This window comes from Pleurodeles waltl, chromosome 1_2 (assembly GCF_031143425.1).
Source record: "Pleurodeles waltl isolate 20211129_DDA chromosome 1_2, aPleWal1.hap1.20221129, whole genome shotgun sequence".
Lineage (NCBI taxonomy): Eukaryota > Metazoa > Chordata > Amphibia > Caudata > Salamandridae > Pleurodeles > Pleurodeles waltl.
The window spans coordinates 11329356-11401444 of record NC_090437.1 but is presented as its reverse complement, the minus strand read 5'-3'; positions in this window follow the sequence as shown (position 1 = coordinate 11401444).

The following is a 72089-nucleotide window of genomic DNA, read 5'->3' as shown; positions in this document are numbered from 1 at the left end:
CTCAAGTTTAATTTTCCATTCGGAGCAGATAGAGATGTGGAGTTTGGGGTCTTTGAACACACAATTTAAAAAGCTTTTAGTGGAAGTGGTTTTTAAATTGCGTGTTTGAAAATGTCACTTTTAGAAAGTGGCCATTTTCCTGCTTAACCCTTCTCTGCCTTTACCTGGCTGTGGAGTATACACAAAAGGATGATGGACGGAGTGCTGAAACTTTTAAGCACTCACCCCCAGTCACAAATCCAGGTTTAATCCATCATTCTTTTGCTCACCATGCCACCCCAGTTTTGACCCAGCCATATCAAATAGGTTTGCGAACTCTCAGGCCAGGTCCTCGCTGGACCGAAAACAAGGAGGGTATCACTCTTTATCAGCCAGGCTAGCTTGAATCCAGTGGCACAGTGAGCACAGGACCCACGTCTGGGCATAGCCTTCCCACTTAGGACAAGTTTAGCAACACAAAAGGATGATGGATGTAGTACTGAAACTTTGCAAGCACTCACCCCAATCACAAATCTAGGTTTAATCCATTGTTCTTTTGCTCATTATTCCAGCCCAGTTTAGACCCAGCTATATGCAAACCAGTCTCTATGGTAACCGTCTAGCCCAAACTGCAAGGCCAGGTCCTTGCTGGACCAAAAACAAGCATCCCAGTGCCACTTTCATGGTATCACCCTTCATCAGCCAGGTTAGTTTGAATCCAGTGGCACAGTGAGCACAGGGCCCAAGTCTGGGCATATCCTTCTCACTCAGGGCAACTTTTGCAACAAAAGGATAATGGATGTAGTACTGAAACTTTGCAAGCACTCCCCCCCAATCACAAATCTAGGTTCAATCCAGTGTTCTTTTGCTCACCATGCCAGACCAGTTTCTACCCAGCCATATGCAAATCAGTCTTGACTCTGTTCCCCTTGGGAACAGTCCAGCCCGAACTGCCAGGCCAGGTCCTCGCTGGAACGAAAACAATCATCACAGGACCAGTTTCAAGGTATCATCCTTCATCAGCCAGGCTAGCTTGAATCCAGTGGCACAGTGAGCATGGGACCCACGTCTGAGCATAGCCTTCCCACTTAGGACAAGTTTAGCAACACAAAAGGATGAAGGATGGAGTGCTGAAACTTTTCAAGCACTCACCCCCAGTCACACATCTTGGTTTATTCCATTGTTATTTTGCTCATTATTCCAGCCCAGTTTAGACCCAGCTATATGCAAATCAGTCTCTATGGTAACCATCTAGCCCAAACTGCAAGGCCAGGTCCTTGCTGGACCAAAAACAAGCATCCCAGTGCCACTTTCATGGTATCACTCTTCATCAGCCAGGTTAGCTTGAATCCAGTGGCACAGTGAGCACAGGGCCCAAGTCTGGGCATATCCTTCTCACTCAGGGCAACTTTAGCAACAAAAGGATGATGGATGTAGTACTGAAACTTTGCAAGCACTCACCCCAATCACAAATCTAGGTTTAATCCATTGTTCTTTTGCTCACCATGCCAGACCAGTTTCTACCCAGCCATATGCAAATCAGTCTTGACTCTGTTCCCCTTGGGAACAGTCCAGCCCGAACTGCCAGGCCAGGTCCTCGCTGGAACGAAAACAATCATCACAGGACCAGTTTCAAGGTTTCATCCTTCATCAGCCAGACTAGCTTGAATCCAGTGGCACAGTGAGCACAGGACCCACGTCCGAGCATACCCTTCCCACTTAAGACAAGTTTAACAACATAAAAGGCTGAAGGACAGAGTGCTGAAACCTTTCAAGCACTCACACCCACTCACAGAAACTGGTCCCAGAATGCTTGTTTCCTGTCCAGGGAGGGCTTGGCGTGGCAGTTTGGGCTGGATTGTTCCCATGGGGAACAGGGTCAAGACTGATTTGCATATGACTGGGTCCAACCTGGGGTAACATGGTGAGCAAAATAATGATGGATTAAACCTAGATCTGTGACTGGAGGTGAGCGTTTGAAAAGTTTTAACACTCCGTCCTTCATTTTATTTTGTGATGTGATGTTACCTTGTGCGCCCTAAGTGACTAGTGTATGCCCAGACGTGGGTCCCTTGCTTGCTGTGCCTCTGGATTTAAGCTAGTTTGGTTGATGAAGGGTGATATCCTGAAACTGGTCCCAGGATGCTTGTTTGCTGTCCGGGGAGGACCTGGTCTAGTAGTTTGGGGGAGAATGTTTCCATGGAGGACAGGGTCAACACTGATTTGCAGATGGTTGTGTCCAAACTGGGGTGATGTGGCAAGCAAAAGAAAAATGGATTAAACCAAGATTTGTGACTGGGGGAGAGTGTTTGAAAAGTTTCAACACTCTGTCTATCATTTTATTTTGTGTTGTGATGTTGCTCTGTGCACCCTAAGTGGATTGGGTATACCCAGACATGGGTCCCTTGCTTGCTGCGCCACTGAATTCAAGCTAGCCTTACTGATGAAGGGGGATACCCTGAAACCAGTCCCAGGATGCTTGTGTCCTGTCAAGGGAGGACCTGGCTTGGCAGTTCGGGCTGGACTGTTCTCATGGGGAACAGTGTCAAGATTGATTTGCATATGGCTAGATACAAACTGGGGTGATGTTGCAAGCAAAATAACCATGGATTGAACCCAGATTTGTGACTGGGGGTGAGTGTTTGAAAAGTTTCAGTACTCCTTCGATCATTTTATTTTGTGTTGTGATGTTGCCTTGTGGAGTATACACGTTTGGGTCAGGATGACAGTTGGGGCGGTGTGCCCTGCATATCCGGATGGGTCTTCCTGGGCTAGGGTGGTGGGGGGGAGATGACACTTGCACCTGAATAGGGCTGTGCCTGTCCTTACACAATGTAGTCTTCGCCCCATCCCCCCACCCCAGAGTTCTTCTGGGACCAGGGCAGAAAAGGCAGGGGCGTGTTCACTACAAAGACTTTCCTTTGAAGTTTGCCTACTTCAAAGGCAGAATTGAGTATAATTATTGGACCTAAAACCTCAAACTTTTAGGACACTTCTGGATCAAGAGGAGATTCTGCCAGGAAGAAAAGCTGGGAAGAGGAGTACTGCCCTTGTGCTGTATGTGCTTTGTTGGGTTGGTCTGCAGTTGCTGCTTCTGCTTTGGAGAGGACAGAGACAGGATTTTGCTGTGTATCTTGCTTGTGAAGTTTCTTCAAGGGCTTGGACTGAGCTTGGTTCCTGTTAAGAAGTACTAGGGACATCAAAGACTTCACCTGCTAGTCCCTGGGTTCTCTTGCTGAGGACCCTGACTTGCCAAAAGGTGCTCACTCCAGTTCCTGGGCCCTTTGGGAGTGAAGTCTGGCATGAAACAAGAACCAGGTACACTGACACTGGACGACTCCAGAATGAGTGCTGCTGCCCGACTCCACGCCTCTTCCTGCATCCAAAGCTGTGGTCCTCACTGAGGTGTGACGACCGTGACCAACACCACAGGCCCACCGCCTCAGAGGCTCTGGAGTCCCACAACACCGTGATTCCCAAGTGTGGTGTCACCGACGTCCATGACACCCGACTCTGCCACGGCGCCTGTGGCCCCATGGTGTGACCGTGACACTGCAAAGTCTCTGGATTGTAAGGAACCAATGCCTCACGGCCAATGCCACCTCACCCCTGCTGCCTCCGTAGGGAGCAGCCCTCTCACTTCCCCTGCCTAGCAGTAAGGAACTGACTTCTCACCTCCTGCGCAGCAGTATGGAACCGACGCCGCACCTGCTCCAGCGTCACCTTACCTCCCCTACTCTATGCCACATCTTTGACTCTGCCTACTTTCTAAGGTACTGCACCTGGGGTCCTTGCAAGTCCATGACTGGTGCTGCACTTCCTCGCGAGTGGTGTCAGACTGTTGGGGGCGACTCCGTCACAACCCAGTGATAGCACCAGTTTGAGCTATTCTCCTGCTAAGCACATTATTGGAATTTAATCTTCAAAAATTCATATCTTTGCTTGAGTATGTTGGATTTTTGTCATTTTTATCTTGTTTTACTTAGATAAATATTGACTATTGCTCTAAACTGGCATAGTTTCCATTTGTAGTGTTTTCTTTGTGTTTCTGTGTGTGGGTATAAATACTTAACACATTGATTCAGAGATAAGCCTGACTGCTTGTGCCAAGTTACCAAGGGTGTGAGCAGGTGTTATCTTAGGAGTGTGACCCCTCTTACACTGACTAGAGTGAGGGCTCCTACTTGGACAGGGTGTAAACTGACTTCAAACTGGAGACCCCATTTCTAACATATAGGGGCATATTTCAAAGCCCATAGTGCCATCAGAGTGTCACTTTTCATGATTCTCTGGTGGCGCTAAGCACTGCTCCATATTTACAAGGAGGTGTAACACCATTTTTTTGTGGTGTTACTCCTCCTTGTAAATATGGGCCCCTCTGACACAGTTTTCTGATTCAGAGGAGTGTGCAATGGATGTTGAGGTGGGTGTTTCACAGCAACACCCATTGCTTTTGACGGTGCCTCAGATTTACAAGTTGTTGTAAACCTGAGGCAGCGCTAAAAACGAACATTGCAAAACAAAAAGGAATGCTTTTATTCCTCCTCGTTTTTTGCTTTTTCTATCTGTGCAGCATTCTGCAGCACACATGGAAGAAGCAAAATGCCATGGATGATTGTTTATGTGCAGGAAGGAGCACCTTCCTGCACATAAACAATCTATCCCCTCAATGCGGACACCCCTTCACTATGGTGTAAGGATGCCTGCATTGGCACTAGGCAGCTTAATTCAGCATCAGCGCAGGGGGAAACGCAGGGGTGCGCCGTATTCCTCTAAATACGGCACACCTCTGCGATTCTAAAGTGGCAAAGCGTGGCACTGATATTTTTGGCACAGCACCGCTCCACTTTAACATAAATCTGGGCTATATTGTCTGCATCCTTTTCAGGTGAAACACCCAGGGCCTGTGGACCACCTTCGGCTACTGAAGATACCTCCACTCCAGACCAGGATCAAGCCTTCAGTGAAGACTCCACTCCTGCATGTCCAGATGGTCAGGCACTGATTGGCCAATCTGGTCTGTCTGGGCAGACATCACTGAGTCTCACTCGGCTCACACCTACACCTCCCATCACAGTTTCAACCACATCTCAGCATCAGGATACTTCCACTTCCTATGTTCAGAGGAATGTTGTGCCAATCTTGTTCCCCCCAGTCCTGGATGCGGTTGAGACAACACCAACACCACCTCCAGTTGTGCCGGACCCAGTGGGAAGCAGCGCACTGACTTCATGGCACAGAGTAGTAATTGTAGGGGTCATGGGAGGGAATCAGTGGGCCAGCAAAGTGAGGCACTGGCATCATTGTCAACCAGGCCACCATTGACCGAGTCTTGGGAGCGATGCAACAGGCCCAAGATGTGATGGGCCAGGTCATAACCAAGCTCCAGTAAATTAAGCAGGTGCAGAGGGGGCTCATAATGAAAGCCCAGAATCACATCACCAAAATGAGCTCACGGAACGGGGTGCTTTTTAGTGCATACCAAAACATGTGCAGGGCTTTTCCTGTGAGTCAACCCCCGACTGTGATCCTTCTACATCTGGACATAATACACCTGTCAGCCACAGACAGGGAAGCCCTGCCAAAACAGGAGACTGCTCCACCAACTCTAGTCCCTGACCCTCTGCCCCTCCCTCCCTGGAGGGAGTGGTCATCCAAACCCCCAGTAGATGATGGCAAGACCTTCACCACCACCTTCAAGAGACGCACATCCTAATTTCCTCCAGTGTGGGTCTGTTATTCACTCTGTGAACTATTTCAGGGACAAATTTTGAGCACAGTTCTATTTTGTACCTTCAACTTCAAACAATGTTGCCTCTACTACTATACTTTCATCCATCATGATAGACTTTTGTGTTGTGTTCATTTTTTTTTTTAAACACTTTTTATTTCATTTGTGACATGAAAATAAATACTAATGAAACATTCTCCAACACTGTTGGTATTTTTATTGTAGTATTTCCTTGTTCATGTCTTCCTTATACCATAATTTTATTAAATCTATTGAACAATTAGTTGCTAAGAAAAATTAGATATGACAAATAGGTAATGTATTACCCATTTCATTCAAACATAAAAAATCCAAATCACAATGTATTGGTGTCATACATTTGCAGGTAACAAGCCTTTGAAAAAATCAGAACTGATTTTCACAACCCATGGATGACACCATGCCATTTTGAGGTTGACACCATGGCATTACTCAAAAATTCAAATTAAATAAGCAAAATATCATTGATTCATGGCATCAGCAGGAGCCAAACATCTTGTCCTCACAACAGGAATCATTCTTCAATAACACCACAAGTTCACATCATGGCAGCTACAAACTTTGAGGTCACAGGACCATTTAAGTATAATGTGGCAGTATCTGGAGTCATGTCACAACCACCTTTAAGTAGTGTGCTACAAAACAGCTGTTGCAGCTATGATGAGACACATCAGCAGCTTCATAGACTGAACACAAATTGAAACTTTAGCCATTGTGAGGGGAGATCAGCATGCCATGGCTTGGCATATACATGTGGTAGATCAAGTTAAGCAGCACATTTTGCCCTGGTGGCCACATCCAACAGGAAACAGGTCTGATACAATCTCAATAACTTCCATTCAATTACTGTGCAAGTTGTCTACATACAATATCTGTACATCCAAAGTAGGTGTCTAACCCTGGATTAACCCATGTTCTCTTTGTACTTTCCAACAACAACATATCATTGAAAATGTCACAACTCTGAAATGCCCAAATGAAGATGACATGGTGAAGGATCCTAAAATAAAATAAAAAGGGAATGTTAATGGTTTTACCAAAGTAATTAGACTCAGATAATCAGTTGGGAGGATACATATGATTAGCACAAGCAAAGAAAATCTATGTTAAAAAACACAGTAGTCAATGAATGGAAACTTTGATCAATAAACATATTTGCCTTGGACTTTCCTGAATTAACCATTCCTACAAAATTTCCATCACAGACTGATATGTTCAGTATGTCACAAATTGTTCTGACATTGAATGTTATAATATGCAAGAGTACACACGCCCAGGTGAAAAAGTGGTCAATTACATCTTGACATAGGTTAATTCCTTCCTCTTCACCACTGTCATCTTCATTGGGCATTTCAACATCCTCACCCGGAGGCTCTTCATGGTCTCCATCCTCTGCGATGATTGGGATGGTCCGTTTCAGGGCGATATTGGCAGCATACAGCAGGCAACCATGATTTGGCACACCTTATCGGGGGAGTAGAACAGGGCTCCACCGATCTTGTCTAGACACTGAAATCTGGCCTTAAGGAGCCCAAAAGCCTGCTCCACTGGCCTCCGTGTTTTCCATGGGCCTCATTCAAGTGGACTTCCCCTGCCATTGTTGGCAGCGGTTCCAACAACCATGATCGGTTAGGATGCGCTGAGTCTCCTACATGGAAGCAATACATTGATAGATTAAAATCATATCAAGCCATTGTACATTCCTAAAATAGGATTAAAGCAAATGATCCTCAAGTCATATTTTACTTACCAACAAGCCAGGCCCTCTCAGGTCCAAGTTGTGACATTTGCTGGGGTATGGTGCTGTTCCGTATTGCAAAGGAATCCCAGGAAAGCTGGCACACACACTTGAGATGTATAAATCTGGTAAACAACTTGCACATTGATGGAATGGAAATTCTTCCGATTGCGGTAGACTTGTTCCCTGGCTTGTGGTAGCAGCAAAGCAATATGTGTGCCATCAATTGCTACAACCACATGTTGTAGAGCACCCAAATCATAAAATTCTCCCTTTACATTGGCCAAATCCTGAGCTCTTGGAAACTGGATGAAGCTGTTGATCTGTCTAATCATTGAAGAAAGGACTTCTTATAGCACACCACCGAAGGTTGGGTGTGACATGTCTCCGGATACTGCCACAGTGCATTGAAAAGAGCCAGTGGCCACAAAACATAGTACTGCTGTGAGTTTCACTAAAGGTGTTATTGCTGTTGTTTTCATATTGTGAGGCAGGAGATCAGACTCCAGCTGCTGACACAAGTCCAGTATAGTTTCCCTATTTAATTTGAACTTGTTTTTTATAATGTCCCTTTCCTCCATGGTGGCAAGGTCTGGAAAAGGTCTGAATACTTGAGGATGCCCTCTTCTACCCATCCCTGAGTTCATATGTCTGCATGTGTGGAAACAAACTACAAATTAAAATTGTGACTTTCCCAATCAGCACACACATCTTCTGTCTTGGTTAGATTAGTGATCTTGTTGTGTCACATATCTTGCTTTATTTTTTTAACATTTTAGCTACTTCAAGTCTAATTTTTTTTTACATGTCTGACTTTAAAAAAAAATAATGTGTGAATAATATGTTTGAAATGTATTATTTGCACATAACTTAAATACATACTTTTTTTTACAATTACCATCAATGGAAGTATAACAGACATGGAGGCACTATGGCCCTCATTCTGACCTTGGCGGGCGGCGGAGGCCGCCCGCCAAAGTCCCGCCGTCAGGTTACCGTTCCGCGGTCGAAAGACCGCGGCGGTAATTCTGACTTTCCCGCTGGGCTGGCGGGCGGTCGCCTTCAGACCGCCAGCCAGCCCAGCGGGAAAGAGGCTTCCACGATGAAGCCGGCTCGGAATCGAGCCGGCGGAGTGGAAGCTGTGCGACGGGTGCAGTTGCACCCGTCGCGTATTTCACTGTCTGCGCAGCAGACAGTGAAATACATGTAGGGGCCCTCTTACGGGGGCCCCTGCAATGCCCATGCCAGTGGCATGGGCACTGCAGGGGCCCCCAGGGGCCCCGCGACCCCCCCTACCGCCATCCGGATCTCGGCGGTCCGACCGCCGGGATCTGGATGGCGGTAGGGGGGGTCGGAATCCCCGCGGTGGTGCAGCAAGCTGCGCCGCCGCGGAGGATTCAATGGGGCCGCGGTACACTGGCGGGACCCCGCCAGTGGTGCCGGTCCGACCGCGGCTTTACCGCCGCGGTCGGAATCCCCATTGGAGCACCGCCGGCCTGTCGGCGGTGCTCCCGCGGTCCTCCGCCAGAATGACCACCTATATATGTAAAACACTGTGACAGTTCACTTTTTTGTGTGTCACATGTTGGCAAAAACTGTGTCGTACATATCTGAGAGTTGTATACAAAGTATCATTTTGAGTGCTTGTGATGCACAAAAAATAAAAAAATACAGAGCTTCACTTTATAAAATGGCTGGTGTCTGACCTTGGCATCAGGACATTGGCTAACCGACGGAAGAAGTTGACTGCTTAGTAGGTTGAACATCCCATGACAGACACTGCCATAGGCTAACGTGTGTGACACTTACACACAAAAGCCAATAGCTGTGTCTGTCTCCACCGCAGAGCACATACACCATGTACTTGTATGCAGTATCTGGAAAAAAGCTCAGTTGCCTCCTAACACTGCAGCCAACAACACCTCCTCAACTTTTGCTGCTGTTCCAAATCTCTGGGAGCCAGGATGCCAGGCAAAGAAGGTGACAGAGACCCTGCTTTCTCTCCCGAGGAGTTAGAGGGAGATCCTGTCCTTGTACAACCAGCTGTATTGAAACCCAGAGAAACAGGTACATAGGGGGTCATTCCGACCCCGGTGGGCGGCGGGCACCGCCCGCCGGGCAGAAGCCACCAAAAGACCGCACCGCGGTCAAATGACCGCGGGGGTCATTACAACTTTCCCGCTGGGCCGGCGGGCGATCTCCAAAAGATCGCCCGCCGGCCCAGCGGGAAAGCCCCTGCAAAGAGGAAGCCGGCTCCGATTGGAGCCGGCGGATTTGCAGGGGTGCGACGGGTGCAGTGGCACCCGTCACGATTTTCAGTGTCTGCAAAGCAGACACTGAAAATCTTCATGGGGCCCTGTTAGGGGGCCCCTGCACTGCCCATGCCAGTGGCATGGGCAGTGCAGGGGCCCCCAGGGGCCCCACGACACCCGTTCCCACCAGCCTTTTCCTGGCAGTGTAAACCGCCAGGAACAGGCTGGCGGGAAGGGGGTCGGAATCCCCATGGCAGCGCTGCTTGCAGCGCCGCCATGGAGGATTCCATGGGCCGGGGAAAACCGGCGGGAAACCGCCGGTTCCCCTTTTCTGACCGCGGCGGCCCAGGAAGCACCGCCAGCCTGTTGGCGGTGCTTCCGCGGTCCCCAGCCCTGGCGGTCATGGACCGCCAGGGTCGGAATGACCCCCATAATGCTTGTCAAAGTGACTTGTTCCTCTATTGTACACATGCCTTTGTGTCCCCTTTAGTTCATTAGTGAAGTGTTGTTAATGGAGTATAGCGAACTGAATGATTTAGCTGGGTACAGAATGTTGTTTGACAACGTTAGAAATGTCTGTACATTGAAATGAAAAGTCGCCTGAAGGAATAAGCTCAATTTTCAGTTCAGGTTACTCACAATTCCAGATTTCAAAAGACAAAGGCCCTCATTACAACCCTGGCGGTCAAAGATCGCCAGGTCTGTTTTGGAGGTTGTACTGCCAACAGGCTGGCGGTACAAACTCGCATATTGCCGCACCGCCGGGACTGGCGGTTTTCCACCACGGTGGTCCCGGTGGTTTTAATCTCCAGGGAACCGCCATGGAAAGGCTGGCGGAAAGGGGAGTCGCGGGGCCCACTGCCACAGCCCCACACAGCTTTTCACTGTCTGCACAGCAGACAGTAAAAAGCGCGACGGCCGCAACACCGCCGGATCCATTTGGAGCCGTCTCCCATGTTGCGGCCCACATCCCAGCTGGGCCGCCGGGCGCAAACTCTGTTTCCTCCCGCCGGCCCAGAGGGGATGTCATAATGGGCACCACGGGAGTGCGGCAGCATTGGCGGCCGCACAGCGGTTACAACTTGGCAGGCGGCGGTTGCCACCCGCCAATGTTGTAATGAGGCCCAAAATGCTGGCCCCTTACTTCCAGTGACCAGTAAATACTGTCCTACTAGTATAAGCTGAAAAATACAGCCCATGTCGATAAGAGTGAAATATAGAGTGCAAGAAGAATCTTTAAAGATGTGGAGCAATCTGATGCTGTTCTGTCAAGTGAAATTACATCCCATAATTAGAAATAAGAGTATCTTCATGTTTCAAACATGCCATGGTGCCAAACATGGGAAAATGTATTTCCTGTGCTGCAGGTCTAAATGACACAGGCTCTCAATCATCCATACAAGCATGTCCCATTACTACACACACTTCTTCATACATCACTGTAAGGAAATGCCTCCTTGGCATGGTTACCCTGTGACTTTTTGTCTTTTGTTGATGCCAGTTATGATTGAAAGTGTGCTGGGACCCTGCTAACCAGGCCCTAGCACCAGTGTTCTTTCCCTAAACTGTACCTTAGTTCCCACAATTGGCACAGCCCTGGCACACAGATAAGTCCTTTGTAAATGGTACCCCTGGTACTAAGGGCCCTGTTGCTGTTGCCAGGGAAGGTCTCTAAGGGCTGCAGCATGTCTTATGCCACCCTGGGGACCTGTCACTTAGCGCATGCACACTGAATCACAACTTGTGTGTGCTGGTGGGGAGAAAATTACTAAGTCTACATGCCACACACCTCAGAGTGCCATGCCCACCTCTCACTGCCCATGGCATAGGTAAGTCACCCCTCTAGCAGGCCTTACAGCCCTAAGGCAGGGTGCTCTATACCACAGGGGAGGGCATAAGTGCGTGAGCACTATGCCCCTACAGTGTCTAAGCATAACCTTAGACATTGTAAGTGCAGGGTGGCCATAAAGAGTATATGGTCTGGGAGTTTGTCAAACACGAACGCCACAGTTCCATAATGGCCACACTGAAATCTGGGAAGCTTGCTATCAAACTTCCCAGCACAATAAATGCACACTGATGCCAGTGTGGGATTTATCGTAAAATTCACCCAGAGGGCATCTTAGAGATGCTTCCTGAATACCAGTCCGCCTCCTAATGCTAGGCTGACCAGTTTCTGCCAGCCTGCCGCAACCAGAGGAGTTTCTGGCCACATGGGGTGAGTGCCTTTGTCACTCTGTGGCCAGGAACAAAGCCTGTACTGGGTGGCGGTGCTTCTCACCCCCTCCTGCAGGAACCGTAACTCCTGGCGGTGAGCCTCAAAAGCTCATGCCTTTTGTTACAGCACCCCAGGGCATCCCAGTTAGTGGAGATGCCCGCCCCTCCAGCCACTGCCCTCACTTTTGGCGGCAAGGCTGGAGGAGATAATGAGGAAAACAAGGAGGAGCCACCCACCAGTCAGGACAGCCCCTAAAGTGCCCTGAGCTGAGGTGACTCCTGCCTTTAGAAATCCTCCATCTTGATGTTGGAGGATTCACCCAATAGGATTAGGGATGTGCCTCCTCCCCTCAGGGAGGAGGCACAAAGAGGGTGTAGTCACCCTCCAGGACAGTAGCCATTGGCCCCCGGACCTAAACACACCCCTAAATTTAGTATTTAGGGGCGACCCAGAAGCCAGGAAATCAGATGCCTGCAACCTACACAAAGAAGAAGGACTGCTGACCTGAAAGCCCCGCAGAGACGACGGAGACGACAACTGACTTGGCCCCAGCCCTACCGGCCTGTCTCCAGACTCAAAGAACCTGCACAGCGACGCATCCGACAGGGACCAGCGACCTTTGAGGACTCAGAGGACTGTCCTGAACCCGAAGGACCAAGAAACTCCCAAGAACAGCAGCACTGTTCACCAACTGCAACATTTTTGCAACTTTGAAACAACTTTGAAAAAACTCTCCCTTCCCATCGGAAGCGTGAGACTTCTCACTCTGCACCCGACGCCCCCGCTCAAGCTCCAGAGAACAAACACTGCAGAGAGGACTCCCAGGTGACTGCGACGATGTGAGTAACCTGAGTCGACCCCCCTGCACCCTCACATTGACACCTGCAGAGAGGATCCAGAGGTTCCCCCTGACCGTGACAGCCTGGTAACAAGGAACCCGATGCCTGGACCAAGCACTGCAACCGCAGCCCCCAGGATCGAGAGGAACCAGCCTCCAGTGCAGGAGTGACCAGCAGGTGGCCCTCTTACTAGCACAGTCAGTGGCTGGCCCGAGAAGCCCCCCTGTACCCTGTCTGCATCGCCTAAGTGACCCCCGGGTCCCTCCATTGCTTCCTATAGCAAACCCAACGCCAACTTTGCACACTACACCCGGCCACCCATGTGCCGCTGAGGGTGTGTTTTGTGTGTCTGTTTGTGTTCCCCCCCAGTGCTCTACAAAACCCACTGGTCTGCTCCCCGAGGACGCGGTACTTACCTGCCAGCAGACCGGAACCAGAGCACCCCTGTTCTCCATAGGCGCCTATGTGTTTTGGGCCCTCCTTTGACCTCTGCACCTGACCGGCCCTGTGTTGCTGGTGCGGTGACTTTGGGGTTGCCTTGAACCCCCAACTGTGGGCTGCCTATGCCCAGGAGACTGACTGTGTAAGTGCTTTACTTACCTGAAAAACCTAACCAAACTTACTTCCCCCAGGAACTGTTGATTTTTGCACTGTGTCCATTTAAAAAAAAGCTTATTGCCATTTTAACCTATATTGTGTGTACTGCTGCTTTAATTCAAAGTTCCCTACTTACCTGTATGGGGTACCTTGTATTTTATGTATTTACTACAAATCTTGAATCTTGTGGTTCTAAAATAAATTAAGAAAATATATTTTTCTATATAAAAACTATTGGCCTGGAGTTAAGTCTTTGAGTGTGTGTTCCTCCTTTATTGCCTGTGTGTGTACAACAAATGCTTAACACTGCCCTCTGATAAGCCTACTGCTCGACCACACTACCACAAATTAGAGCATTCAAATTATCTAACATTTCCACTATCAACCTCTAAGGGGAACCCTTGGTCTCTGTGCACGCTATCTCTCACCTTGAGATAGTATATACAGAGCCAACTTCCTACAATCACTCAACACCATGCTCTCACTGACACATGGCAGCCCTTCCATACTGGCCTTAATCACTGTATGCGGTGTAGGCATGAGACCAGTGTAGCTGTACATGGGGTTCTGTGCAAATAGTGTACAGGTTGTTTGGCCTTTAGTGTCTCACAATGATTTGGGCTAATCAGGATTGTCTCTCACTACAGGCAAGGTTTCCTAGCCCTGGCCCAGGTGATGTTTGTGGCCTGGATTGATAACATGAGGAGATATAAAGTATTGAGGCTATGCAACAGATCACTGCTGATCAGAATTTCCTCTGAAATTGTAAATGTTTGGAAAAAACTCTGCACTGACTCTTTTGGGAATACATGTGAGAGATGCAACAAAATGTGTTTTGTGCTACAGGTTTTCACTAGCTTCCTCATCACAAGACAAATACTGTTTGAGCTGACATGTCTGCATGCGAAAAAGGGGTACATGCTTTTTCTCCATGTTATGAATGACATTGCTACCAAACATGCCCCATTTGAGGATTGGGTCAGGTGTGATGCTCCATCACAAATGCGAATAGGTAATGTACACCATATGACTGCTGACATGGCATAGTATGCACTTATGATACAGTTGATATTTCAGAATTTACATTGGTAAGTTGGCACAATGATGATATGATCATGAGCATCTGATCCAAAAGGACTGAAAACATGTGTACAATGGCATCATTTCTTATCTGAAAAATGTTTCAACAACAAGATTCAAGTCAGTTGATGTAGACAATAGCAAATTGTCATGAAGCCTTAGTCCTTCACAAACGTGCATATTGGTATTGTAATTGTAATAGTATTTATATAGCACTTACTACCCCTGACGAGACGTTGAAGCGCTTTTCGCTGAGTAGCACGCTACTCTGGAACCCAACAAGAATTAGTGATGGATTAGTATCGGGAAATATGAGTACAGTTTTAGTATTATCATGAGTTAATTTGAGCCGCGGATGAGAGTTTGTTAGTTAGATTGCCTGGAGTAATGGAGGGGTGGAGGAGGAAAGAAATCCAGAAGTGTGAATCAGGAGTATATCCCTCACTTACTCAACCCAAAGGCTTGGGATGAGTAAATGGGGGTGGAGGAGGGAAGAATCTGTGGAAGGGTTAGGGAGATCATAGTAGCAGGGTGAGATAAATGAGGGAGAATTTAGTAGGGTTGTGTGGGAGGTCATGGTAGTAGAGTGAGGTTTGGAGAGTTAGATGTGGAAGCGGAGGGAAGAGCTTAGGCAGACTTATTTAGGAGATGAAAGTAGTAGAAAGAATTTGGGATGAGTCAGAGTGGGAATGGAGGATAGTTTGATAGAGACATGACATATGATGATGGGTAGATAAGTGTGATAAGATGAGAGCAGGGATTCATAGATATCTAGTATAACAACCCACCCAGGAGCCATGCAATGACCCACGAACATGCCAAGCACAGAAAAAACATATACACATACATATATATATATATATATATATATGTATATATATATATATATATATACACACAGACACACACACACATACAAACACACATGAATACACACACATATGCACACATATATGTACATACAATACATAATTAGAACCATGGGTAAATATACTTAGCCAAACAGGTTTAAAGAGTGTGTGTGTATTTTATTGTTATGACATAGTAGCGATACATATTTTCTAAAGAACTATACATAATTAGAAATAGACACATAATCAGAAAAAATATTTATCAACATAGGCATATGCAGTCCATAGTTGTTTGAATATGGTGGTTATGAAGGAAAGAGCCAACTCTTGAGTAGTTTTCTGAAGACAAGAAAGTTATCTGTGGCTCTTATAGTTGGGGGAAATGAATTCCCTAGTTTGGCTGCTTGAACGGAGAAGGATGTACCACCTACAGTGTTTTTCTTGTACGTTGCTGTTCTAAGGCTGGGTGCCAATTTAAGCTAGTCTGTGCCAACCAACATGAATTCTTATGTCAAAACAAATTAATTGAAATAGACAGGAATGTGTCCCCATTGGTGACAAAGGTACATGTACCCCAAATTACATTTAAGTGTCCTTAGTTATGTCCTGATGAAAAATCAATGATGGTGAGAAAAGTGATAATTTAAAGGACATTTGCAGATGGAAGGTTACATCACATAAATGTTGGAGTATCCCATCTGGATAAGTCAATTTCAGGTCCAAAACATACATGTTCTGAAAAGGTGGATATGTTTTTGCTCTGTACTGAAGTAGGGTAGGAATGAATCCAGGTCTATGTATTCACTCATGATGCTGAAGCCATTTGTCATGCAGAGAAATTAAAGTGGATAGCATGGGGAATTTCTAGGCTGTGAGCAAATGGTTTGTGGAATTCTACATGCCTGAGATATGATGATAAAGAAGCCTAGTTCAAGCTTGATGCTTGTATAAAATGTAGACCCGGCAAATGTTTTGTGAGCAAATTCATGTTCCATTCTATTTACACAGGTACACTGAAACTGTTGTTTTTGTGTTTTCAACATCATCTGGGCAAGGCGAAGGTGACAGTGGCCACGTCGGGGGGAGGGGGAGAGAAGCTGGGCACTGTGGTACCTGTGTGGACACCACCAACATCAAGGGACCAAGTGACACAGAGAATAAGGGGACTCGGACAGTGACTCTTCATCACACTACCACTCCCTCTTCCGCACAACACAAACTCCCTACCAACCACCCTACCCGCTTTCTCAAAGAAGACCTTCTTTTTGCCCTGGCCCTGATCCCTTCCACATCCCAAACTGTCATAGTTGGACTCTCTCTCCTAGGCAAGACTGCTGGTTTGGGGATGACAGCACTTTTGTTTGTAGACGACTAGGTCAATCCTACAAGAAGTGACAACTGTCAGCACAACCCTCCCAGCTCACAAGCAGTACCTCACCAAAAACCCAAACAGTGAAAAGTGATTTCTGGCAGCCTTACGCATGGACTCTAGAGTGCAACATCTCAGGGGAGTCGTGGTGGAACGGAAGTTACCCTTTTCTCACGTTAGCAAGAAGTCTCAGTCGCACACAGGCAATGAAGAAGATGCAGGTGAATGTTCAATAAGATTATTGAAAGGACTGCAATCTAAGGTAAAATGCATGAGCTGCAATGATTAGGATAATGCTTAATAAAAGAAGCATGATTGTAAAGATGAGCGTTGTAAATACAAAGCCCCCCACCATCTTGCAATAAACATGAAATGTAAAATCCCTAGCATAGAGAATCTAATCCCTAATCTAACGAGAGCTAGGTGTGATAAACCTAATCTGCCAGTACCTTGTCAATGAGAAGCAACCCCCAATACTTGTTACCTTGGAATGAGGTCTAGGTCAGACTCCATGGGGACAAAGGCTGAGTTCTTCAGCAGGGTGACGTGCAGCATAGAAGGTGTAGATGACATCTGGTAGGAATCCCTCTGATAATCTTGTCTGTCTGAGATCTATTTATACAGATCAAGTAGGACACAGGTATGTTCCCAAACAGTAGATAAAGGGGTATACTTGTGGTGGCAATTATGTAAACAATTCCCACCAAATGTACATTATGTTCCTATCACATGTAAGTGGGAAAGAGACTTGATGTGAGTACCTGCGTACATAACTTGAATATGACTCTGATAGTGACGCCTTCAAAGAGTGGCACTGATAACGCAAATCAAAACATTTCTCTAACTGTAAATAATAGTAGCCATCTTAAAATAAGTAATAAAATAAATGGGCTAAGACAGAGCAAGCTAAGTAGGTTAAAAGTCACTAGTTGACGGAGGCATTGCCCTGCAAGCCAAAGGGCTAAGTTAATCTCCTGGTTCCCAAATAAAACAATTATGGATTCACCACACCCTCCCCATTGCTGTAACAAGGATGCTAATACGCTAAAGAGGGTGCATGAGTACAAGCTAAAATGCTCTGAGGTAAAATTGTACTAAAACCATATTAAAAACTTGGCTAAAAATGTACAAAGAAATAAAATGTTGACCATGACAAGCACAGCAGGCTAAATGTGAATCGAATTAACAAGGCAATTTAGCATGAACCTTTAACTTTAGGATTAGGCCAATGGTCAAATCATTTAACTATTATCATGATCTTGAAGAATGTCTCCAAAGTCATTGAATTGGGAGTGTGTCCAGGAATGACTTCACATCATCATATGTCAGATTGATGACTTGACGGAGCAGAAGTGTGCAGGACCATCCATAGTGCCTGTTGGAGCCAGATAGTTCACAAGAGGTGGCCTCACAAATCAGATAAATCGGGCTCAGTCTCATGGAGCACGACCATGAATGAACCCTCATCAGGAACATCAGCAGTTCCTTGACCACAGGAGGTATTGGCAGAACAGCAAGAAACACGGATGGTAAACACTTGAAGAGGCACCAGGTGCAAAGAAAGATGGGTTGCATGCACCACAGGACTGGTTGGAATGACAGTGACCAATCATGCTCCAACTCCAGCAACGGAGCACCAAACATCTGCACCATGCGATCACGGTATAGATGGGCTGGTGGTAGTAGCTCCATCACTCTGCTTAGCTGAGGAGGCACAACTACTGGATATTAAGAATAGCAGCAGCAGTGTCCCGCCAATCAGTGCAAAAGTCACAGGAAAGCCACCAAACACACCTGAAAAGAGTGAATGGATAGCTGATAGCTGGATAGGTGATGGAATGACTCCAAAGACAGTCTGGAAGATGGAAACAAATCCAGACCCAACAAGAAATGTACAATCCCTGCAATGCTTGAAACAATGAATATTCTGGAAACCAGCTCTCCAAAGTGCTTGGGGAAGTTGGTTTTTAATAGGGATTGTATCTCGGCTGCTGATCTTGCTATCTGGAGAGCATACGTCTCTCTGGCCGATGTCAACGTCACTTGTTTTTGGAACAGTAGCACCTTTAGTCTGCTCAGCTTGTCATAATTTACATTAGTAGTATCAATGTGAGGCCACATTTCTGCTACTCCTATCTCTTGTGTAGGGGGAATTAAACATGACCACAACAAGTTACAATTTGAGAGACTAAAATTGCATAGGCAATTCCTGGCCTCATCCTGCAACAGCTGTCATCGTTCAGGATCACATAACTTTAATTCAAAAGTATATGAAATGCTGGACGCATCAAAGGGACGAGAGTACCCTTCAGAAAGCATGGCAAGTTTGTGACCCCCACATTGCAAAAGCTGGAAGTGAAACCTGCTAGCAGATAATGGAATGACTATCGTAGTCTCACATTTACTTCTGCTCAGAAAGACTTCTGTTTTGCCGTTCAGACATTTGAAATTGAAAGGCAACTCCCACTTCTTTAATATTGCTATCTCCTAGCCACTCGTATCTGCCCACAGCAATAAGTTTCAAACATTTTGTGAAACAAAGGATGGAAATTGGCAGATTTATATGCCATACATGGGCCATACTGCTGAAGGACTTTCTGCTACTGTGAGACAGCTATCTATGTTAAGCATGGTGTAAATTTCTTCCTTGTTAGCCATTATCTGTTGTTCTCTGGACAAATTAAAAGCAGCACACGTCACTACGGTTAATGTATTTCCATGGGAGGTGGCCATTTTTCAGAAACTGTAATGTCCAACCCAGCTGCATGATGGAACACAGCTGACTTTGCCCATGTTGTAAGACGGACATGTCATTCTGTATGATATCAATCGCAGACGACTCTATGGCCCTCATTATGACATTGGCGGTAAATCCCACTTCCCGCCACACTGACGGCCACCAACTTACCGCCGCAGCGGCGGATGTCCATTCACCATATTATGACACACACACACCAATCCGACAGAACTCAGCCACAGACACAAACCCGCCAGACCAAAGGTCAGTGATAAACTGGCGGTATCAAAACCCACATCGTTACACCAACAGAACAAGGCCCATCACATTATGACCCACGAATCACCACGGCGGACATTCAATGGCGGTAAATCATTGGCGGTACATACCGCTGTGCTCACAATGGACACCCACATACAAAACAACACAAAATTGGACAATTCAAACAACACACACCTGACACCCATAAACACACCACACACCCACACCACTATAAAACAGATACTCACATTACCCACAACCCTTTATGACTACAAAGCATTGCCACCAGACAGACACCAAGATCTGACACAACCAGAGCCACACACTACTCACGCCTATACACCACTCATGCACTCCACATCACACATCCCAACACATTACCCAACACACCCTCACCAACACACCTCACATAACACCCATGGCACCACAAAGACACCCCCGTTTCACAGAGGAGGAGCTAAGGGTCATGGTGGAGGAAATTGTCAGGGAAAAGTGGGGCAAGGTTAAAAGTGTAAGATTTAAAAGTGGAATATGTTTGGCAAGAAGTCAAAAGCAGCTGCACAAACCATTTCTAAAATTGCAAGTGAGAGTGAGTGGATCAAAGAGCCTTATCATGTTTTGGCGAACGAGTGGTCTTATTTTTCAGGGCTTTCTGAGTCCTCGAATGAAGGTCTAGGGGACGCAGAGCCCCAAAATGTGCTCCTATGTTTAAAAAAGGTACCTTTTGAACAGAGTGTTGATTTATCTATTTTATGGCGGCGAGGGTGGGTTTAGAAGAATGCGCGAGAAAGGCAAGCAGATAGAACAAGAGAATCAGCAATTAGTAAGGCAGTTAGTTGAATCTAAAAAATACTGTAACTATGCTGTCTCGTCAGAATAAGCCATTGCAAGATAAGGCCAATACCTATCAGTCTGTGGCAGAGAAAGCCGCTGTTAAAGTTGCCCAGAACAAATTTCGAAAATGCAGAGGTAAAATAAATCAAAAGAAAATTCATTCAGGAATTGCCAAAGCAGGGTTATATTGGAATCTAGATTTATGGGACACAAATATATGGGAAAGTACAGATTTTTCAAATTCCAGTAATGAGGAGGTTGATAAATGTGGGGCCAGTGTGAGCTACATGAGCCAAGAGTGGTTCATGCATAACCAATATTTAGATGAAAAACACAGGGCACGCCACAGAACCCAGGAGGAACTAAAAATGCATTCTTTAGAAGATTAAACTCGGCAAGAAGTTAATGATATTATGAACAGGTTTAAACAGAAAAGTGGGGAAGCACTGCTTACGTGGAGGATGAGGTTATATGACACAGGTGCTTCAGGGGTGACATTAGAATCGAGAGAGTCAAGAACATTTTGTACTCTTATCACTGACTCTCTAGTACAAGAATAATTCAGGAATTATCGGAATCAAGGTAGTGATCAATTTATTACAATTGACAGTCATGGGATGTAATAAAAAATATCATACTGAATCAGATAAGCCTTGGAACACGCTGAGACATGCTATGCAAAGGATTGAGGCAGAAAGTATGAAAACTGCTATTCTATTAGATGAAGCTCACAACTTGTTGGAGGCTCCACTGACCATTTCAGAGAGAATTAAAATCATTTGCTTGCTCCTCCAGCTTAGAAACAAGTAATAATGACTCTCCTAATTAATCAGACGGGGCAGAGAATAAACAAGGTGCTGGAGGCAGTTCATGAGCTAGGAGAGCTGGGAGATTGGAGTAAACCAGAGACAGCCTCAAGGTCTGAGGGTCGCTATTAGAAATGGGGTCTTTGGTTGGCAGTCAGTTAACACCTGTCCAAGCAAGGACCCTCACTCTAGTCAGGGTAATGGAGAATCACCCTCAGTTGAGCCCCGCTCATCCCCTTGGATGCTTGACACGAGCAGGCAGGCTTAACTTCAGAAGCAATGTGTAAAGTATTTGTACCAACACACACAGTAATACAGTGAACCACTACAAAATGACACAACACAGGTTTAGAAAAATAGGTAATATTTATCTAAACAAAACAAGACCAAAACAACAACATTCACAAGTCAAGATATTAATTTTTTAAAAGAATACGTCCCTCATTACAACCCTGGTGGTCGGTGTTAAAGCGGTGGTAATACCGCCAGCAGGCCGGTGGTAAAAAAAATGAGATCACGACAATGGCGGAAACCGCCAACATAGATAGCCACTTTAACTCTCCGACCGCCACGGCAGTAGAAACAAACACCGCAGCGGTAACCGCCAACAGACAGGCGGAAGACAAGGTTCCGGACACTGTATTAGAAGAGGCCTATCTGCCACCTTTTCTGGGGCGCTACCAACGCCATCAAAAGCACGGCGGAAACAGTACTTGGAACGGAAACCACTCACCTTTCAACACCCAAAGAGGACCCAGGACGCCATGGAGCCCGAGTTACAGGTCCTGCCCATGTTGCTTTACCTCCTCTTGTATCAGGAGCAGCAAAGACGCCGGCGACAACCACGGTGAGTACTGCACCTAGGACACAAGGGAGGGGAGGAGGTCAAAAGAGAGTGACACCAACACGCAACAAGCAATACCCCCACCCTCACCCACAACACCATACACACAAATACATACAGCAACATGACATATACACCCCGTCACCCCTTGGAAGAACGCAAGGAGAAAATTAAATGATTGTAACGAGTGTAATCATTGAAAAATCAGATAGGCCAAATTAAAATATCAGTATATATAAATATGTACACCAACTACACAAGTCTGGATATTAATTAAATGATTGTCCATGGACCAGTGGTCCCAAAATGCATGGGCGAAGCCCACACAAGATACCTGACTCGAAACGGAGAGAACACTGCAGGGGCATCAGATCGAAAATAAACAGGCACCTCAGGGAGAGGGGGAGGGGGGCACCTCAGCCGGATGAACGGACGGCGCCACTGCTCCACGAGGGGGCTCCATGCCCACTGCTTTATCCTGGGGATTGCAAAGCCACAGTCTCTCAAGTCTCTCAAGTGGGTGGTTTGCCCACACATTGGTCCTGGGGAGTACAAAGCCACAGTCTCTCAAGTCTCTCAAGTGTGTGGTTTGCCCACGCATTGGTCCTGGGGAGTGCAAAGCCACAGTCTCTCAAGTCTCTCAAGTGGGAGGTTTGCCCACTGCTTGGTCCTGGGGAGTGCAAAGCCACAGTCTCTCAAGTGGGTGGGTTGCCCATGCATTGGTCCTGGGGAGTGCCAAGCCAGTCTCTCAAGTCTCTCAAGTGGTTGGTTTGCTCACTGCTTGGTCCTGGGGAGTGCAAAGCCACAGTCTCTCAAGTGGATGTGATTCTCCACTGGTTCTGGAGGGGCATTGTGCCTAGAGTGCTTCATCCTGCCAAGTACTGAGGTAGTGGATGTGATTCTCCACTAGTTCTGGTGGGGGCATTGTGCTGAGAGTGTATTATCCTGCCAAGGACTGGGGTAGTGGATGTGATTCTCCACAGGTTCTGGAGGGGGCTTTGTGCCCAGAGTGCTTCACATGCAGTATGGCAGGTCCCATTCCCTCATCTGCATGTGTGTGCCACGAGATTGCCTGGGAACAGGTAGCATGAAACTCCATGGAGGTAGAGACACACTCCACCCTGCTGCGACTTCGCCTGCTACCTGCATGTACAAACAGTGCTGGGTGTTGTGCCTCATGTACGTTGTGCAGGGTCCAGGATGTCTCATGCAGCCTTGGACGGCTGCCCACTGGGGATGATAACCATGTCAGATGTGGTGGCACTGTCTGAGCACTTCACGGGGCTGGTGGCGGTGGTTGCAGCGGTGTCTGTGGCAGAGGTGCTGGCGGTGGTGCATGTGTCAGCACCTGTGGAGGGACACAGCAAGACGTCTCCTGCAGCCTCGGATGCTGCCTACTGGGGATGATGCTGGGGACTGTTGGTGAGGCAGCAGACGTGCAGGTGGCGGTGCAGGTGGTGGAGCAGGTGGCGGTGTCCACTGCCGTACAGGTTCATGTTCTGGTTGACAGAAGGGGTGACTCTGGTCCCTCAGCCGGAGCCTCCGTGCCCTGTCCTGACTTGCTCTTCGCCTTGTGTCCCTTCCTCACCTTTGATGTCGTTGCTGGTCTCTTGGCACTGTCCCCTTTTGGCTTGGAGGAGCCCTTGCTTGGTGGTTGATGTGGCTTCTCCCCCCAGCATGTGGGCACCTTCATCACCTTGGCAGGTGGCGGAATGGGCTGATCCTTGGCCTCGCTAGGTGGCACACTGGCAGCCCTGATGGGTGCCGCCCGTGATGTGACCGGACTTGCTGAGACCACTGTGCTGGATGATTTGGTGCCTGAGGTGCTGGGCTGGGACCTGGACAGCCTTGCCCTCGGGGAAGGATGGGGGGAGGTGTAGGGAAGAGGTCAATGTTAGCCAGGAAGAGTTTCTTAGACACACTGGGACGGGAAGATGGAGGGGGTTTGGGGGTGGAGGAAGAGGTAGTGGTTGTAGGAGGTGTACATCTGCTAAATTTGGGTGAAGGTGCATGGGCCGGAGGCTGTAGTGAGGTGGATGGTTGTTGGGTGGGTGTGTGCCTGCGTTTGTGTACTTTGGGAAGAGGGCTCACAGATACACTGGGAGAGGACACAGGGGATGTGTGCATGGTAGTGGGGGTGGTGATTGCACGTGAGCGGTGTGTGGTGATGGGCGTGCTGGTGATGGAGGTAGTGGATGAAGATGTACTGCATGCAGGTGTGAGTGGAGACAAGACAGGGAGAGAAGAGGAGGACATGGAGGAGGGGGACACAGTGGAGGCAGTGGATGTTGGTGTGTCTGCATGGGGATGGTGCTTGTGTGAGTGCCTGTGGGATGTGTGGTGCTTATGTTTGCCATGTCCACTCTTGTGTGTTGATGTGTGTGCATGCTGGTCTGATGGTGTGCTTGGGATAGGCTGAGGTACAGGGGATTGGGTCTGGGTAGAGGAAGTTGGAGGGGGAGGCTGGACACAGGGACAATGGCTGCCATCAGTGCTGAGGCCAGAGCCTGAAATGCTCGCTGTTGGGCCGCCACGCCAGAATGAATGCCCTCCAGGTATGCATTTGTTTGCTGCAAATGCCTCTCAACACCCTGGATGGCATTCAAAATGGTTGATTGCCCAACAGTGAGGGATATCAGGAGGTAAATAGCCTCCTCACTGAGAGCAGCAGGGCTGACTGGGGCAAAGGAGATGCCCACCCTCCTAGGTGAGCGGGCACGTGGAACTCGATGAGGGGCTGCTGGGAGGGCGGTGCTGGTAGGGGGGTAGCGGCTGTATCTGTTGATGCGGAGGGCACAGAGGTGCCTGCCACTGCAAAGGAGCTCCCATCAGAGGAGGAGTCGCTGTCGCTAGTGTCTCCTCCTGTCCCCGTCGTGGAGCTCCCTTCGCCCTCCGTCCCACTGGAGCCGTCTGACTCTGTTACTTCACCCTCCAGGGCCATGCCGAATGCAGCTCCCTCCTGCTCTGGTGCCACTGCTCCTCCGCCAGATGATGCTAATGCACACAAGGACAGAGTGACAAAACAAAAAGGGAGGGAAAGACAGAGGAGACACATGGTCAATGCCTGCAACACCACTACCATTGGCGGACACAACACACAGGGAGCAGCCCTATGCACTAAGCCATGCATTAACAGGGCAGGGGAAAAGCACATGCCTATGGGGAACTCTGTCTAGACCAATTTCATGCACAGCTGGAGCCCATGGGAGCTTGACTAGGTGTAGAGGGCAAATACCACCTTTGGGGTTGGAGTGGGAATGAGCCTGCAAATCAATGGATCTACCTTTGCGCATCTGCCCTGGCCTATGGGAACCCACAGCCCACCTCCCCCACCCAGACACCTCATCAAGCTCGCAGAGTTATCTGAAAGAGAGTGTACTCACCTCCTTGTGGCTGCTGTGATTCCCGCAAGTGCCCATTCAACTCAGGATATGCCACCGCCAGGATCCAGTACATCAGGGGCTTCATGGTGCGACGGGCACCCCTTCCACGTTGGGAGGCCATCCCCAGCTGGGCCTCCGCTGTCTTCTTGGTCCAGCGGTGAAGGTCCTCCCATCTTTTCCGGTAGTGGGTGCTCCGTCTATGGTAGACCCCCAGGGTCCGCACTCCCTTGGCGATGGCACGCCAAATACCCTTCTTCTGGTGTGCGCTGACCTAGAGGAATAGTGCAGTTAAAAAGGATGTTACTTTCCTGTACTGTACTTCTCACACATTGGACACAAACCTCCCACCCTGTCCCATAAAAACATACACTCACCATCCTCACATGCTGGCCTGCCCCCCCGTCTCTTCCATCCACGACACTCCATACAATCATGTCCCATCCACCATGCACACGGTTCACTCACCTGTTTGTCTGGAGGACCGTAGAGTAGCGTGTACTGGGGGAGGACCCCATCCACCAGTTTCTCCAACTCCTCCGCAGTGAAGGCAGGGGCTCTTTCCCCAGACACTGTAGCCATTGTCGCTTCCAAACGCAGGTCACAACAGCACTTGCAGTGTAGGTCCTCTCCTGTTGAAAGTCAGGTATCAAGTTAGGGAACAGATAGAAAATGGCGGTCACGTCCGCGGCGGTGCGTACCGTCACCGCCGGCATACATCGCCATTGGCTCCTGGAACCCATAGGGCCCAATGATAACCAATGCTGAATTGCACAATGGTCTTCAACCGCCTACCGCGACGCTGCACAACGCCAGAGCAGTTACATCATTTCCCCTTGTCCCACCTTACAGGTCAGGCAGCCGCCATTTCAGGGGGCCACATGGCAGGCCAACTAACTACGTCACACCTATTTAGGGCAGGAATACGGACAGACAAAGGTACATAGAGATAATTTAACGATTGTGCTAAACAGCCTTGTGAAACCTATGTGGTGTATGACCCTCTGTTCACCCTTCTCCTCCATAGGCACGTCCGCTGAGGGAGGTGATGAGATGGCAGCATCCTCCGGTGCACAGACCCCTGGTGGACCTGTCGACAATGGAAGACAGACACATCATTATCACTTACAGACTTGATCGTGCAACAATCCAGGAACTGTGTGCCCAGTTGGAGCCAGACCTGATGTCAGTTATCGGCCATCCCACAGGAATGCCCCCTCTAGTGCAGGTCCTGTCAGTGCTCCATTTCCTGGCAAGTGTGTCTTTTCAAACAAAAGTAGCTATAGCATCAGGGATGTCACAGCCAATGTTCTCTAACATGTTGTCCAGAGTGTTATCTGCCCTGCTGAAACACATGCGCAGCTACATCGTTTTCCCTCAGGTGGAGGATCTGCCCACAGTGAAAGGTGACTTTTATGCCCTGGGACATATCCCCAACATCATTGGTGCCATTGATGGTACACATGTGGCATTTGTCCGTCCCCCCGCAGGAATGAACAGGTGTACAGAAACCAGAAAAGCTACCATTCAATGACTGTGCAGATGGTGTGTTTGGCAGACCAGTTCATCTCCCATGTGAATGCCAAGTATCCAGGCTCTGTGCATGACTCTTACATTTTGAGGAATAGCAGCATCCCTTATGTGATGGGGTAACTCAAGAGGCACCGGGTGTGGCTAATAGGTGAGCCCAAGGTCCCCACACAGTTTAATTAGGTGTCTGGGTATGGGAGATTCCCTAATGGTTGGAGGATGTCTAACAGTAGTCTCTCGATATTTGCAGGTGACTCTGGTTACCCCAACCTGTCATTGCTACTTACCCCAGTGAGGAATCCCCAGTGAGGAATCCAGTGGGACAGAAGGGTGACATTCAGGAGGGTCTTATTTTTTATTTCCTGGCAGGGGTCTTGGCCATGTACTCTGTCTTGTTCCTGGATCTCATGGACCGTTTGCGTGGTGGTTCTCCTTCTGCAGGGGGTGGGGTGCTGGTGGCCTGTTGTTACTGTGGCGGTGCCTCCTGTCCACTAGCACCAGCGGAGGTGGAGGGCTGTTCATCATCCAGGCTAGTGTCAGGGGCCCGTTTGTGTGCCACTGTGTCGCTCATGGTGTTGGCCATGTCTGCCAGTACCCCTGCAATGGTGACCAGCGTGGTGTTAATGGACTTCAAGTCCTCTCTGATCCCCAGGTAGTGTTCCTCCTGCAGCCGCTGGGTCTCCTGAAACTTGGCCAGTACCGTGCCCATGGTCTCCTGGGAATGGTGGTATGCTCCCATGATGTCGCACAGCAGTCCACCCAGCTTCCCTGTTGTCCTGTGCCTCTGTCCCCTGAACCGTGTGCCCACTGTCACTGACCCCAGGTCCCTGATTGTCTTGGGTTGGTGGGTTTGACTGGGGTCCTTGTACTGGTGGACACACTGCTGATTGACGTGTCCTGGGGACAGTGGCATGGGCCCGCTGGCTGGGTGCTGTGGTGGTGTTTCCTGAGGGAGGAGGTTCTGTGGTGGCTTGTGACAGAGGCAGGGGAACCAACTGTCCAGAGGTCCCTGATGGGCCGGGCTGGTCGTCTTGATCCAGGCATGCAGAGCTGCTGTCATCACTGTGGGCCTCTTCTGGGGGGGACTGGATATGTCTGGCACCTCCTGTCCGGTGACATTGGGCATGGGTCCTGTTGGGGTGTAAATGTTTTAGTATATGTGTGTGCCATCGTCTGCATTGGGTGAGGTACCCTCTACTCCTGTGCTTGCATTATTGTGTTTGCCCTTTTGTGATAGTTGGTTTGGGGTCTGTGTGGGTATCTGTACTGGACATGCTTTGGTGATGGTGGTCCATGCATAGGTGTTGCATGCAGGGCCTTGGTATTGGGATGGCTGGGTTGTGAGTGTGGGGCATATGTGAGGTGTTGGAGTGATGGGGGTGAGGGTGTGGGTGGGGGTATGTGATGGCATGCAGGTGGAGTGGGGGGATATGGTAAATAAGAAATGACTTACCAGAGTCCAGTCCTCCTGCTCTCCTGCGAAGCCCTCAGGATGCAGTATTGCCAAGACTTGCTCCTCCCATGTCGTTAGTTGTGGGGGAGGAGGTGGGGGTCCACCGCCAGTCCTCTGTACAGCAATCTGGTGTCTGGATACCATTGAACGCACCTTCTCCCGTAGGTCGTTCCACCTCTTCCTGATGTCATCCTGTATTCTTGGATGCTGTCCTACTGCGTTGACCCTGTCGACGATTCTCCGCCATAGCTCCATCTTCCTAGCAATGGAGGTGTGCTGCACCTGTGATCGAAAAGCTGTGGCTCCTCCCTGATGATTTCCTCCACTGTGACCCTGAGCTCCTCCTCTGAAAACCTGGGGTGTCTTTGAGGTGCCATGATGTTGTGTGGGTGATGTGTGAGGTGCTGTGTGTTGTGCTGTGTGCTGTGTTGTGTTGGGGTGTGTTGTTTGAGGTGCGTGGATGTTGTATGAGTGATGGTGTTGTGTGCCTGTGGATGCTGATGTTATGTTTGCTATTCTCTGTCTCTCAGCTTTTTCGAAAAAGTTTTGTTGTAAGGGTTTGTGGGTAATGTGGGTGTGTATTTTATAGTGTTGTGAGTGTGTGGGTGTGGTGTGTGTATGTGTATCAGGTGTGTGTATTTCGAATTATTCAATGTGGTTGTGCATTGTAAATGTGTGTGTATTTTTAGCGCGGCCGTGTGTGCCGCCAATGGATTACCGCAATTGAAAGACCGCCGCGTTGATTCGTGGGTCGTGATAATGTGGGCGTATTCTTGTTGGCGTGACGGTGTAGGTTTTGGTTTCACCAGTTTATCACTGACCTTTGGTGTGGTGGATTTGTGTGGGTGTCTGTATTGTGACGGATTCCGAGATGTGGGTCGTAATACCTGTAGCGAAATTCTGCCACTGCCTATGTATGTTGGTGGCCTTCAGCACGACGGTAAGCGGGATTTACCACCAGGGATGTAATGATGGCCTAAGAGTTTTAATCCTTAGTAAACAGTGAGAGTGCTGTTGTTACACAAAGTACCTGGTTAGCGTAAAAAATAAAGCTGCACGGGCGAGTATGCGTCAGAAAAGTCAGTGTTGCATCGATTCCTTCCACGCAAGTGACTCCAGTCGGGTTGGCGATGCGTAGTTTTTCTCCTTTGCAAGAGAGTGATGCATCGATTTCCAGACGGGGCACCTCGAATCCCGCAGAGTCGGGTTGACTTGGACGCCCAGGGATGATGTGTGGAAAATCCGGTCACACGGTAACAGAAAACCGTGCTGCGTGGGGTTTGCGTCGTTATCAGCCTCCGTAAGCAGGTGTTGCACATCGTTTCTCCAGTCGCGTTGATTTGATCTCTCAGCCACGATGCATGTAGAGCGTCGATTTCAGCCACGAAGCCGGTGGCGCGTCGTTTAGCAGCCGTGTTGCGGAAGGTGCCTCGTAAATTTCCCCGCACGGCGTTCTGTGCAGAAGCAGCAACTGCAGGATAGCCCAACAAAGCACAGTCACAGGCAGGGGCAACACTTCTTAGCTCTTCTCTTTGGCAGAGGTTCCTCTTGATTCCAGAAGTGATCTAATTTTCAGGGGTTTTGGGTCCACCACTTATACTTCTTTCTGCCTTTGAAGTAGGCAAACTTCAAAGAAATGTCTCTCTTGTTTGCAAGATCCAGGCTTGCCCAGGCCAGGCCCCAGACACACACCAGGGGTTGGAGACAGGATTGTGTGAGGGCAGAGACAGCCCTTTATGGTGTGAGTGACCACTCCTCCCCTCCCTCTCATCACAGATGGCTCATCAGGAAATGCAGGCTACACCCCAACTCCCTTTGTGTCACTGTCTAGAGAGAGGTGCAAACAGACCAACTGTCAAACTGACCCAGATAGGGAATCAACAAACAGGCAGAGTCACAGAATGGTTTAAGCAAGAAAATGCCTACTTTCTAAAAGTAGCATTTTCAAACACACAATCTAAAAAACAACTTCACTAAAAGATGTATTTTTAAATTGTGAGTTCAGAGACCCTAAACTCCACATTTCTATTTGCTCCCAAAGGCAACCTCCATGTTTACCTATGAGAGAGATAGGCCATGCACAGTATAAACCGAATTTGGCAGTATTTCACTGTTAGGACATATAAAACACATTAGTATATGCCCTACCTTAGACATACACTGCACCCTGCCCATGGGGCTACCTGGGCCTACATTAGGGGTGCCTTACATGTAAGAAAGGGGCAGGTTAGGCCTGTGATGTGGGTACACTTGCCAAGTTGAATTGGCAGTTTAAATCTGCAAACACAGACACTGCAGTGGCAGGCCTGAGCCATGTTTACAGGGCTACTCATGTGGGTGGCACAACCAGTGCTGCAGGCCCACTAGTAGCATTTGATTTACAGGCCCACGGCACCTCTAGTGCACTGTACTAGGGACTTACTAGGAAATCAAATATGCCAATCATAGAAAGCCAATTAATCAAACCTTTTACATAGGAGCACTTGCACTTTAGGACTGCATAGCAGTGGTAAAGTGGCCAGAGTGACAAAAGCAGCAAAAACAGAGTCCAGCACACATCAACAACCTGGGAAACAGAGGCAAAAAGTTAGGAGAGACCACGCCAAGGATGCCAAGTCTAACAGTTGCACAGATAACAACCGAGTATCTAGGAGAGATATGTTTATGGCATTACTGAAGGATGGTGTTAGAAATGGGGTCTTTGGTTGGCAGTCAGGTTACTCCCTGTCCAAGCAAGGACCCTCACTCTAGTCAGGGTAAGTCACACACAATCCAAATTATCCTGGACCCACCCTCTGGTAGCTTGGCACTGAGCAGTCAGGCTTAATTTAGAAGGCAATGTGTAAAGTATTTGCATAATAAATCATGCAGTTACACAGTATAGTCCCACAAAGTGTTTAGAAAAATATATGATATTTATCTGATAAAATGCAGATTAAGATGCAGTAAGTATATGTTGAAAATATCACTGTAAAAATGATATAAAGGAGGTCATTACAACATTGGCGGTAAAAGCCGCTTACCGCCGTGCAGAAGACCGCCAATACACCGCCGCGGCCGCGGAATTCCACCACAGCTATTATGACACACATCTCGGAATCCGCCGAAACTCAGACACCCACACAAGTCCGCCACACCAAAGGTCAGTGATAAACTGGCGAAAACAAAACCTCCACCGTCACGCCAACAGAAACACGCCCATGCTATCACAACCCACGAATCCACGCGGCGGTCTTTCAACCGCGGTATTCCATTGGCGGTACACACCGCCATGCTCAAAAAACAAACATATCTACAAAACACCGCCACATTGGACAATTCAAAATACACACACCTGATACACATACAAACACCACTCCCACACACCAAACACAATATAAAACACACACCCACATCACCCACAAACCCCTACGACCAAAAATTAGAGACGAGGGCGACAGAGAGATAGCACAGCAATAGGCAACCCCACCACACAGAGGCACACAACACCATCACCCACACAACATCCACGCACAAAATACCACACACCACCACACATCACCACACTCATTACCACATACACGCCACACACATCACCTACACCACCCCATGGCACGCCAAAGACACCCCAGGTTTTCGGAGGAGGAGCTCAGGGTCATGGTGGAGGAAATCGTAAGGGTAGAGCCACAGCTATTTGGATCACAGGTGCAGCACACCTCTATAGCTAGGAAGACGGAGCTATGGCGGAGAATCCTCGACAGGGTCAACGCAGTGGGACAGCACCCAAGAAATCGGGAGGGCATCTGGAAGAGGTCGAACGACCTACGGGGGAAGGTGCATTCAGTGGTTTCCAGGCACAATATTGTGATTCAGTGAACTGGCGGCAGACCCCCACCTCCTCCCCCACAACTAACAACATGGGAGGAGCAGGTCTTGACCATTATGCATCCAGAGGGCCTCGGAGGAGTCGGTGGAGGAATGGACACTGGTAAGTCTAATCTTAACTATCATATCCCCCACCCTACCTGCATGCTATCACACACCCCCACCCTCACCCCCGCCCCTATCACTCCAACTCCTCACTAATGTACTAATAACACAAACGACACATCCCAACACCAAGCCCTGCATGACACAACAAAGCATGGACACCCATCACTAAAGCATGCCCACTGCACATACCCATAACAACCCCCCAACCATCATCACACAAGCCCCCACACAGGAATGCTAGCACAGGGGTACACGCTCACCCACCCATTGCACACCATGAGACACACAGATGCAATAATCATGCTTTTACACCCCAGCAGGGCCACTACCTAACACCACCAGACAGAAGGGTCCAGACATCTCCACCCCACCCACAGAAGAGGCCCACAGTGATGACAGCAGCTCTGGCCAACTGGATCCAGATGACCAGCCCGGACCATCGTGGGCCTAGGGACAGTCGGTTCCCCTCGCACAGGCACAGCCCAACACTGACCTTCCCCCCTCTGGTAACACCAGCACAGCACCCACCCAGCGGGCCCATACCTCCGTACCCAGGACACGCCAATCAGCTCTGTGTCCACCACTACAGGGAACCCAGGATAACCCACCACCCCAACAACAGCAGGGACCTGGGGCAGTGGCAATGGGCACACGGTCCAGGGGACGGAGGCACAGGAACACAGGGGAACTGGGAGGGCTGCTGTGCGACAGGGGCGGACAGGCCCATGGAACCCACTCTCCACGAGGCCTTCTCCGCCATCATGGGAGCCTAGCACCACTCCCAGGAGACGATGGCTACAGTCCTGGCCAAGTTTCAGGAGACCCAGCACATGCAGGACGAACAGTATTTGGGGTTCAGGGAGGAGCTCAGAACCATCAGCTCCGCCCTGGGCACCATCGTAGGGGTGCTGAAGGACATACAGAAGACCATGAGGGACACCGTGGCACTCCAAGGGGCCCCTGACACTAGCCTGGACGATGAACTGCCCACCACCTCTGCCGGCGCTAGTGGACAGGACGCCCCGCCACAGGACCACCACACCAGCACCCCACCCCCTGCAGATGGACAACCACCCCGCAAGTGGTCCCTGAGACCCAGGAACAGGACAGAGCACGATGGCAAGAGCCCCGCCAAGAAATGAGACCACCCTGATTGACATCCCATTGTCCCACTTTGTTACCCTGTCCAGATTGGAACTGCCCCAGCTCCACTTCCTATGCCCATACGGGCAATGCACCTGTGAGACTAATAGACTGGACTCTGCCATGGACATTCCTGCACCATCACCCATCACCATTTTTCCACCCCCTCCAATAATTAGCACTTTAATAAACACCCTTGAACCACAAAACAATCTGGAGTCAGTCTGTGATTTAGAAAATATGTATTATCTATGACAATGACAAAATCCGTTCGAAAATGTAATGTCAACATACCTATGTAACACATCACAAGCCCATGAAGGATGCAAGCAGATGACACACGTTGGTAACCACACCTGTGAAACCGTAATGGAAATGTACCACTCAGTTAGCAAATACTGCATCAAATTGACAGACAGGATAGAGGTAGAAGTGTGAAAGTAAATATATGAGTAAAAAAATTGTTCTCACCTGTGTGTCACTGGAAATATTGCTGTATGACGGAGTCCCTGTTATCAATGTCTTCTTCCTCTGCTTCCTCCTCATCACTGTCCACAGGCTCCACAGCTACCACAACACCGTCATCTGGACCATCCTCCTGCAGAAAAGGCACCTGGCGTCGCAAAGCAAGATTGTGAAGCATACAACAGGCGATGATGATCTGGCACACTTTCCTTGGTGAGTAGAATAGGGAACCACCTGTCATACGGAGGCACCTGAACCTGGCCTTCAGGAGGCCGAAGGTGCGTTCGATCACCCTCCTAGTCTGCCCATGGGCCTCCTTGTAGCGTTCCTCTGCCCTGGTCCTGGGATTCCTCACTGGGGTCAATAGCCATGACAGGTTGGGGTAACCAGAGTCCCCTAATAGCCACACACGGTGCCTCTGGAGTTGACCAATCACATAAGGGATGCTGCTATTCCACAGGATGTAGGCGTCATGCACTGATCCAGGGAACATAGCATTTACCTGCGAGATGTACTGGTCTGCCAAACATACCATCTGTACGTTCATCGAATGATAACTCTTCCGGTTCCTGTACACCTGTTCACTCCTGTGGGGGGGGACCAAAGCCACATGGGTCCCATCAATGGCACCTATGATGTTGGGGATGTGTCCCAGGGCATAGAAGTCACCTTTCACTGTTGCCAAATCCTCCACCTGAGGGAAAACGATGTAGCTCCTCACGTGTTTCAGCAGGGCAGACAACACTCTGGACAATATGTTAGAAAATATAGGCTGGGACATCCCTGATACCATGGCCACTGTTGTCTGAAATGACTCACTTGCTAGGAAATGGAGTACTGACAGCACCTGCACTAGAGGGGGGATACCTGTGGGATGGCGGATTGGTGACATCAGATCTGGCTCCAACTAGGTACACAGTTCCTGGATTGTGTCACGGTCAAACCTGTAGGTGATAATTAAATGTCGCTCCTCCATTGTCAACAGGTCCACCAGCGTTCGGTACACCGGAGGATTCCGCCATCTCCTCACATGTCCCAGCTGACGGTGCCTAGGAAGGACAACAGCGACCACAGAGTCAACCAATTCAGAGGTATGTACCCACAGCTACACAGAACACGACACAAAATACAAAAATCTTCCTGTATGTGTGTTGAGTCCAGGCTTAGGTATTTGTGACGCAGTTGTAAATGAAGCCATGTGGGTCCCTGAAATGGCGGATGCCTGACCTCTAAAGTGGGACAATGGGATGTGAGGTAACTGCGCTGGCGTTGTACACCGTCGCGATAGGTGGTCAAAGACCGCAGCGCAATGCTGCATTGGTTAACATTGAACCCTATGGGTCCCAGGAGCCAATGACGAAGTGCACTGGCGGTGATGATACGCACCGCCACGGACGTGACCGCCATTTTCTATCTGTTCAATCACTCGATACCTGATCTTCGACAGGAGAGGACCTACACTGCAAGTGCTGCTGTGACCTCGGTCTGGAAGAGAAAATGGCACGTGCGTCTGGGGAAAGGGCCCCTGCCTTCACTGCACAGGAGATGGAGAAGCTCGTGGACGGGGTCCTCCCCCAGTACACGCTACTCTACAGTCCTCCAGACCAACAGGTGAGTACATAGGGTGCAAGTTGTATGGGCTATGCCTGGTTGGAGAGGGCTGGATGTAAGTAGGAAAGGGGCAGAGTAATGCGAGCATGAAGGACTGTGAATGCATGTGCCACATGGCAAGGGTAGGGATGTGGGCCACTCACTTCGACGGTGCAGTTGTTAATGACTTCTCTTCTTCCCCTGTACATTTCATGTAGGTCAGCGCCCACCAGAAGAAGGATATTTGGCGTGCCATCGCCAAGGAAGTCCGGACCCTGGGGGTCCACCAGAGACGGAGCAACCACTGCCGTAAAAGATGGGAGGACATTAGCCGCTGGAGCAAGAAGACGGCGGAGGCTCAGCTGGGGATGGCCTCCCAACGTGGGAGGGGTGCCCTTCGCACCATGACCCCCCTGATGTTCCGGACCCTGGCGGTGGCCTACCCTGAGTTGGATGGGCGCATGAGGGCATCACAGCAGACACAAGGGGGTGAGTACACTCACATTATCATGACTTTGCGCGCAGTGGAGGGGTCTGGGTGTGGGAGGAGGGCTGTGGGTTTCCCCAGGCCAGGGCGAGTTCTGTAGGCTAGGCCCCTCCGTAATGCAGGCAATGTGCCACTCCACCCCACCTCTGTAGAGTGCCAAAAACAGGTATACATGCTCCTGTGTCATCTATGTGGGCAGATGACACTCAGAGGCAAGTAGGCCATATCACAGGAACTGCATCTGTAGAGGCCAAGAGCACGGCGTAGTGCAGGGGGCAGCTGTGTCTGTATTGTCCGCCAACGGTAGCGGTAAGCCATGCACTCAACCTGTCTTTCTTCTGTTTCCCCACCCCTTTTTGTGCTCTCCCTGTTCTTTTGTGCATCAGCATCATCAGGCGGAGGTACAGGGGCACCGGAGCACGAGGGGGCTGCGTCCCACATGGCCATGGAGGGCCACACCACGGACTTCGAATACACCAGTGGGACGGAGGGCGAGGGGAGCTTCACGGCAGTCAGTGGGTCAGCAAACAGCGACACAGACTCGTCCTCCGATAGGAGCTCCCTTGTGGTGGCGGCACCATCTGTGCCCCCCACTTCTACAGGTACAGCCGCCACCCCCCCTACCAGCACCGCCCTCCCAGCAGCCCCTCAGCTTTCGGCCCGTGCCCGCTCATCCAAGAGGGTGGGCATCACCTTCGCCCCAGGCACCTCAGTCCCTGCCCCTGTCACCCCTGCTGCCCTCAGTGAGGAGGCCATTGACCTCCTCAGGTCACTCACTGTTGGGCAGTCTACCATTGTGAATGCCATCCAGGGTGTAGAAATTGAGTTGCACCACACCAATGCATTCTTGAAGGGCATTCATTCTGGTCAGGCTGCCCATCATCAAACCCTGCAATCTCTGGCCTCAGCACTGATGGCAGCCATTGTCCCTGTGTCTAGCCTCCCCCCTCCAACTTCCTCCACCCAGACCCAATCCCCTGTACCCCAGCCTATCCCAAGCACACCATCAGACCAGCCTGCACACACCTCACCACACAAGGGCAGCTCAGGCAAACATAGGCACCACACATCCCACAGGCACTCACACAAGCATCACCCTCATACAGTTACAGCAACATCCACTGCCTCCACTGTGTCCCCCTCCTCATTATCTCCCTCCTCCCTCCCAGTCTCGTCTACACTCTCACCTGCATGCACCACCACAACAGCCACTAGGACTCGCACCAGAACACCCAGCACCACACCCCGCTCACCTGCACTCACCACCATCACTACCATTTACACGTCCCCTGTGTCCTCTCCCAGTGTGTCTGTCACGCCCCCTCCCAAAGTACACAAACGCGGGCACACACACACCCAACATCCATCCACCTCACAACAGCCTCCAGAACATGCACCTGCACCCAAATCACCAAAAGTTACACCTCCTACAACCACCTCCTCTTCCTCCACTCCCAGACCCCCTCCAGCTACCCGTCCCAGTGTTCGTCAGAAAATGTTCCTGAGCAACCTTGACCTCTGTCGCATCACCCCCACAGAACCGCAGAGGAGGAGATGCGTGGAAAACATGGAGGTATTCGTTGATTTGTTTGGCCGCACACAGTGATGCATTGTTTAGTTTTCACGCAGGGAAGGCTTTGCGTCGATTTCTGGCGATCGCTCATGGATCCTGTTCAGGTTGCAGGGTTTTCAGATGCCCGGGGACGATGCATGGATTTCCGGCGCTGACAGGACGAAGTCACAGGGGCTGTGGGCTTTATATGGAAATTTCTACCGCATGGCTGGTGCTGCGTCGATTCCTCTCTGCAAGTCGGGCTGTGTCGTTCTGGCTCGGCTGTGCATCGATCCAGTGGTCCGTGCATTGAATTTACGGTCGCTACACTGGCACTACATTGATCTTCTCATTGCGAAGCCAGGCTGCTTCGTTCTGGTTCAGTGTGCAGTGAATTTTTCAACGTGATGCAGACTGTGGGTCGTTTCTGGCAGGCTGTGTGTTGTTTTTCACCGCACAAGGAGTCCTTCTTGTAGAGATGAAGTCTTTTTGGTCCTGAGACTTAAGGGAACAGAAGCAAGATCTATCCAATTACTTGGAGAGCACTTCTCAGCACAGCCAGAGAGCAGCAAGGCAGCAGGGCAACAGCAAGGCAGTAGTCCTTCACAGAAAGCAGTCAAGCGAGTCCTTTGGGCATTCAGGCAGTTCTTCTGGGCAGGTTGCACATTCTGGGTCAGGTTCTTTTCGCAAGGAAGTGTCTTTGACAAGAGTGTCTTGTCAAGAAGTGTCTCCGTTGGTAGGGTCAGAGACCCTGCTTAAATACATAAATGTGCCTTTGAAGTGGGGGAGACTTCAAAGAGTGGCTTAGAAGTGCACATGGTCCCCTTTCAGTTCCATCCTGTCTGCCAGGGTCCCAGTAGGGGGTATGGCAGTCCTTTGTGTGAGGGCAGGCTACTGTCCTTGACATGTAAGTGTTAAGCCCTCCACCCTCCCAGCCCAGGAAGACCCATTCAATATGCAGATGTATGCAAGTGTGATTGAGCATCCTGTGTTTGGCTTTGTCTGAGTGAATGCACAAGGGGGCTGTCCACTAAACCTAGCCAGAAGTGGATTGGAAGGCACAGAAGGATTTAAGGGTAGAGAAAAGCTCACTTTCTAAAGTAGCATTTCTAAAATAGTAATATAAAATCCAACTTCACCATTAAGCAGGATTTCGTATCACCATTCTGGCCATACTAAATATGACCTGGCTACTTCTTTCAGATCAGGATCTACCACTCAAACAGCATATGAGGGTAGCCTCAATGCTATCCTATGAAAGGAGCAGATCTCACAGCAGTGTAAAAATGAATTTAGGAGTTTTACACTACCAGGATATATAGAACACACATGTTCATGTCCTGCCATTTACCTACATAACACCCTGCCCTATGGGCTACCTAGGACCTACCTTAGGGATGACTTATATGTAGAAAAAGGGGATTTTAGGGCTTGGCAAGTACTTTTAAATGCCAAGTCGAAGTGGCAGTGAAACTGCACACACAAGCACTGCAGAGGCAGGCCTGAGACGTGGTTAGGGGTCTACTTATGAGGGTGGCACAACCAGTGCTGCAGCCCACTAGTAGCATTTAATTTACAGGCCCTGGACACATGTAGTGCACTTGACTAGGGGCTTACAAGTAAATGAAATAAGCAAATTGGGTATGAACCATGTTTTAAGGGGAGAGCATGTGCACTTTAGCACTGATTAGCAGTAGTAAAGTGTGCAGAGTCCTAAAGACAGCAAAAATGAGGTCAGAAAAAGAGAAGGAAGAAGGCATAAGGTTTGGGGGAGACCCTGCAGAAAGGCCATTTCCAACAGATGGTGTTAGCAAGGAGCATATTGATGGGATAGATACCAAAAGCTTGTGGGAGAAGTACAGTAAAAGGGGCCTGGACCAAAAAGAAGGTAACAGGCTAGTTAATAAGCAAGATAATAAACGCTCACCTCAGAGTCAGTCACAGCTGCAAGAGGATGGAAACGAAGAAAAATGTTTCTTCACAAAGAAAAGAGGCAGCGAGTGGTTAAATATTGAAAGAAGGGACGGAGGAGAGCCTGCCCGCAGATATGAAAACATATCCAGATCTGACTTGGGCAAAAGTTGACAGGTTTAAATCAGACTAGGAAACTGGCCAAGCTCCGGTACACGGATGGGCTCATAAAGATAAAAGACCCCATGCTAATTTAGAAATACACTGGAAACACAAAAATGTGCAACGAGTCCAAGCATTAGTTGACACCGGAGAGGAAGCCTTTTTAATTTATGGAAATCCTAAAAAGTTCACTGGTCAGCACTACACCATTACAGGGTTGGGGGAAGTAAACCCCGCCGTGCCAACTACTGTGCACATGAAAACGTCAAAACAAGAATATACTGTTTTAATCATGCCTCTTTTAGAATATGTACTAGGAATTGACATTTTAAAATGAATGACTGTATTTAGAAGATGGTTGTTATCAATTTGTCTCAAAAAGATACATTTCAGTGGCAGCCATGGGAGTAGGACATCTGAAGATACCCCCAGTGAAAGTACCCCCGCAACCAAGGTAATTCCCCTGAAGTAGTATCACATTCCAGGAGGGCATGATGAAATAAGTAAAACCATACAAGAAATGATTGAGGCTGGTGTAATAGCTCCAACCACCTCTGAATGGAACAATCCTCTGTGGCCCGTGCTCCGGCATGATGGGCGTTATAGAATGAGCATTGATTACTGCGAGCTGAATAAACACACTCCTCCATTGACAGCTGCGCTCTCTGATACCATGACTTTGATTGAAAGAATACCGAAACATAAAGGGACCTGGTATGCTACCATTGTTATTGCCAATGCTTTCTTTCCATACCATTGGCCCTTGAAAGTCAAGAACAATTTGCTTTTTCACATTCTGGCAGACAATACCGAATTTTATCCTTGCCTTTGGGGTATATACACAGCCCCACCATCTGTCACCGGCTGGTGGCAGAGCACCTGGATGAAGTATCTGTCATTCCAGGAGTGCAATTGACCCATTACATTGATGGTGTGATTATTCAGGGAGAGGCACAAGAACAGGCGCTGACTCAGTTGGAGCAGGTTGTGGAACTCTTGCAGAGTAAAAGGTGAATGATGAATCAAGACAAGACACAGGAACCCACTCAAAATGTGAAGTTTTTAGTGATTCAGTGGAATCAGGGACATAGAGAGGTGTTACTGCAGGCAAAAAAAAAGATTTCAGAGTTTGCCACTCCCCGCACTAAGCAGGGGACACAGCGATTTGTTGCATTGTTTAGTTTTTGGAGACAGCATATTCTCTATTTGAGTCAGATCCTAGTCCCTTTGTATACATTGAAAGAAGCATGAGTTTGAATGGGGTGAACAGCAACAGTGTGCATTTGAATTGGCAAAGGAGGCGATTCAACAGGCATTGGACTTGTGGCCAGTAAAGAAAGGAGACATTGAGTTGCATGTAACTGTTCAGGGTCAATATGCATATTGGAGCATGTGACAAAAACAGGAAAAAACAAGGTTGCCCCTGGATTTCAGTACTAAAAAGTTACCTGATGCTGGGGAGCGATATACTCCCATAATGTAATTTTGAGACCTGAGATTCCAATAATGCAGTGGATGATGAGTTCACCTAAACACACATGGCATGCACATAACTGGCAAATTCATTCCAAGGAGGTGTGGGGCAAAGTATTGTGGCAGGAAATTTGGGAAATGCTGGAGCAAAGTACTGTTACTGTGTATCATGTAGATGCTCACTATCCCATTGATTCACTAGAACGCTGGTTCAATTCCCTTGCAGGCGATAAAGCCAAAATCTCAGAGGCAGAAGTGGAGACATAGGAGTCTGACTTTGTGGGGATGGCTAGATGGGCACACCAAAAATGTGGACACCTGGGAGAGAAAGCCACTTACATGTGGGCAGAGATTATAGGGATGCACATTCCCCTACATTTGATAAAAACTGTGATTTTGCAATGTCCCATTTGTCAACACACACAAAAGAGATCTGTCCCACAAGCTGTTAAAGGTCAGTTGGGAAGAGGGAAGTTACCAGGATAGATATGGTAAATTGATTACATCAGGCCACTACCAATTAGTCGCGGGTGTCAATACGCTTACACAGTAGTTACCTGATTGCTGTCCCCTGTAAACGTGCCACTCAGTACAATACCATCAAAACTCTGGACTTGTTAATGTTATATTATGAAGTTCCATTCCAAGTCCAGCGTGACAATGGGTCACACTTCAAAGGAAAATTGGAACAACATTACTGTGTACAACACAAAATTGAATGGATTAATCACATTCCATATTATCCACAATCCTCAGGACTGACAGAGAGAATGAACAGCTTGCCTAAAGCCCAATTATGAAAATTGTCAGATGGAATTTTTAAAAACTGGAGAGAGCATTTAAATGAAGCCCCTTAAATTTTGCATAACAGACCACTAACAAATGCTGAGAGTCCCTTGATGAGGATGTTAACCCCACATTACAGATACAACCTCATGTGGCAACCAACACCATCATGTATTTGGAGATAACGAAGGAGCATTAGCTCCTTACAGAGCCACACCAGAATCTACAGGTCTTGATCTACATGCTTTAAAAGCTTACACATTAAAACCGAGAGACATGGCACTTTGTGAAACAGGTGCTGGAATACAGATTCCCCCAGAGCATTTTGGATTGATTGGTCCCATATCTGGGTTGGCACTTAAAGGTATTCAAGTCTTTGGGGGAGTGATTGATGCTGACTATCAAGGAGAAATCAAAACCATTCTCTTGAATAGTGGAGACACTGACTTGATAATACAGACTGGAGACAGAATTGCCAGATTGTAATTATTCCTGTGTATGGAGGAATAGTGAGAAAGGGGACTGCCCCAGCCCTTCTTACACTGCTTGGCTCAACATACAAAAACCCTGGTGCTACGGTGTGGGTAGAACCCCCAAATCAGCCTCCAGAACCAGCAGACATAATAGCCAAGGGCAGGGACAATATCCTCCTGGTTATGAAGCCCGGGAGAGAAAAGTGGGAGTATCAATCAGCTGACAAATGTTATTTGCGAGAATGATCATACTTGTCTCTTTTGCAGATCATACTCCGAGGTGTCTGTGCGCTGTGCGCTGACTGTGCTGCGTAGTCTCCTATTGGGTGTGTGGGGTCAAGAAGGACCAAAAAACCCAACTCCGAGCTGACTGATCGTCCACGTAGAACGACACCTTTACTGCACTTGACTGAAAACGTTTGGCCCCAAGTCGTACTCAACAGGTTGGAAGTTTGCATGGAAGCCATGCAAAGTATGGTGGACGTCATATCCACCTGTCGGTGGTTATCCCCACTCCTGCAACAGTTCTACTTACAAATTTTAATGTCACCAACAAGGATAGAAATGTGCAACAAAGTGATGTGATATCCCACTTCGCCCCTTATGAATATTTTAGGTTTTGCCAAGAAACAACGGATGAAAAGTGGGATAATCTTACACAAATAATTACCTACAACATCACAACTAATGATGTGTGTTTTAATTTCACCTGAAATTCACATCAAATTGGAAAATGCGCTCAACTGCGCCTCAAGACAACAATGGGATCTCCTCAAGAGATACAGTGGGAACAACAAATACTCTGCATTAAAGAACGGATAATCATTGTAAAAGGATGGATAATCCAATGTCCTGTCTTCACATGATGACTGCTGTCAGTCACATCAAGCATGTAAAACTACCAGTGGGATGGTTGTTCTCCTATGGAAATGTCACTTTTACATACATTCCTGCTAATATAACCAGTGGACTGTGTACCTTTACACGATTAAGACTCATGATGCTTCCATTTCATTCTGTACATACTCGCTATCCCAGGGACACGGTTCAATTAAGTGAGGACTGTGACTCTGAAATTCAATTCTTATCCCAATCAGAATACATTAGCTTGAGTCTTTCTATTGTAGGCATGCCTGGATTAGCTGTTTATAATACTCAAATGATCAATAAATTAGCCTGTTTAAAAGTTAAGAATATTAATCATACTTCCATTGTTTTATCTAAATTTTTTACTAGATATACGTGGTACTAGAAAAGCTGAATTATAAAACAGAGCTTCTACTGATTATTTACTGCTAAAGCACAATCATGGTTGCTCAGAATTCAAAGGCATGTGCTGTTTTAATTTGACAGATCATTCTAAATCTATTTAATCCCATATTTACACTTTACATGAATTGGCGAAAGGAGTAAAACAAGATGTGGATAAAGGATGGTGGGATTGGTTGCTTCAGTGGTTGCCCGATTTTGAGCAATTACGCCAAGTTTTAGGCAGGATGCTGATGGTGATTTGTGCACTGATTGTGATATGTTGCTGTATACAATGCATACATAATTTGCTTACAATGTTTAAACCAAAGAGTTAATTTTTCACCAGTTTGTTATCAGAGTCACTGGTCAAAGGATGGAGTGTAATGCTATCTGTATTTTACCCCAGCTCCATCTTGACCACTGACTCCATCTTGTGCTTCGCTTAGCTTCAAATACCATCATATTGGTGGTGCAGGTATTTTTCTGTGCACAGCTTATGCAACATGTTTTTCACTCCTCTCACTCTTTCTCACCAAGGCAGGGACATAACATGGAGGAGTGAGGGAGAGTTAAGGATGAACCAGAAAATGTTTATGGTATGGCAGGGAAAAGTTCAGTCTTGGGAGCGCACCTTGGGATGAGGCAATTTAAAAACGTGCTCTTTCAACACTGACCTGGTACAGCCAGCGTTTGAACAACAACTTACTGTATAGGAGGGGGAGTTTCTAGAATTCTCCTCTCCAGATTGTTTAAAGTATATAAGAGGGAAGCTTGACATCCAGGGTGGGACAGAACCCAATTCCGGGAGGGGAAGCCTTGCTCGGATCCTGTTGGAGGTAGTTCTCTCTTTTCACAGTCGTTTCGGTTCATGACTTGATGCTCGCAAAGAGATGATATCTAACTCAAGCCCCAAGGTGATGTATTTGTAATTCTTATTTTTGCTTTGCGTTGTGCATTAATGTATGATCACTACATACAGATATATTATCCATGCTTGAAGTAGTGTATTTTCTTTCTTTGTTTCTTTGATCATTATTATTCTACTGCTGTGATTATCTTCAGAAGCGCACTTGTGCTGTTGTATTTAACATAAACCTTCACATTATCCTTTTCCTGCACGAACCTTTTGAAGGTGACTTAATAAATCTAATACTCAGACTAAGGGGGTCATTACAACTTCAGCGGTCTTTACTACAGACCGCCAAAGCCGCAGGCGCCACAATACCGCCAGCCAATACTGCCAGTGCTGGAGGTATGCGTGGCACCCTATGATGACTTTCAGCTGGGCCAGCGGACGGAAAGTCACATCAACATTGAAGCTGGCTCGTAATAGAGCTGGTGGCAATGTTGATGTGCAGCGGGTGCAGCAGCACCCGTTGCACATTTCACTGCCCATAATTCAGGCAGTGAAATGCGCGATGGGGCTGTGCCTGGGGGCCCCTGCACTGCCCATGCCAAGTGCATGGGCAGTGCAGGGGTCTCCGGGGGCACCCTGAGTCCGCCTTACCACCTGCCTTTCCATGGCGGTGTTTACCGCCATGGACAGGCTGGCGGATGGGGACTCATAATCCCCAGGGCAGCGCTGCTTGCATCGCTGCCCTGGCGCATCATTACCGTCACCTGGTGGTAGGCTGGCGGTACTGGCGGTATGACCGTGACAAATACGCCACGGTCATAATACGCCTGGTGGACATCGCCAGCCTGTTGGAGGTACTAACGCAACCGCCAGCGGGGCGGTCCGGGACCGCAGGGGTCGTAATGACCCCCTAAAAGTGCTGAATTCTTGCCATTCCTTTCATATTGTCTTCTCTCAGTCTGAAGTACAGCAAAACACCATCCTGAACTCAAGAATTTAAGTCTTCCTCAGTGACAATCAGGAATTTTGCCAATCAGTGAATTTGGCTGTTGTGGGGATATTTTACTTTATTTTTGCTAAGCCTAGGCAGGATGTTTATTGAACCGTGTTGTTTAAAAATATAATTTGGACAGGAATAAGGCATGCTCTAAACAGAGCTTCCCTACCCTGAATTTGCCAATGTTGTGCTCTTCATACACTCTTCACATCAATAGTGCTCTTCCAGGGTTTAATCGGGAAACAAAGGAATTTGAATAGATTAATTTGATATACGTTAGCAAAACTTTTTGCATTTTGGAAGGTGGTAATTTGAAGTAATATGACTCTGCATTTGTAGTCTCATGCCCAGAAAAGTATGCAAATTTGTCTACATATGCTTTGAGGCTCCCCACAGGAGGAGTTGAACAGTGTTCCCACTTTGTGTAATTAAATACTAATCTATGTCTAGTTACTCAGTGCAGATAGTAATGTCCCCAATGATTGTAAAAGAACATTTACCCATAATTTGCTGTGTTCATGTACACATCATCACTTTCAAATACAGTGTAATCCTGCAGCTCAGCAAGCATTGAATCAACTGTCTTAACATCCCAATCATCAGAAACAACACCAGGTGTAATTACATCAGTCATTGAAATTTTAAATACATGTGGAATTTGGATAATGTCAGTGGACCCGTACATATCAAATGGAACTTTATCCCAAACAATCCCATCTGGAATTGGTACTGCTGAAATGTTCACAAGGGACAAGTCTCTTCAGACCTTATGTGATGAAAGATAGCATGTTAAGACTTCATCCACTAGCTAGACAGAGGAGCGTTCAGGAAGATAATGACCATTTATCAAGAGAAAGAAAACAGCTACAAAACCAATCCATAACAGAAAGGCAAGCAATGTCAGAAATATCCACAGATAATACCATGGATAAACCAAATAGTTATTTTTAAGCCATATATTCAGCTTACGTGTCATTGAAACTGTTTCAGTAGCAGGTGCAGATGAAGTTGAAGAAAAGTCATCTATAACTATGAAATAACCAGAAGCAGTCTCTGCAAAACACAGGAGCCAGTGCATTACTGGAGGAGGGATCCACAAAGCGTGGAGGTTCGCAGTCGACATTACTGTCGGTTTGTGTTGCAGAAGCTCGTTTCCACCCTCCCCATGCCCAAGGAGGCATTTGTAGCATTGTTGTGCATGCTGGTATACTTAGAAGTGTTGTTGTTTCTTCTATGAAGAGGTATGTCCTGTTGCGTAGTGAGCGGGGACCGGGAACTAGCCGAGGGACCTCTAGGTCTACTGTGCAGGATTGGCCAGATGATGCAGCTTTATGTTGTGGATGGAGACAAATCTGTTTTCTTTGGAACCTGGCAGCGGTGGTAGAATGACAGTTTTGGTGCCTTGTATTCCCAGAATCAGAACCAGTGCTCTTTAAGATGGGCCAAATTCCTTCTTCACAGCAATCTTCTCATGAACCAGATCCCCAGCTTTAAGAATCCAGCCTCTAGTAGTGGTTGGCAAACCCCTTATTCCTAAGGTGGCAGCACTGGTGGATGAATTATCATCACAAAATTATTGAAGCTCCTGTAAGACAGTGAGACGTTCATTTATGTCAAAAGGTGTGTCTACTGCCACCATACCAGGGCCCTCTAGATCCGGGACATCCATAGGTATCCCAAAGAGGACCTCATATGGAGTGTGTCCTCCCAAGGACCATCTTGGCAGATTATTCAGTGCTCTCTGGCCACTATATAGGTGATGAAGCCAACGGCGGCCTGAACCTAATACACTAGCTGTTAAGGACTGCTTTAGGTCACGATTCCTCCTCTCCACGACCGAATTTCCCTCAGGATGATATGAGGAAGAGTAATGGAGTTCAACATCCATCATTCTCATGGTGTCCTTGAATACCCTGGAGGCAAAAGCAGGGCCCTGGTCCAAGTAGAATGCTGCAACCGCAAATGTACTGATAAAGACCAGCAAGTGTCTTATAATAGTTTGAGCGTCAGCCGATCACTGTGACCATACCCACAGGAATCTAGAACAAGAATCAACAGCGACTAAAATGTATTTGTATGCACCATCAGGTTGTAAGGGACCACAATGGTCGAGGGACACACATTGTAGTGGCCTAATGGACACTAAGGCCCTCATTTTAACCTTGGCAGTAAGTCCCAATTACCGCCATGCCGACTGCCAACATACCACCGCCGCGGATGTTTACCGCTACCCATATAATGTCCCACACATAGCAATCTGTCACTATCCAGACACACACAAGTCCGCCAGCCCAAAGGTCAGTGATAAACTGGCAGTATCCAAACCCACAACATTACGCCAACAGAACTACGCCCACAGCATTATGACCCACGAATCACCGAAGCGGACATTCAACTGCAGTAAACCACTGGCGGTACATACCACAGCGCTCAAAATACACACACACTAACAAAACAACACTACATTGGACAATTCAAACTACACACACCTGATACACATACACACATCACACCCACACACCCACACCACTATAAAACACACACCCACATTACACACAACCCTTTACGACTCAAACAAATTGACAACTGAGAGAGACACACACCAAGAGCACCCACAGAACCAGATCCACAGAACACCATACACCAGCACACACCCCAACACATTACCCCACACACCCTAACACACACCACTCACACTACACTCATGGCACCACAAAGACACCCCAGGTTCTCAGAGGAGGAGCTAAGGGTCATGGTGGGGAAATCATCCGGGTAGAGCCACAGCTATTTGGATCACAGGTGCAGCAGACATCCATTGCTCGGAAGATGGAGCTATGGCGGAGTATCGTGGACAGGGTCAACGCCGTGGGACAGCACCCAAGAACAAGGGATGACATCAGGAAGAGGTGGAATGACCTACAGGGGAAGGTGGTTTCCGTGGTAGCAAGACACCAGATAGTTGTACAGATGACTGGCGGTGGACCCCCACCTCCTCCCCCACAACTAACAACATGGGAGGAGCAAGTCTTGGAAATAATGCATCCTGAGGGCCTGGCAGGAGTAGCAGGATGACTGGACTCTGGTAAGTCAAATCTCTATTACTATCACCCCCAACCTGCATGCCATTACATACTACTACCCCTACACTCACCCCATCACGCCACCACCTCACATACACCCCACCATCACAACCCACTCATCCCAATACCAAGCCCTGCATGCACCACCAATGCATGGACATCACTCACAGCCCTGCGTAGACACCCATCACTAAAGCATGCACATTAGAGAGAATCACCTATCCCACAAAATCACTACTCACACAAGGCAAAGCTGACAGGGCAATCATAACCATAGAGGGCAACACACCCATGCACAAGATGTCACACGCAGAAACAAAAACACTGCATTTACATTCCCACAGGTCCCCACCCAACGTCACCGGAGAGGAGGTGCCAGCAACATCCAGTCCCCCCACAGAAGAGGCCCACAGTAAAGACAGCACCTCTGGTCGCCTGGATCTGGATGACCAACCTGGCACCCATGAGGGATCTCCAGACAGTTGGTTACCCAGGCACAGTCCCATACCACCACAGAGCCTCCCCCCTCAAGTAACACCACCACAGCACCCACCCCGGGGGCCCATACCTCTGACCCCAGGACAAATCAATCAGCAGTTTGTCCACCACTACAGGGACCCCAGGCAACCCCACAAACACAGGACAAATGGACAAACAGGGACCTGGGGTCAGTGGCAGTGGGCACACGGTTCAAGGGACAGAGGCACAGGACAACAGGGAAGCTGGGAGTACTGCTGTGCGACAGGGGAAGGACAGGCCCAGGGAACCAACTCTCCACGAGGCATTCACCAACATCCTTGGAGCATACCACCATTCCCAGGAGACCATGGGCCAGATACTGGACAAGTTGCAGGAAACCCAGCGGCTGCAGGAGGGACAGTACCTGGGGATCAGGGAGGACCTGAAGGACATCCACACCACCCTGGTCACCATGGCAGGGGTGGTGGCAGACATGACTAACACCATGAGGGAGGCAGTGGAACACCTCCAGGCCCCTGGTACTAGCCACACCGATGAACAGCCCTCCACCTCCGCTGCCGCTAGTGGACAGGAGGCCCCGCCACAGGAACAACAGGCAACCAGCACCCCTTTCCCTGCGGAAGGAGAACCACCCCGCAAACAGTCCCTGCGATCCAGGCAGAAGCCAGGGAGCATTGCCAAGACCCCGCCAGGAAATAAGACTCTCCTGGTTGTCACCCTTGTGTCCCACACTGTCACCCTGTCTACCTTGAACTGCTATTGCTCCCCTTCCTATGCCCCGTTGGACAATGCACCTGTGATACAAATAGACTGGACTCTATCTTGGACTTTCCTCCACCATCACCCCAGCCCATTGCACATACCCCTCAACTTAGTAGCACAAAATAAACACCCTTTGAAAAAATACAAGTATGGAGTATGTCAAATGATTGAACTATGTATTTGTTTAACACGGTTTAAACACTGCAGTACAACTGTACAGTAATGTATACATAGGAATGACCTGTAGTTGGCTGCAGTCAACACACCAGGTGCCAGAGTGGGGCACAGATATCTGAAAATAGAGATGCCAAAGGTTTCAATAAGTGGCCATAGAATTGGGAGAATCTGCCTGCCATGTACAATGTCAAATACAAAACTGTCAATGCAAAGTGAAGTTACAGCGTCTTACCTGTGTGTCACTGGAAGAACTGTTGTATAATAGCTTTTTTGTTGTTCTCATCCTTATCCTCTGCCTCCTCATCTTCACTGTCCACAGGGTCCACTACTGCCACACGCCCATCTCCAGCCTCATCCTCCTGCAGAAAAGGCACCTGGCGTCTTAAGGCAAGATTATGCAACATGCAGTATGCCACGATTATATGGCACACCTTCTTATGTAAGTAGTTCAGGGATCCACCTCTTAGATGGAGGCAAAAGGAACCTGGCCTTCAGGAGGCCGAATGTCCTCTCTATTATTCTCCTTGGTCGCCCATGTGCCTCATTGTAACGTTCCTCTGCCCTTGTCCTGGGATTCCTCACATGGATCAGTAGCCATGAGAGGTTGGGTAACCAGAGTCACCAGCAAATATCAAGGGACAACTGTTAGTTACACACTAACCCTTAGGGCCAACACCAACATCCACTGGGTGGGAACCAGGGCTCACCTATTAGCCACACCCATCGCCTCTGGAGTTGAGCCATCACATATGGGATTCTGCTATTCCTCAGGATTTAGGCATCATGCGCAGACCCAGGATCCTATGCATTGACATGAGAGATGTACTGGTCCGCCAGGCACACTATCTGCACATTCATGGAGTGAACACCTGTTCATTTCTCGGGGGGGACAAATGCAATATGTGTACCATCAATAGCCCCAATAATGTTGGGGACATGTCCCATTGCATAGAAGTCAGCTTTCACTGTGGCCAAATCCTCCACCTGGGGGAAAACAACGTAGCTGCGCATGAGTTTAATCACGGCAGCCAACACTCTGGTCAGCACTATTGAGAACATTGGCTGAGACATTCCTGCTGCCAAGCCCACTGTCACTTGGAAGGAGCCACTTGCCAAGAAATGGAGCACAGATAGGACTTGCACATGAGGGGGGATCTCAGTGAGCTGACGAATAGCAGATGTCAGGTGAGGCTCCAATTGGGCACACAGCTCTGTGATTGTGGCCCTGTCCAGTCTATAGGTGAGGATGATGTGCCTGTCCTCCATTGTTGCCAAGTCCGCCAGGGGTCTGTACACGGGGGGATGGCTCCATCTCCTATTCATCCGCAGCGGTTGTAATATAGGGGGCAAAATGGGAAGCAGCTGGTCAGTATACTGCATTTCCAAACACTACACTGCATTGCATGTTGTGACTGTAACAGTATGTTGTTGGATAGGCCCAAATGGTGCCAATGTGTACTGTGATGCAGTTAGGTGCCATGGCAAGACCCCCCCCGAAATGTCGTCCGCCTGTCCTGTGTGGATGGACATGTGGAAATTATGTACTGCCGCTGACATTGTGCGCCGTTGCGGGAAGCGGTCGAGTACCGCCGTGAAACTCCTCATTGGTTGTCATTGGGCCTATGGGTTACAGTGGTCAATGGTGATGTACGCCAGCGGTGACAGCATGCAACCCCGCGGATGTGACCGCCATTTTTTATCTGTTCACTCTTGCTACCTGACCTTCAATAGGAGAGGACCTACACTGCAAGTGCTGCTGTGACCTGTGTCTGGAACCGACCATGGCTCGTGTCACTAGGGAAAGGGCCCCTGCCTTCACCGCTGCGGAGTTGGAGAGACTGGTGTATAGGGTCTTACCCCAGTACCGAATTATGTTTGGCCTCCAGACCAACAGGTGAGTACACTGTGAGCACGAAGCAAGGGGCATAGATGCATGGAGTACTGAGTGTGAGGGCCTCGTGTAAGGGGGAGTTGGTGGAAGGGTTCTGGGCAGCGTGCTGCATGTATGGTGGGCAATGTCTCTGCGTAAGGGGATATGAGGGCTATGGTTGGCCATGAGTGTAACAGGCTGGACGGTAAAACTGATACCTTTTTCTAAGTGTATTTTTCTGCAGGCCAGCGCCCTTCATAAAAATGGTACATGGCGTGCCATCGCCAAGGACGTGCGGACCCTGGGGGTCTACGGCAGGCAAAGCAACAACTGTTGCAAAAGGTGGGAGGACCTGAGACGCTGGGCAAGGAAGACGGCAGAGGTCCAGCTGGGGAAGGCCTCCCTTCGAGGAAGGGGTGCCCGTCAAACCTGACCCCCCTTATGTTCTGCACACTGGTGGTGGCCTATCCGGAGCTAGATGAGCGCTTGAGGCCATCACCGCAGCCACAAGCGGGTGAGTGCAGTGCCCATCATTACAACTAGCGCCTGGAGGATGTTATCCAGGTGGTGGATGTGTGTCAGTGGGTGCCCTTAGGCCAGGCTGGACATTGGAGGGTAGGTTCCATGTTGGGCAGGGGCTGTTGCACTCCATCCCCAAACAAGCTAGTGGGCATCTACAACTTGGCAGGGATCTGTGGGTCTCAAGTATGCTGCAACTGCCGTTAGGTATTCCTGTCCATGGCCTGGTGACTAGCATTGTGACTGGTAGTGCTTCCCCCAGTGCGTAGGGCTTTCCCCTGTGTGTTGTATACGCCAAAGGTGGTGTTGTTCCAGGCATTGACCAAGTGTATCATTTGTCTCTTCCCCCTCTTTTTGTTTTGTCACCCTGTCCTTCTGTGCATTAGCATCATCTGGCAGAGGAGCAGAAGCATCGGCGACGGAGGGAGCTGCATCCCACAGGGCCCAGGAGGCTGAATCCACCGGTGGTGAGGGCACCAGTGGGACGGAGGGCGAGGGGAGCACCACGGCGGAGACTGGAAGGGACAGTTCTGAAAGTGATACCTCCTCCGATGGAACCTCCCTGATGGTGGCGGGCACCTCTGTGGCCACCCCAACTACAGGTACAGCCGCCACCCCCGTACCAGCACCGTCCTCCCAGCAAACCCTCAGTGAGTTTCCCGTGCCCACTCACCCAGGAGGGTGGGCATCTCCTTCGTCCCAGGCACCTTAGGCCCTGTCCCAGTTAGCCCTGCTGCTCTGAGTGAGGAGGCCATTGACCACCTGCGATCCATCTCTGTTGGGCAGTCAACCATTGTGAATGCCATCCAGGGGCTGGCATGGCATTTGCAACATACAAATGCATAACTGGAGGGCATGCACTCTGGCGTGGCGGCCCAACATAGATCATTCCAGGCTCTGGCCTCCTCCCTGATGGCAGCCATTGTCCCTGTCTCTAGCCTCCCCCTCCAACTTCCTCTGCCCAGTCCCATTCCCCTGAACCCCAACCTATCCCAAGCACACATTCAGACCAGCATGCACCCAAGACAACACACAGGAGTGGCTCAGGCAAACACAAGCACCACACATCATCCCACAGGCACTCACACAAACACCATCCAGAAGCAGACACACTAACATCCACTGCCTCCACTGTGTCCCTCCTCCTCCTCCTCGTCCACCTCCCTCCCAGTACCATCTACACTCACACCCGCATACAACACTACATCGAACCCGCTGTGTCCATCACCATCACGCCTATCACTACAAGCCCCTCACTGGCATGCACCACCCCCACATCCTTGCTTATGTCCCATGTGTCCTCTCCCACTGTGTCTGTGCCCCATCCTCTCAAAGTATCCAAACGCAAGCACTCAGACACCCAACAGCCATCCACCTCACAACAGCATCCAGCCCATGCACCTGCACCCAAACACAGCAGACACACACCTCCTACAACCACTCCCTCTTCCTCCAAACCTTCACCCTCTTCTCACCCCAGTGTCCCTAAGAAGCTTTTCCTCTCTGCTCTTGACCTCTTCCCTTCCCCTCCTCCCCCCGTCCTTCACTTTGGGCCAGGGTGGGCAGAACCCAGGCCTGCACCTCAGCCACCCAGTCCACCGCCACTGTAGTTTTGGCAGCTACTGCAGGTGGGAGAGGCTCCAAGGAAACACCCATCAGCACTGGCAGTGTGCCTGCACCAGCTGCCAAGGGGAAGGGCAAGGAGGCACCACCACTTGGCAAGGGCATGGGAAAGGAGGCACCAAAAGCAGCCAAGGGCAAGGAGACACCAACAGCTGCCAAGGGCAAGGGCAAAGGGCCTGCCTCTGCAGGCAGGAGGCTCCGGAGGCCTGGTGCTGTGACCGGATCTGAGCCCCCACCAACAACCATGGCGCTTCAGCCATCCGAGACTGCAGGGGGGCTGGAGCATCCCCCCACCACTGGCAGCACCAACACCAGCACCAGCACTGCCACCACTGAGCAGACATGGCCGCCGGCGGATGGACTGTAGTCCTGCCTCCATGGAGTGTTATGCATCCTGCCCACTGTAATCCTTGTGGGTATGACAGCCAGGTGAGAGACTGTGACCTTACACTCCCCAAAATCTGCATCACAGGGCACAATGCCCCCTCCAGAACCAGTGGAAGAAGGCATCCACTCACCTCCTCCTTGCCAGGATGAAGCACACTGGGCACAAGGCCCCCTACAGAATCAGTGGAAGAAGACATCCACTCACCCCCTCCTTGCCAGGATGAAGCACAGTGGGCACAAGGCACCCTCTAGAACCAGTGGAAGAAGACACCCACTTACCGCATCCTTGCCAGGATGAAGCACAGTGGGCATAAGGCCCCCTCCAGAACCAGTGGAAGAAGGCATCCACTCACCGCATCCTTGACAGGATAAAGCACACTGGGCACAAGGCCCCCTCCAGAACCAGTGGAAGAAGGCATCCATTCACCCCCTCCTTGCCAGGATGAAGCACACTGGATACAATGCCCCCTCCAGAACCAGTGGAAGAAGGCACCCACTCACCCCTTCCTTGCCAGGATGAAGCACACTGGGCACAAGGCCCTCTACAGAACCAGTGGTAGAAGGCACCCACTCACTGCATCCTTGCCAGGATGAAGCACAGTGGGCACAAGGCACCCCTCCAGAACCAGTGGAAGAAGGCATCCACTCACCGCATCCTTGCCAGGATGAAGCAAACTGGGCACAAGGCCACTCCGGAACCAGTGGAAGAAGGCATCCATTCACCCCCTCCTTGCCAGGATGAAGCACACTGGGCAGAAGACCCCCTACAGAACCAGTGGAAGAAGGCATCCACTCACTGCATCCTTGCCAGGATGAAGCACACTGGGAACAAGGCTCCCTCCAGAACCAGTGGAAGAAGGCATCCACTCACTGCATCTTTGCCAGGATGAAGCAGACTGGACACAAGGCCCCCTCCAGAACCAGTGGAAGAAGGCATCCACTCACCCCCTCCTTTCCAGGATGAAGCACACTGGGAACAAGGCCCCCTCCAGAACCAGTGGAAGAAAGTATCTACTGTGGCCTTGCACTCCTCAAGATCTGCAACACAGGGCACAATACCCCCTCCAGAACCAGTGGAAGAAGGCATCCATTCACCCCCTCCCTGCCAGGATGAAGCACACTGGGCACCAGGCCCCCTTCAGAACCAGTGGAAGAAGGCATCCACTCACCCCTTCCTTGCCAGGATGAAGCACACTGGGCACAAGGCCCTCTACAGAACCAGTTGAAGAAGTCATCCACTCACCGCGTTCTTGCCAGGATGAAGCACAGTGGGTACAAAGCCCCCTCCAGAACCAGTGGAAGAAGGCATCCACTCACAGCATCCTTGCCAGGATGAAGCAAACTGGGCAGAAGGCCCCCTCAATAACCAGTGGAAGAAGGCATCCACTCACCCCTACTTGCCAGGATGAAGCACACTGGGCACAAGGCCCCCTCCAGAACCAGTGGAAGAAGGCATCCACTCACCGCATCCTTGCCAGGATGAAGCACACTGGGAACAAGGCCCCCTCCAGAACCAGTGGAAGAGGGCATCCACTCATCGCATCCTGGCCAGGATGAAGCACACTGGGCACAAGGCCCCCTCCAGAACCAGTGGAAGAAAGCATCTACTAGAGACTGTGGCCTTGCACTCCTCAAGTTCTGCAACACAGGGCACAATACCCCCTCCAGAACCAGCGGAAGAAGGCATCCATTCACCCCCTCCCTGCAGGAATGAAGCACACTGGGCACAAGGCCCCCTACAGAACCAGTGGAAGAAGGCATCCACTCACCCCTTCCTTGCCAGGATGAAGCACACTGGGCACAAGGCCCTCTACAGAACCAGTTGAAGAAGGCATCCACTCACCGCGTTCTTGCCAGGATGAAGCACAGTGGGTACAAAGCCCCCTCCAGAACCAGTGGAAGAAGGCATCCACTCATCGCATCCTTGCCAGGATGAAGCACAGTGGGCACAAGGCCCCCTACAGAACCAGTGGAAGAAGGCATTCACTCACTGCATCTTTGCCAGGATGAAGCAGACTGGACACAAGGCCCCCTCCAGAACCAGTGGAAGAAGGCATCCACTCACCCCCTCCTTTCCAGGATGAAGCACACTGGGAACAAGGCCCCCTCCAGAACCAGTGGAAGAAGGCATCCACTCATCGCATCCTGGCCAGGATGAAGCACACTGGGCACAAGGCCCCATCCAGAACCAGTGGAAGAAAGCATCTACTAGAGACTGTGGCCTTGCACTCCTCAAGATCTGCAACGCAGGGCACAATACCCCCTCCAGAACCAGTGGAAGAAGGCATCCATTCACCCCCTCCCTGCCAGGATGAAGCACACTGGACACAAGGCCCCCTTCAGAACCAGTGGAAGAAGGCATCCACTCACCCCTTCCTTGCCAGGATGAAGCACACTGGGCACAAGACCCTCTACAGAACCAGTTGAAGAAGGCATCCACTCACCGCGTTCTTGCCAGGATGAAGCACAGTGGGTACAAAGCCCTCTCCAGAACCAGTGGAAGAAGGCATCCACTCACAGCATCCTTGCCAGGATGAAGCAAACTGGGCAGAAGGCCCCCTCCAGAACCAGTGGAAGAAGGCATCCACTCACCGCATCCTTGCCAGGATGAAGCAAACTGGGCACAAGGCCACTCCAGAACCAGTGGAAGAAGGCATCCACTCACCCCCTCCTTGCCAGGATGAAGCACACTGGGCAGAAGGCCCCCTACAGAACCAGTGGAAGAAGGCATCCACTCACTGCATCCTTGCCAGGATGAAGCACACTGGGAACAAGGCTCCTTCCAGAACCAGTGGAAGAAGGCATCCACTCATCGCATCCTTGCCAGGATGAAGCACAGTGGGCACAAGGCCCCCTACAGAACCAGTGGAAGAAGGCATCCACTCACTGCATCTTTGCCAGGATGAAGCAGACTGGACACAAGGCCTCCTCCAGAACCAGTGGAAGAAGGCATCCACTCACCCCCTCCTTTCCAGGATGAAGCACACTGGGAACAAGGCCCCCTCCAGAACCAGTGGAAGAAGGCATCCACTCATCGCATCCTGGCCAGGATGAAGCACACTGGGCACAAGGCCCCCTCCAGAACCAGTGGAAGAAAGCATCTACTAGAGACTGTGGCCTTGCACTCCTCAAGATCTGCAACACAGGGCACAATACCCCCTCCAGAACCAGTGGAAGAAGGCATCCATTCACCCCCTCCCTGCCAGGATGAAGCACACTGGGCACAAGGCCCCCTACAGAACCAGTGGAAGAAGGCATCCACTCACCCCTTCCTTGCCAGGATGAAGCACACTGGGCACAAGGCCCTCTACAGAACCAGTTGAAGAAGGCATCCACTCACCGCGTTCTTGCCAGGATGAAGCACAGTGGGTACAAAGCCCCCTCCAGAACCAGTGGAAGAAGGCATCCACTCACAGCATCCTTGCCAGGATGAAGCAAACTGGGCAGAAGGCCCCCTCCAGAACCAGTGGAAGAAGGCATCCACTCACCCCTCCTTGCCAGGATGAAGCACACTGGGCACAAGGCCCCCTCCGGAAACAGTGGAAGAAGGCATCCACTCACCGCATCCTTGCCAGGATGAAGCAAACTGGGCACAAGTCCCCCACCAGAACCAGTGGAAGAAGGCATCCACTCATCACATCCTTGCCAGGATGAAGCACACTGGGCACAAGGCCCCCTCCAGAACCAATGGAAGAAAGCATCTACTAGAGACGGTGGCCTTGCACTCCCCAAGATCTGCAACACAGGGCACAGTGCCCCCTCCAGAACCAGTGGAAGAAGGCATCCACTCACCCTCTCCTTGCCAGGATGAAGCACACTGGGCACCCCCCCCCCCTCCAGAACCAGTGGAAGAAAGCATCTACTAGAGTCTGTGGCCTTGCACTCCCCAGGATCAAGCAGTGGGCAAACCACCCACTTGAGAGACTGTGGCTTTGCACTCCCCAGGAGCAAGCAATGGGCAAACTACCCACTTGAGAGACTGTTGCTTTGCACTCCCCAGGAGCAAGCAGTGCCTGTGTATTTTTGACTTGATGCCCCAGCAGTGTTCTCTCCGTGCTGAGGCAGGAGTCAAGTGGGGCCTTGGCCTATGTGATATAGCCCTGTGGCCCACGGACATTATGGACTGGGCAGTGTCCCCCCATTTGTATATCTGTAAATACTGTTTTGATTTTTGAGGATGCATTTCTCGTATTTTATCTTATTACACTCACTTAAATCACTTCCTTTTGTCCTTGCATTACTCCTGAGGGGTACTGGCTGGATATGTAATGTTGTTGCATCTGCTTGTGTGTATGGTCGTGGGGGTGGGGGTGTTGCGTGTGTGTGTCACTCTCTTTTTTCTCACCCCTCCCATGTGTGCTAGGTGGCAGTACTCACAGTGGTCGTTGCCACCGGCATTGGTATTCCTGGTGTAGGAGGAGGTAGACCAGCATGGGGAAGATCTGCAGTTCAGGCTCCATGGCATCGTGATTCTTCCCTGAGTGTCCAGAGGTGAGTCGTTTTCCTTCTGTGTACTGTTTCCGACGTGCTTTTGATGTTGTTGGTACCGCCCCGGAAAAGGTGGAGGATAGGCCAGTTGTAATATTGTGGACGGTAAATTGTCTTCTGCCTGGCTGTTGGCGGTTACCGCCACGGTGCATGTTGCTACCGCCATGGCAGTCAATGTGTGAAAGTGGTTGTATGTGTTGGTGGGTTCCGCCGTGGTCATAATTCAATTTTTTTACCTCCGGCCTGTGGAATGAGGGCCAATATTATGAATCACACACAATCAATGTGAGCTATTCTGGATCCACATGTTCCAGTGCCAACATGAGAGCTTTAAGTTCAGCCAATTGTGCAGTTTTGGGTCAAAGATGTAATCAAAATCAGTCGCAGTCAGGGAGGTTGCCCATTGAATTAAACGTGAATGTAATGCTTTAGCTTTAGGAACACTTGCTTTGTTGATAGCCTCTAAGGCTGGCACCAGGGTAATGACAATAGTAGCTTTTTCTTGATGACAGCCATCTGTACAGTATTCCAATTTTTTTTTCTGGGTGCAAAGCATTGTTCGGCGTTGGAGTATAAATGTGATTTATATGTTGTGGGCATCGTGTCGCTCTCATTAAAGGTGACATAGGTGAACCCAATGGCACCAACAATTATTCTGATGACCAAATTTGTTGTGTTGTCACATGTGGGTAAGTGTTTTGCTTCTAGCATGTCTTGCTGCAATCCTCTAAGGATGCGTGCGTGTTCAACTGTCCAGTGTCTGTTTGAGAAATCTGGGAGAATTTAATCATAGAGTTGTTTGATGCGTTGTGCATAGTCTGGAATGTAAGTTCTGCCAAAGTTGAAGAAACCAGGTAGAGGCTGCAATTTCCTGATCGTGTTTAGAGGTTGGAGTTGAGCAAATTTTTCTACAAAGTGTGGGGCCAGGCTATGACCCTCGTTTGATAGCTCATATCCCAGGAACAATACAATGAGAAAGGCTATTTTAGGTTTCCTGAAATTGAATTTGTAGCCAAGGGTTGCGGATCGTAGAACGATCCGATCAACCCTGGCAAGACGAATGTTGAGGTCATCATCTGTGAGATAGATGTCATCCACATAGGACAATGCCCCGGGATCAATATCATGCAATATTGATGTTACACAGGCTGATATCAACCCTGGGCTGTTTTTATAGCCTTGGGGCAAACAACAGAAGCGTTTTTGTGAGCCAAATGAGAATGCACTCAGGTCCTGACTTTCATGTGCTAAATTTTGACCGAAAAAAAGTTGGAAATTTACAAGGTTGTTTTGTATTTTTTATGTACTATGTTGTTAATTAGTGCTGTACTGAGTGCATTTTGTATTGCGTTTGTGCGTGTATGGTTGTTTAAATGTCTGTATTCTAAGACTATTCTATATGAATTGTCTGGTTTTGCAACTGGAAATAATGGGTTATTAATTGCAGAGACACATGGCTCTATTACTCCCTGGTACTCAAGCTGGGTGAGGATCTCTCTCACTGGAGCTTTAGCCTCATGCTTAACAGGATATTGGGGCTGAGGTGTAGACCTAATGGGTATTATGTGGCAGTTTTGACTGTCAGAAAGTCATTAGTTGATGTTGCATCCAGATAATCTTTCAGACTCTGGTGACATTTTGTGACTTCTACTGTGCTGTCCAGCTGGGTCACTGCCCACGTCTTGTTTTTCAGCAATGTTCTCAGGTTTGCTGGCATGTTTAACTGAAATTGCTGCCACCTCTTTCTTTTTAAATTGTGGCTTTTGTTGTGGGGATTTGTCTTCTGTCTTGTCTGAAGAGCGTGGTAAGTCTTTCTTCTGTTTCACGTGGTCAGGACGTTGCTCCTACCGGTCCACTCTCTCACCATGTCTATCTTGGGTGTCCTGAAAGGAACGAGAGGGACATGAATCAGTATATCTACCAGGAGACTATTTCTGAGATTATGTGGGTCATCTTGACCCTGGCGGGAAGCGATAATGTGGCAGTAGTACAGCCAACAGGCCGGTGGTGCTCACCGCCACATAATGATTGTGGCGGTCCTGCGACAGTAATACCACCGATACCGCCAGGCTGCCGCCAGCCTGCAGCCTGGCGGTCCCGGCGGTTGTAATCTGTGGGCACTTTGCCCATGATAGAATGTATTGTTTGTGGGTTAATCCCAGTAGCAGCCAATTGGTGACCTGCTGGTGCAGCCCACGCTGGGGCGGTGTTCAAGGTTGCATAGCGAATTGTACTAGTCATCTGTAAAGTTGTACTAGCTCAGTGTAAAGTGCGCGTATGTTGGCTATTTGCATAGACTGTACGCCAGGATGTGGTATATATCTGGCAAACATGGGCCATGTTGGTCCATCATTACTTAAGGGACCTAATCTCACGAGTTGTATTACATGTGGTAGGGTGACGTTGAACCAATTTTTATGTTCTTGATAGGAAAGGGGTATCTCTAGATACTGATATGCTTGGTACCGCTGCGGTACATTTGCAATTTGGAATGTGTGAAATGTGTATGCTGAAGTGTCTTTCTCAGGAAAGGTAACCTAGGAATAGAAAGTTTCTGTTTGGTAAGCCTCATGAACTTCCATTATAAATGTGACATCCCTGCCCTCAACTGTTAAGCCATGGGCTACTAAATGTTGTGTTAAAGCATGTCTGACATTTTCTGAAATGTTTTTGGCATTAGCCATGTTGAGTAATGGGTGCAGAGGTGGAACACCAAATGGGGAGAAGTCCTTATAAGAGTACAAGCTTGAACAACCTACAGCCTAGTTAGGTACTCCCTATTCAGCTGAGGAGGATTATCCCCCAGACCACGTACGTTTCTGTATAATGGTAGTTAGGGTACCTGCTGTATGTGAGACATAGATACTGAGGATATCCATAAATTAGTGCCAAAACACCCTCGTTGGTTGTGCCATATCATAGTTGGACTCTTGCTACTAGGCGAGACTGCTGGTTTAGGGATGACAGCACTTTTGTTTGTAGGCCACTAGGTCAATCCAACAACAAGTCGCAACTGTCAGCCCAACCCTCCCCGCTCACAAGCAGTACCTCACCAAAAAACTCAGACTTTAAAAGGTGATTTCTGGCAGCCTCACGCATGGACTCTAGAGTGCAACATCTCAAGGGGGGTGTGGGGGAAGGGAAGTTACTCTTTTCACACGTTAGCAATAAGTCTCAGTCACACACAAGCAATGAAGAGGATGCAGGAGAGTTTTCAATACGTTAATTGAAAAGACTGAAATCAATGCTAAAATGTGTGAGCTGCAATGATTAGGATAATGCATAATAAAAGAAGTATGATTGTATAGATGAGAGTCATCAATACAAATACCTCCACCATCTTCCAATACACATAAATTGTAGAATCCTTAGCATAAAGGACTTAATCTCTAACCTAATGAGAGCTAGGTGTGATAAACCTAATCTGCCAGTACCATGTCCATGAGAATCACTCCCCAACACTTGTTACCTTGGAATGAGGTCTAGGTCAGACTCCATGGGGACATGAAGGTTGAATTCTGCAGCAGGGTGACATGTAGCATAGAAGACGTAGATGTCATATGGCAGGAATCCCTCTGATAACCTTGACTTTATGAGATGTATTTATACAGATCATGCAGGACCCCTGATGCAGGATTGTTCCCAGACAATAGATAAGGGTGCAGACTTGTGGTTTGCAAATATGTAAACAATTCCCACCAAATGTACATTATGTTCCAGTCACACGTAAGTGGGAAAGGGACATGATGAGAATACCTGTGGACATCACTTGATTATGATGCTGATAGCGAAGCCTTCACAGAGTAGCACTGATAACGCAAATCAAAAAAATTCTCTAACTGTAAACAATAGCAGCCATCTTAAAAGAAATAATAAAATAAATGGGCTAAGACAGAGCAAGCTAAGTAGGTTAAAAGTCACTAGTTGAAGGGGGCACAGGCCTGCAAATCAAAGGTCTAAGCTAATCCCCTGCTTCCCAATAAAAACTAATATGGATTCATTACAAAATCATCCCTCCCAAACGTCTTTTCACCTTTTCCACATCCCAAACCACCCCTCCCAAACATAAATCCACCTTCTCAAATGTCTTCCCACTCCTTCCACACCTCAAATCACCCCTTCCATATCTCAACCCTCCCAAACACAAACCCACCCCTCCCAAACAAGGGCCCCCCAAGTAAAATCATTGAGGTGCCTGCTCTCTGACCAATAGATGCCCCTTCCGGAGGAGGTTGATTCTGGCACTGTGAATAGGAGGCAGGTACCTGGTATGCCACGCAGACTTTGGACATTTGGCCTTTGATCCTTTCTTTAAAAAAAAAATTTGAAATGAACTTTCAGAGAATTATCTCATTTTCATTGTGAACATTTTTGTTTGACAATACCTTTGTCCTGTCATTATTTTTGGATTGTTTCTGTTTGTTTGCTGATGATGTTATTTCTGCAAAGGTTTTTGTCATGCACCTACTCTCATTTTTGACAGTGACAAGCACAGGTTTTAATTTTTAGGTATCTTAGGAATGCATACATTAGTGTGGTACATTTGTGTTGTACGTGTTCATTTTGGAGAAGGCATTCGTCATGATACTGGACACTTATGCCAACATTTATGTGTTTCTGTTTTTATGACTGGAAAATGCATGTGTGTTTACTTCAAGATGATGTGTCTTTGATATACACATATGCATTACACAGGAAACCTGACACTTCAAATTTAAATGGCGCCTAATATGTGTCATAACTTGCACAAACCAAGGGGACTTGTGGCCTTCATACATCTCTTACATGTTTGCAGTTTAGATGTTCATTTTTGTACATTCTGTGCACACACACACTTGTAACATTTTGTAGTGCAATTGTTACATTATCATGGATTATGTAGTTCATATTGGCATATTGAGTATCCTGTTTAAATATATGATATGATAGTTTAGGGAAAATTATTGCACACACCTGTATGGACACATTTCAAGTTCTGAGTGTGTCTGATATATCAAGATGTGTTTTTTAAAAAATTTCTTACTACGACATTACAGACTTATGCATTGCACATCATTGTACTATTGCTTGCAAGTATTTATTAAACATGCACAAGTCCTGTGCTCCTGTACGCCGACAGTTCTGAGCATGACAGGCAATGTAGTGACTTCCCTTCTGTTCTTGCGATGACATGTTTGATTCTCGTCTTGGTCCAGGAGCAGCAGCAGCAGGACTTGTATGACTGGGTCCTTAGCTGCAGGAAATGAACTCAGAAAAAGCTAAGAGTTTTTATCTCTTCCAATCCGCCAACTCAGGTGAGGAGGTGTAGCCGCCACAGTTGTGTATGCAGGAATGAACATTGTGATTAGTTTGGCAGTAAAAGTGTCTAGAGTCCCGCCGCCAGCTGCTTTTGCCTAGAGCGCCGTTGAAGCAGGTGGTGATTCATAGCGGTGATGGTAGCTCATCTGTAGTCTTTCGTCTTTGGACCCACCAGTATCTAAATTGAGTGCGCTGCCTATAACGCCGTTGATGCAGGTGGTGATTCATAGCGGTGACGGTAGCTCATCTGCAGTCTTTCGTCTTTGGACCCATCAGTATTTAAATTGAGCGCGCGGACCACCAAAGCGGCAGATGGGAACTCTGATGAAAAAACGACAACTGGATAGTTGCCTCCAAGATCTAAATCAGACCCTTTATGATTTGGACATCCAAATTGAGGACAACATACCGCATACTATCAAAGTAATTTTCTGGGAAAATCTACCATACACCAATGATATTCTCTTGGCTGAGGTAGATTAGCTGCCTTAGTTTGCGAAATAAGTTCCACAAGGAGATGTACTACTATTACCTTTATTCTCAGTTCTTGTTCCTGAAGCAGTTAAGCAGGTGTATGCTGAAGATTGCACAACCCCAGCATCATGCCATAATCATGTGGTTGGGATAAGGGTTCTCCATACCATATAAAACCTATTTGCTGTAGCCGCCAAGTACAGCCTCAATATCCAATTAAACATAAAGAAAAAGCTCCTGTTAGAGAAATTCTATCACAAATGGAGTACCAGAGAGTTATTGAACCCTGTGTGTCTCCTAGGAATAATCCTCTTTTTCCTATAATGAAACTAGTTAATTCCTATCGCATAGTCTTAGACTCCAGACATTAAAACAGTCATACACGCACGTTTGCAATTTAAAATTCACACAGTATGACTGTAATGAACAATATAATCCACCAAAGATATAAAACAACATTGGACATTTCCAATGCATTAGTCTGCTAAAATAAAGTTCCTGAAAGCAGACACCTAACTGCATTCAGTGCCCCTTCAAATAAAATTTTGCAGATTCTCACAAGGGTATAAGACCAGTCAGGATTGTTCGCTGCCTGAGTAACCTCAATTTAACAAGAAATTGACTCAGAATCATTGTCCTATGCTGTTGACATATTTCTGATGGACGATGACTTAAATACAAACTTGGCCAGAGTAGATCATCTAGTCTTGGGATTTGCTGAATATGGCTAAAAATGTCATTTTCAAAAATCGAAAATAACCTTTCTCAGTGTTCGGTTTTTGAGATACAAGCTGTCTAATGAAGGCAAGAGCCTTGCACTACATTTCATGGAGAAATGTGCTCTTTTACAAACACCAAACACCATAAAAAAGCTACAATCACTATTAGGCTTTCTGAACTTTGGTGGAACATACATACAGATTATGCACAACCAGTGCATAATTTGTGCTTGTTGTTTCCGGTGCTGAGCACCCACACTTACTTTTGAGGGCCGGCACCTATTCTTCTGCCTCATGCATTATCTGCAAGCAAAAGACACGTATGGGAAAGATGAAGGAAAGGAAAAAACAAAAAAGCGTCACAAATGGAGAAAGTAGAAAACTGCTGGAGTGAGCTGAAGGGGCAGTGAGTGGCTTTAAATGGATTGAAGAGGCCTGAGATGGCTTGAGGATTACGCCACCTCAGTATTCTGTGTTCGGACATTTAAATGCAGCAGCCGCGTGTTTAAGAGGAGGGCTTTGGGCACCGGCACGTTTTTATTTACAAATTAAGCACTGTGCACAACGAGTTAAAAACCGTTATATGATTAAATTCACCCAGATTTCTCCAGATCACATTGGACAACTGAACACACACAAATACTCAAAACACTGCAAATTGACATGCTTGCATCCACACACTTACATACTCCTGTCAACACAACTGAGTAATCTGCCTAATTGTGGTGTACACTGGCTACACATATGTCAAATTCAATGAGGGTGAGTGCTGATTGCTTATAAATCGCATTTATGGCACGCACCGGCACGTTTTTATTTACAAATTAAGCACTGTGCACAACGAGTTAAAAACCGTTATTTGATTAAATTCACCCAGATTTCTCCAGATCACATTGGACAACTGAACACACACAAATACTCAAAACACTGCAAATTGACATGCTTGCATCCACACACTTACATACTCCTGTCAACACAACTGAGTAATCTGCCTAATTGTGGTGTACACTGGCTACACATATGTCAAATTCAATGAGGGTGAGTGCTGATTGCTTATAAATCGCATTTATATTCCAATGCTGAAATGCTTTTTGCATCCACTGAAAAAATACTGACTGTAGTTCATATGGCTATTATAACGGAAAGACCATTGGCTAAGGGGAAATGCATAACTGTGGTAATCCCCCCATTCCAGGCTTAGAGGCTATCACCAAGGTCAGTGTTCCTAATGCGGAAGTCTTATGTCTGAGATGGATACAGTGGGCCACTTCTTTAACAGCTAGTGATGTTGTAGACTACGTCTTAGACCCTGCTTTACAGAATCAAAAATTCCTTCAGTATGAACAACAATATCTTGTGCTCAGTGACATTTGGCCTCTTGATCAGTATGATTACATAAAATATACTGATTGTTCAGTTCAGCTCGCTGTTGGTACAAAAAAACAATAGTCTGCTGAATGTGCTGTAGTACGTGATGTCATGAAAGATAGAGTATTTCATACACAAAAAACTTTTACACATTCTCTAAAGAATTGTACCACCCATCTGGCTGCACTGAAAGCTTTATTTATGGCATTTTCCGGAATTTCACACACTCATAGTGTATGAATTTTATTATTGTGTCCAATCTCATAATGAGAATTTGCATTATTGCCGCCTGAATAGATTCGGAGACTCTTAAGTGAATGCTATCAAGCATAAATTGCTTTGGGGAAAGGTGTCGCATCTTAAATGTTGCTTGCCACAGGCTTGTGTAATTCATGTAATTCCTACATTCACCAATGTGTTGCAATACACGTTGCAGGGAATTCACTGGCTGTTGAAGCTGCAAAAGTAGCAGTCCAGATTCCTTTAGTGACTGGATTTACTCATTCTCACAGGAGGGTAGATGATGATACCATGGATGCTGTCACTGCTTCGTGTGGTGACAGTCCGTTATCTAAAAAATTGCAATTAAAATATTCCTATATGTTGAGTACCCAAAACATTCCTTTTGCTTGCATTTCCAAAGTGAGTGATAGCATGGCCCCTCTGCCATTACCTTCTGCCAGATCAGTTGGGATAGTCTAACCCCCCATACGTAGGTCAAATGTACCAGATAGCCAGGGAGCCGGTCTGGTGTAATGCAGGCTATCATCCCTTGCAGGGTGGAGGTCAGAGTCAGAAGGGCTGCATCTCTGTAACATTGCACTGTGTTCCAGGATAATCTCAGCAGAAGTGCTCCTCTGCTGAATATGGCATAGCGGCACTTTTTATAATTGAAGCACTGCTCATGCACAGCTGATGCAATGATATGTCTGTAATTATGGAGCTGTCTTCCACGGACAATCATGATACAAGAGTGTTATGTTCTGTGTGCTTAGCCTTGGACAGAGTAAAAAGACTTCATGGCAGCAACACTTATAAGGAATAAGCTGCATGTACAGTGTCTTCTCAGTACAATATCGCATGAGTGTAAAACCATGTAAAAAGTCACCCTCAGAAAAAGATGTCAAGCTCAAATTTGCAATCTAAAATGAAGAGTCTGTGCGGGCCCTGTTGTGCTTCACCACAGGAAACCTTGCGTCCTTAAGGTCAATTTCAACTTATTATTATGTATAAAATATACTTTGTTTCCACTGATATAATGGGGATACTTGTGGCATACTCCAACACTCATTGCATCACATCTGCCTGCTTCAGCTATGCATATTTATGTGAGATGTGAGAGAACCTATTGTCAATGTTTGTGAATACTCACAAATGTATAACTTTGTAGGTGTTCAGCCTAGCATTTATTGTATTCCCACATGATGTGGCTGTGTGTTACTTTTAAACTGACTATGCTGGTGTATGGATTCCCAGACACCTGCTATCTACCCATGTCAGAGACTCACACCCTCTACTGATCGGAGCACATCTTACGAAACATTTAAAGAATAAACAGGGTGTCTACTAATCTAGGACATGCCTTTGTTCCTCTCCTGTCCAGAGGGAGCACCATAAAATTAATGAGAGACAACCATGCGGATGAAAAACACATTTAGACCATGTAACAAAAATAAAACAGTCTATGATTATCTCCACTTTCCAACAGGTAATGGCAAGAATACCCCAGAGTCTCTTATTGCACCTCATACCGATATATTTCAGCAGCGAAGGGATCGAGCTTTTAGTGCATCAAATTCATATGTCCCATTATATACTGGGCATTTTATCCTGGTAGATTTTGGCCCATTTTACTTGTGGGTGGGAGAGAAGTATAACTCCTAATAGCAAGGTGTGAGATAACTGAAATTACCACACGTCATTAATCAAACCTACTGTAATCAGAGCCTTGGAAGTGAGAATTATGAAGGAGCACGACCTCCTTCAGTTTTAGAAAAATAATTTGTGATGTTCCAAAAGTATGGTGTCGGTTTTGTGAGCAGATGGCATATCTATAACAAAAAGGTAGAGGACAGCTTACTGGAGCTGGGCCACATATGATAATTCATTTCACATAATTGATTATCACCAATAGAAAAACAAAGGAAATATTAGCTTTTCAGTAGAACCTGGACCACGCCTGATTTTGGTGCACATTACGGATTTAGGGCCTGATTACGACTTCAGCGGAGTGGATTACTCCGTCACAAATGTGACGGATATCCCGCCCGCCGAATTACAAGTCCATTGTATCCTATGGAACTCGTAATACCACGGGCGGGAAACCCGTTACATTTGGGATAGAGTAATCCCCTCCGCCGAAGTTGCAGTCAGGCCCATAGTGTTCTACTGTATCCACGTAGTGCAAGTGCAGCCCCTACCTCTGAACACCTGAAGCACATTTCTTTAAAATATGGCCCCTCTATGTCCCACTGAGACCATTGTAAGCTTGTGTACCCATCTACAGGGTCCCTGGACATCTAAAGAATACATTTTTTAAACGTGGCTCATCTCAGATGTCTTTGGATCACTGTTCACTGTACGTTCTATTTAGTGGCCAACAGGTTTGCAGCTAAACTCTGAGCAGGGTCTCAGTCCAGGGTAAACAGCACATACATAATGTCATACTCCTACACTTAGAGCTGGCTGGAATTTTGCTTTCTAAATATCAGTTGGCAACAAAGATCACTGTACACACAGAAGCGTCCTGAATCAATGTCTTCCCATAAAGCAATGGAGCCTGTAGTGTGCCGTGAGGGCCACCTCTGGCCCGGGGGAAAATGAAGATGTGTGCACTTGCTTGCTGGTCCGAAGGGGAACTGCATCAGCGCAGCCCCAGATTTATTATATAAACTTGGTTCCACGTTCCAGTCGGACACGCGGAACTAGATACAAATAAAAGGAGAGTCCGGGTGGCTCTCTACATCCCTCCCATGTTTTACTTCACACAGAAGAGAAGAGAAACAGACCAGAAAAACAAAGAACGCAAAGATAGGACATATGCACCCAAAATACCAAAATAGAATAAAAGGATACAAAGTGCCATGGATGAAACCCCACTGGTGGGCAAACAACGATGACCCAAAGTTGTTTCTTAAGGACCCAAGGCACAGACAAAGTCTCTGAGCTGACTGTTCAGCACCGGGTTGGGGCATAGATGATAACGTCCACCCCTAGGAAGAGATCCTTCTTGGCCGACTCCCCAACTCCGAGCTGACTGATCGTCCACGTAGAACGACACCTTTACTGCACTTGACTGAAAACGTTTGGCCCCAAGTCGTACTCAACAGGTTGGAAGTTTGCATGGAAGCCATGCAAAGTATGGTGGACGTCATATCCACCTGTCGGTGGTTATCCCCACTCCTGCAACAGTTCTACTTACAAATTTTAATGTCACCAACAAGGATAGAAATGTGCAACAAAGTGATGTGATATCCCACTTCGCCCCTTATGAATATTTTAGGTTTTGCCAAGAAACAACGGATGAAAAGTGGGATAATCTTACACAAATAATTACCTACAACATCACAACTAATGATGTGTGTTTTAATTTCACCTGCAATTCACATCAAATTGGAAAATGCGCTCAACTGCGCCTCAAGACAACAATGGGATCTCCTCAAGAGATACAGTGGGAACAACAAATACTCTGCATTAAAGAACGGATAATCATTGTAAAAGGATGGATACTCCAATGTCCTGTCTTCACATGATGACTGCTGTCAGTCACATCAAGCATGTAAAACTACCAGTGGGATGGTTGTTCTCCTATGGAAATGTCACTTTTACATACATTCCTGCTAATATAACCAGTGGACTGTGTACCTTTACACGATTAAGACTCATGATGCTTCCATTTCATTCTGTACATACTCGCTATCCCAGGGACACGGTTCAATTAAGTGAGGACTGTGACTCTGAAATTCAATTCTTATCCCAATCAGAATACATTAGCTTGAGTCTTTCTATTGTAGGCATGCCTGGATTAGCTGTTTATAATACTCAAATGATCAATAAGTTAGCCTGTTTAAAAGTTAAGAATATTAATCATACTTCCATTGTTTTATCTAAATTTTTTACTAGATATACGTGGTACTAGAAAAGCTGAATTATAAAACGGAGCTTCTACTGATTATTTACTGCTAAAGCACAATCATGGTTGCTCAGAATTCAAAGGCATGTGCTGTTTTAATTTGACAGATCATTCTCAATCTATTTAATCCCATATTTACACTTTACATGAATTGGCGAAAGGAGTAAAACAAGATGTGGATAAAGGATGGTGGGATTGGTTGCTCCAGTGGTTGCCCGATTTTGAGCAATTACGCCAAGTTTTAGGCAGGATGCTGATGGTGATTTGTGCACTGATTGTGATATGTTGCTGTATACAATGCATACATAATTTGCTTACAATGTTTAAACCAAAGAGTTAATTTTTCACCAGTTTGTTATCAGAGTCACTGGTCAAAGGATGGAGTGTAATGCTATCTGTATTTTACCCCAGCTCCATCTTGACCACTGACTCCATCTTGTGCTTCGCTTAGCTTCAAATACCATCATATTGGTGTTGCAGGTATTTTTCTGTGCACAGTTTATGCAACATGTTTTTCACTCCTCTCACTCTTTCTCACCAAGGCAGGGACATAACATGGAGGAGTGAGGGAGAGTTAAGGATGAACCAGAAAATGTTTATGGTATGGCAGGGAAAAGTTCAGTCTTGGGAGCGCACCTTGGGATGAGGCAATTTCAAAACGTGCTCTTTCAACACTGACCTGGTACAGCCAGCGTTTGAACAACAACTTACTGTATAGGAGGGGGAGTTTCTAGAATTCTCCTCTCCAGATTGTTTAAAGTATATATGAGGGAAGCTTGACATCCAGGGTGGGACAGAACCCAATTCCGGGAGGGGAAGCCTTGCTCGGATCCTGTTGGAGGTAGTTCTCTCTTTTCACAGTCGTTTCGGTTCATGACTTGATGCTCGCAAAGAGATGATATCTAACTCAAGCCCCAAGGTGATGTATTTGTAATTCTTATTTTTGCTTTGCGTTGTGCATTAATGTATGATCACTACATACAGATATATTATCCATGGTTGAAGTAGTGTATTTTCTTTCTTTGTTTCTATGATCATTATTATTCTACTGCTGTG